Below are 60948 nucleotides of genomic sequence, written 5' to 3'. Positions count from 1 at the left end.
TATCCTTATTTGTGTTTCTAAATCACTGAATATATTAAAAACACTTTACAACACTAAGAACTCGTCATTTATTATTTTTCTTCCACTTGTATTTCTTTCTTTACCCTTTCTTTACCCTACCCACTTTAAGTTTGTAGATAAAAAACTTATCAGAAATTTTTCAAATTTTGTAATTTAATAAAATGGAATCAAAAATTATTGTACACAGCTATGATTTAATTAATAAAAATAAAATAAAATAAAAGTTATTTCAAGTAACTCACAGTAGCATCAGGTGTTTCCAATTACGATGTGGGGAAATACAAAAATTTGAAAATGCTCACAGTAAAAGGAGAAAATGAGACATCAACAGAAAAGGAAAACTAGATCATAGGGTGTGTGTGTATATATATTTATAATAATTTTAATTTTTAAAAACCTGTATCACACATCATTAGAATATGAACTTTGTTATTTTTCTAACCACTTGCATAGCATTCCATATAATGAATCATTCTTAATTTATTTAACCGTTTCTCTACTTAGTTATATATTTTTGCAAATAATGCTGTCATAAAAATCTTTTTTATAGAGACATAATTTTGCATGTGGATATTTCTTTTTTTTCCTTTTTTTTGAGGCAGAGTGTCACTATGTTGTCCTCAGTAGAATGCTGTGGCATCACAGTTCACAGCAACCTCGACCTCCTGGGCTTAAGCCATTCTCTTGCCTCAGCCTCCCAAGTAGCTGGGACTATAGGTGCCCACCACAATGCCCAGCTATTTTGGGTTGCAGTTGTCATTGTTGTTTAGCAGGCCCGGGCGGGGCTCAAACCCACCACCTCTGGTGTATGTGGCTGGCGCCTTACTCACTGAGCTTTGCGCACTGAGCCTGCATGTGGCTATTTTATTAGAATACACGCTTTCATGAGAATTTAATGGATTCAAAAGCTTACACATTTTTAATATCACATGAAATCATTAAATAGGGGGTTTTATACACATTTTTAGTCCCAACAGTGATATAGGAGAAAGGTTGGTTCTTTATACTTCTCAGACTTAATAGACTTTATCATGTACATAAATTATTCTTAGGAGGATAAAAACAATTCTAACTGTATTTGAAAATCATTTTTATCATTATTAAGGAGGTAGTTTTCTTGTGTTTCATGACCGTGCATTTGACATGCCACATATTTAGTGGATTTTCTCTCCTTGTTTTTCTAATTCAACATTTTCTATTGTTATCAATCTATAGATTATTTTCATATATTTATGTAATATATACATAGGTCACAGATCAACTATGTGCTGACCTTTAAAAAAAGATTTAAAAATTAATTTTGACTTGTTTCACTCACTTTACTTCTTCTTATAGATGTTAATTTTTTTAATTTTTTTCCAGTGAAATTACTAAGTGTTCAAATAAATGTCTTCATGATTTTGTTCAAATTTCCTTCCTTAGTGTTTTAAAACTGATCTCTAAAATTATCTTCTTTATGCAAAAATATTTGCATTAGGAAAAGCATATCTTTAATTTAATTTTTGGTGGCCAGTGCTGAATAATTATTTTTAAATAAAAATAAGTTTATTTAAAAATAAGTTTATTGAGAATAAACTTATAAATACTATAAAAGCTATCCTTGGTGTTTCCATTGTGATTGCCTTGAATTATTAAATAATGTGGTGAAATCATAAATTTCTACTAAATTGAATGTTTTATTGACTCAAAGGTGATTTTATACTATAGGTTTCTGTGCACACTTCTTATATTAAGACATTATTTCACACTTTTAATTATATTGGGAATGGGGAAGAGATTGCAAGTATTTAGTGCTATGTTTCCAAAGGGGAGAGTAAGGCAGTACATTTTACCTATACCTGAAAGGTAGAGCTCAAGGTCTGCGTGTAAAATAATCAATAAATGGTGAATAGTAATGCCATCAAATAGTCATTGGGCACATTTTAAATATCAGGTACTTTTCTAACCATTTTGCATATTAATTCATTCAATCCTTATAACACATCCATTAACTAGACACTGTAACTATTTCTCATTATAACTTACAGATGAGAACAAAAAAAATATCATTTTGTTTAAGGTCTTGTTCAAGGTCACAGGGCAAGTTGTGTGTTGTGCCCTGAATTCACACCTGCAGGGCAGCATCTCTGCGCATGTTGTTAACTTCTGTGCTATACTCTTGGGACTAATTTGTTTACTACTGTGAAAGTCCAGGGTGTCACAATTGTTTCTGGTTCACAATGACTTGTTAATATTTACTTTTTTATTCTGTGTTCAATGAAATTTGAAAAGAGATGTAAGACTTTATTTTTTTAGAAAGGTGTTGCATTGTAACTAAAAGTTGTCTACAATGTCATCCAAAATATAAAATAGTTCTTTTTATTATTTTCCAAAGAATATATATGATTCTGAAATATAACAATATATATGATTCTTCTAATAACAGAAGAATGATGTTTATGAGAGAGTTCCCTCACCTCTTCCTCACTACAGGGTACTTCTCACGCAGTCAAAGGACTCAGAGATTTTTGCTGGAAGAAAACCTTTTTATATTTACAAATATATTGTGTTATGAAATAAGCCAGCCCATTATTTGAAATGGTCAAATAAGACAGAGGCATAGTTTCATGGCTTGGTTATTTGAATTTTCATTATGCATAGACTTATCCTTCCTCTTCCCTCATGCACCTGCAAGAAATATGTGCCTATGCTTACTCTCTGACAAGGTGGAAAGACATATAATTGGAATGCAAATTTTTAGAAGCATCACCGTCACATTAATGTCTAGAGAGAGTATGGGTAGTGTTGGCCTATATGTTATAGAAAACTGCAGTATTGGGTAGTTACCAAGGATAAATAATTCAGAAATCAGGGTTGTTATTAATCACTCCAAAATCTAACACTAACTTGGTTAGCTAAGATAAATCATAATACCTAAATAATACAGAAATGTGTAAAGACTTAATGCAGCACATACATTAAATTTTCTAGAAGTGAATTATGACTATTTTGATAAGTTAAAAAAAATGAGTTCAGTTATTAAATGTTTCAGCTATCAAATGCTGTGCTCCTGGGATAAAGCATTGTTCTTAATATGCTTGATGACTATACTGACAACAATTACTCAGAAGACAGAATCAGTTGGATAGCCCTAACCTAGGTAGTTTAAATAAGAATCGAAAATGGGGGTGGCACCTGTGGCTCAGTGGGTAGGGCGCTGGCCTCATATACTGAGGGTGGAGGATTCAAACCCGTCCCTGGCCAAACTGCAACAAAAAAGTAGCCGGGCATTGTGGTGGGCGCCTGTAGTCCCAGCTACTTGGTAGGCTGAGGCAAGAGAATCGCATAAGTCCAAGAGCTGGAGGTTGCTGAGAGCTGTGACACCATGGCACTCTACCGAGGATGACAAAGTGAGATTCTGTCTCTAAAAATAAAAGTAAAAATTGAGAATGATTTAGAAGCACTTACATGGGAGACATGCCCGTGGACGTAGATGGAAAGGTGTGCATGGATCCCGGCACGACGGCATTGTTCTCAAATGGTCTTTTTCTCTTGGAGCTATACAGAATTTTTGCAACTGGGACAAAGTGCCACTGTATTACACAAAAGGCGTGAGAGGCGTGGCTTACGTTTGGAAAGAACATAATCTTTTTCTTCCCCGAATGTAGTATTGAAATGAGTAAAGAAATATAAAGGTAGGTAGAATCAGGTATCAGTTTAATCTCAAAATATTAAAATTATACCACATATTCCTACCCTTCATTTTCCCTACATCAGGCCCTTCCAGGTTGTCTAAGGATTCAATGTATTTTAAGTTAGGAGGCTTTTACCTGTGTTGTTAACGTTGTCTTGAAGTAATTACAACCTTTGCAACTCAAATAGTGATCTTCATTCTACCCTGAGGCTTCTCTGAATCTCCAGACAGAAGCAATTATGCACATCAGGCACTAATAATGTATCACTGGTATATATTTAGGAACTTATTTATTTCCTATATTATACTATGTCTTTCATAGATCTTGTATATAATTTCTTTGAAATAAATGAGAGCATATTCTCTCTCTCTCTGTATATACATGTATCTTGTATATTATCAAGCTGTATACAGATCTTGTTAAATTAAGGGCATACAGTGTTTTTATTTTTCCTGGATTCACAAACGTGTATGTATATGTTCAATGAAACAACCAGACATTACAACCACATTTAATTAAGTAACATTGATGTTGAAAGTTAAGACTGTACTCCGTTTGCTTTGTTGATTCATTTAATTATTGATTTAAAGTAGAAGTAAAAGTAAAAAGTGAAGAATTATTACTGGATATTAGCTGTGCTGGGAAGACAAACATCAGGTGGTTGGAACCATGAGGAAAACAGGTGGGAACTCAACCAGGTACAGCCCTACTTTAGCACAGAATACTGCGGAGGAACCCAGTTAGGTCATGGTTTGAATTATGTCCACCTAAGAACTTAAATCTGAGGCAGATGTTGAAATTGACCTTTTACTGTGGCACTAAGGAAGTTTAAACCTCTGTTATTTTAGAATACATTAGGACAGGAGGTAGGATCTTGAGTTTAATTAAAACCAAATGAAATTCAGCAGAAGATACTGAAGTAAATTGGTAGAAGGTGTGCTCCAGCAGGCATCTCCTGTCTTCACAGTTGCACATTAATAAGGGTTATCTTATCTCAGTATCACATAGACAAGTAGCTTTGCAGAATAATTCACTTGTTTTGTTGTTGCATCCAAAACTTTTGACATGTTGTTCACAGTAGGTGTATTCATCATAGTGGAGACAGGGGTTAGCTGAAAAAAAAAACAAAAACAAAAACAAAACAACAGTGTGGTTATACAATAATATCTTAAAAACTCACATTCTCTGAGGAAAGAGACTGTATTTTTTAAGACATAAAGAAAAGGTGGTTTTGATAAACTTTATATGAAATACCTAAACTGGATTATACCTGGATAGCGAGGTCTTACATTGTTAGCATTGTTTTTGACCAATATATCTCTGTCTTAAGTTTGTGTATGTCTTTCTCTTTCATCTTCTGGTGCATTTCTTGGTAAATAAAGGGCTTATAAAGTACACCTTCTGTGTCACAGATTCGGTCTTTTTGCCTGGTATTTCTCTTTCCTACTTTCCTTTTACTTCTATTACGGTTTTCACACCACTACATCCATTGCTTTTCTAAGATTAAAAACATCTACTTGCTCATCATCCCTCCTCCTCCTATGTCACAGATAATTAGGTGACTTCTTTAAAGAAAGAAAATCGCTAACTACATTCCTTTTCAGAAATAGGTAAAGTTGAGTGAGAGGGAGGAGAGAAGAAAATGAAAATGAAAGAGAGTAAAAGAAGAAACAGAAGAAGACATGAAAGAGGAAAAAGAAGAGGAAAAAAAAGAAGAGGAAAAAGAATCCATTTCTCCTACTTTAAAAGTAAATAGGATGAGCCGGTAAGGGGAAGGAAAATAAACCTTCTGGCCTTCCAAAATGGAGGTAGCAGGATATTTTTCTTGGGTTTGTTTTTTTCTCCACTGACTTATGAAATTTTACTTAATCAATATAATCCTTAGAGTTTAAGAAATTATATTTGCAGAGAGGCTCTGAAAAGGGGAAATGTTACTGTCTAAGGGAATTAACACGTCAATGGCATTCATTTGGTAAATACTACACATGAGGCGAGATTTAGTTAAAATAAGAGGAAGGGATGTAAAGGATAGTGTGAGTATCAGCTAAGTTCTTAGATATTCCAGAAGAAATAGAGACAAATAAGGATCATTCAGTAAAAAACTGCAGGCCAGAATGAGTGGCCCAGGCAGCCAGGGGAGTGCTGGCTGCAGTAAGGGGGCCCAGGAACACTTTAGAGAGCAGAGAAAAGTCTACCCTTATATTATCTTTTTCAGGTTGACCCCAGTTGAGTATTTTAATCTCATGGGTGAGAACTTGCGTTCTTAGACCTAGACATTGTAATTTCCATTGACAGAGGTTAAATCAATGGTCTTTGCTTATTCTGGGATAGGGTTTGGTGTAAACAAAAGTAGTGTTAACGTTTTCTGTGGTAAGATTGAAATGAAAGTTGTAAGAAAGTGCAGCTTGTTTAATGCTTAGTTTAAAGAACATGAGGCCCCCACATCATTGGACTCATTTAATGCAAACTGAATTTGTAAAACTTACTACAAAGTTTATCCTCACAGTCATTTGGGCAGTTTCCACATGGGGTGCCTGTCTCATAAGGTTGTTTCTTTGTGTCATGATTGTTTCCCCTTAAGGAAAAGAAAAAGTGATATAATAAAATGCATCTTTGGCAAATGCATATAAATTTTCACCCACTGTGAACAATTTTAAAAACAAATTATAAAAAAATTCTTATAAAGAACCAATATTGATTTGTAAGATGAGTGTGAGAATTTTAGACTTACAAATAGGATTTCTTTTAATCTATACAGCCAGAAAATATGGGTGTCATAAGAATATGTTTGAGGCAACATGCATGGTTCTTTAGACAATAAAGAGCTAACGGTACCTGGAACCTTTGGATAGTCAAATCTTCACAAGCAAGAGGACTTTAGAGCCAATTATGATAGAATACTACTCCTCATTAATACGCATAGGAATTTGGTAAACCATTATGTAAAAGAGTATGATTTTTATCAATGTTAAGAAAAAAATCTTAAGCAAGGGGCAGCACCTGTGGCTCAAAGGAGTAGGGCGCCAGCCCCATATGCCAGAGGTGGTGGGTTCAAACCCAGCCCCGGCCAAAAACTGCAAAAAAAGAAAAATAATCTTAAGCAAGGGAAATTAGAGACATTCTGATCATTTCGTATCATGTCTGGAGAAACTTGACCATGTTAATGTTTTTTGTCAAAACCCATGGAGCATATTAGAAAGAAAACTCCATGGGCACCCAGAACTAAAGTGTTGATGGTATAAAAGAGACACTGGATGAGAATCTTCAGTTCTGGGCTAAATTAAAATTTTAGAAAAGGAAATTATGACCTTCAGATGTTTAAAAACACGGTATAGATAACATCTGCTTTTTAATTAATGCAATTTTAAAAAGAAAGTAAACGTTCTGGTTAAAAAAAAAACTTTTTATGTGATTTTTTTTCCTTTGATAATTGAACTGTTTTACTTTAGAAAAGAAAGTTATTAATAATTCAGTAAGGGATATAGTCAAAGAGACTTGGACTAATCTTCAACCAAGAAAATTCTCCTCTCATGACAGCTCTTGGAGTGTAATACTTTCCTGTTTTGTATCTTTTGAACTTCACTACAAACCACCAACCCCTTAAGAGGTAATAAAAATGATGTGTATAGATACAAAGAGATCTTATTATCTTTGGCACATATTATATAAAAATACCAACAATTTTTTTTTTAGACAGAGTCTCACTTTGTCACCCTTAGTAGAGTGCTGTGGTGTCACAGCTCACAGCAACCTCCAGCTCTTGGGCTTACGCGATTCTCTTGCCTCAGCCTCCTGAGTAGCGGAGACTATGGGCACCAGCCACAATGCCCTGCTATTTTTTTTATTGCAGTTTGGCTGGGGCTGGATTGGAACCCACCACCCTCGGTATATGGGGCCAGCAACTTACCCACTTAACCACAGGTGCCACCAAAATACCAACAAATTTTAACTATTGAAAGCAAGATGTAGTAAGACCAGATAATATCTCATATACAGTTATATGAATGTATTTTATTCTAGTGAATCTATTGTGATATTTGGAGGCCCCATTTAAAATGTAAGTATAGGAGTTATCAAATAATTCATGTTCATTGATTCATATTAAACATCTTTTATTGTGCTACACTCATGGAAAACAATGGTTAACTACCCTTCTTGGAGCTCATATCTTGGAGGGAAGGCTCGTGTGTTAACCTGGAAAATAACACCTAGCTGACGGAGACATGTAGAGACTGAGCGTCAACTTCCATCAGCACAAGGGTGAGAAACTGGCATTTGTGGTCAAAGACGAGGGTTTATATCCTGCTCCGAAAACAGGCTCCCCTATTCTGATCATCACCACTTAACCACACAAGTGGGCCCTGCAGTTAATCTTGCTCCATAACCACAGCTGATGGGACAAGAGAGTATCCCAGACCCTCACTGAGATAGTCAGATGACCTTCTCTAGGATTCATGACTAGTACCCGTGATAGAATCTATACCATGCAAATTTAATTTCTAAAAAGAGACGCAGCTTAATATTTGAACTAGAAAGCTAAGAATAGAGAAAAACATGTTTTTTTTTTTCTATTTGTTCCTTTAAGATTCCACTGCATTTCTGCCCTTTGTTGTAAAAATACTTGTGTTGAAGTCAATTTCCTTGATTCTTTGATTAAACTAGCTCAAAATATCCTTGTTTCATTTAAGAACTTGTTTCTTTTACGTAACAACTAGGTGAAGAATCAATGATATACGCACATATCAATAATATATATCAGTTACGTACATACATATATACACATCTATATACATATACCTACCTACGTATGTGTGTGTGTGTGTGTGTGTGTGTGTGGGTGTATATACAAACGTTACTGGTAAATCTTCCCGAAAAATATTTGTTTTCTAAAATAATGTTTGAAAGACTACATTAGGGTATTGCATGGGGATATATTTTCAAAAGCTGTGAGAAACTAGTAATACATACTCATGACAGTAATGACAAACATAGAAATATTGAGGCAACCCTCCTTTGCGGCATGTTGTAACTCCACAGCCAATAAGGAAAGAACTGGCCCAAACAACCTGTAAGATAAATGGTTATTTTGTTACCGATTTGATATTCCATCAAATAACTACAATATAAATATTGTTATCCACAACTAAAAGTGAACATGTTTGCTTTTAGATATGTTTTGGGCACGGCTTGGTAAGAAGTCAGAGAAACAGGAAGCGTCACACACGTCTAGATAATACGAATGCAGACGCACGCACACAGGACTGCAAGGAACAGAAGGCAGCTGGAGACAGTCAGGTCAAGGTGACAGATGAGGGTCACGTGATGATTGGCATTTTCTCTATTTACAGTCAGTTTAATTTTCTTTGGAAATGTGTTAGGCTTCCAGATACATGTTTTAGTTTTAAAAATTTCCAATATTTATTTTTTTCTTTTTATATTTCTGTTTTATTTCAACAATTAACCACTATTTCCATTTACAAACATATACATATATATAACTTATTTTAATATGTAAGTTATTTTTAGTAAAGTTATTATAGCAGATAAAGTACATCTAATTCATATATTTTTTGTTCAGTGTTTTGAACTTTGAATGTTACCTCTGTTTTTATTGTTTAATTTCCTAAGCCATTCATCTAATAAATTTACTTATACTGTTAGGTTGTCATAGTCAGTTTATTGCCTTGAGAGCTCTTTACCTAATCTTTTTTTTTTTATTGTTGGGGATTCATTGAGGGTACAATAAGCCAGGTTACACTGATTGCAATTGTTAGGTAAAGTCTCTCTTGCAATCATGTCTTGCCCCCATAAAGTGTGAACACACACCAAGGCCCCACCCCCTCCCTCCATCCCTTTTTCTGCTTTTCCTCCCCCCCCATAACCTTAATTGTCATTAATTGTCCTCATATCAAAATTGAGTACATAGGATTTATGCTTCTCCATTCTTGTGATGCTTTACTAAGAATAATGTCTTCCACTTCCATCCAGGTTAATACGAAGGATATAAAGTCTCCATTATTTTTAATAGCTGAATAGTATTCCATGGTATACATATACCACAGCTTGTCAATCCATTCCTGGGTTGGTGGGCATTTAGGCTGTTTCCACATTTTGGCGATTGTAAATTGAGCTGCAATAAACAATCTAGTACAAGTGTCCTTATGATAAAAGGATTTTTTTCCTTCTGGGTAGATGCCCAGTAATGGGATTGCAGGATCAAATGGGAGGTCTAGCTTGAGTGCTTTGAGGTTTCTCCATACTTCCTTCCAAAAAGATTGTACTAGTTTGCAGTCCCACCAGCAGTGTAAATGTGTTCCCTTCTCTCCACATCCACGCCAGCATCTGCAGTTTTGAGATTTTGTGATGTGGGCCATTCTCACTGGGGTTAGATGAAATCTCAGGGTTGTTTTGATTTACATTTCTCTAATATAGAGAGATGATGAACATTTTTTCATGTGTTTGTTAGCCATTCATCTGTCATCTTTAGAGAAGGTTCTAGTCATGTCTCTTGCCCATTGATATATGGGATTGTTGGCTTTTTTCTTTTCTTTTCTTTTTTTTTTTTTGTGCTTTTTGGCCGGGGCTGGGTTTGAACCTGCCACCTCCGGCATATGGGACCGGTGCCCTACTCCTTGAGCCACAGGCGCCACCCGATTGTTGGCTTTTTTCATGTGGATTAATTTGAGTTCTCTATAGATCCTAGTTATCAAGCTTTTGTCTGATTGAAAATATGCAAATATCCTTTCCCATTGTGTAGGTTGTCTCTTTGCTTTGGTTATTGTCTCCTTAGCAGTACAGAAGCTTTTCAGTTTAATGAAGTCCCATTTGTTTATTTTTGTTGTTGTTGCAATTGCCATGGCAGTCTTCTTCATGAAGTCTTTCCCCAGGCCAATATCTTCCAATGTTTTTCCTATGCTTTCTTTGAGGATTTTTATTGTTTCATGCCTTAAATTTAAGTCCTTTATCCATCTTGAATCAATTTTTGTGAGTGGGGAAATCCAATATTCATTTTCTTTGTAATAAGAAAGGCAGGTAGAGAGAGGGAATAGGTTGACAAAGAGTGCCATTGATTATTTTGCAATGAACAGGCTGATCTTTAAAAGGATGTTTATTGTTATTTTTTTTATTAAATCATAGCTGTGTACATTAATGCAATTATGGGGAACAATGTGCTGGTTTTATATGCAATTTGAAATACTTTAATCAAATTGGTTAACACAGCCAAAAGGACCATCAATGCTGCTGTTCTGCACATGGGCTGTACATGGCTGTTCTTAGGATTCATTTCTCATACCATATTATCATTATATTCATGTATGATAAGAACCCTTTGTCAACTCTCCTTGACTCATTCTTAGTAGAACTAGGAAGTTTATTTATGAGTTCTCCCTAAGAAACATGATTGGCTATCATCGACCCAAGTTGAGTCTCTCCTTTTCCAACCTATATAGAAAATCAGTTGACACGATGAAGGATGCTTGGTGGTTATATAAAAATCAACATATGGAAAGAACTTTTCTTATTGGTCCAAGACAAGTTATAATGTACAGTACTGAGCTGGCTTTTGAGGCAGATGACCCAGCTTTAAATTCCATCTCTATCACTTCTTGGTGGGGTAGTACTTAGCAGTCTGCATTGTGTCTCAGTTGCATTTTCTCTTCTGCATAATGAGATAGAATAATGCTATCTTCTATATCATAAGGGAATGTTGGGAGTTAAAAAAATAAAACATTTCAGTGGTTGGAAGAGAAAGTGTTTTCATTAAGTGTGCTTTCTCCCACTCCATCCCCCTTCCTTTACGTGAGGCTAGAGAGGTTTTTCTCTCAGCTAGTCCTGGAGACTTCATTCCCACTCTTCATTCCTATTCTTTGGAGCAGCTGGCTGTAACTTTTGGTAAAACTTGATGTTTTTCCTCACAGAGAGAGGCCTTCCTGGGTGTCAATCCTTCCCACCCCGTATGTCTTTTAATTATCTGTGACTAATGAGTAGGCCTTCACCAAAACTATTGCTCTACCTGATTGTACAAAAATGTTGTGTAGGTCTGATACTTGCAGGTTTCTCCTCTCATTCTATCTAACAAATGTATATTTACCATGAGAGACCCTGTTGAATGCTAATGAAGCTCATAATTAGAAAACTAATGTTGATGATAAAAATACAATGGAGTATCTACTTTTCTATGATTTCTCTACTATTTCTTTTGGAAATAGGCAATGAGAAGAATAATTTTTATAAAATATGTTCTGTTTTAAAAATGAAGTAGGTTGAGTTTGAAGAAGAAAAATTAAGATTATTTGAAGATGCTAAAATTTTACTAAATCAGAATGAGAAGGCTATTTCTTGAACAGGTGAGCTCAGTCAATTCACCTGCCTCAGCCTCCCAGAGTGCTAGCATTACAGGCATGAGCCACCAAGCCCGGCCATGACAAGGCTATTTCTTTTGTGAGTAAGTGTGTTAGTTGATTTTTATACAAAAGAATTGATGTCAAGGTAGGTCACAGATTTGTCATATTTTTAGCTCCCTGAGCATTCATTTTATTTGTTTTTTTCTTTTAATTATTTGATAAAAAAATTATGTGATTCAATAGTCTGGTGTTAAGACAAACCTGGATTCCTGCTGCATGTTCTTTTTGTCTCAGGGTATTAATCTTAAAAGAATTATATTTCATTTAGGGTTTTTGCATTGATATCAAAAAGCGATTAAGCCTATGATTTTAAAATGTTTTATATTTGTCAGAATTTAACATTAATTTTAAGTAGGTTTTATTTCAAGTCAATTTTTACTCTAGATTTTGTGAAAATTATCAATGGACACACCCAAATCTCTGTTTGGGGGATATAACTATTTTGCAACTTTCTGTATTTCTTTTATGTTTTATCTCTTATGGGATGAGATTTGAGAATTTATATTTTACTAAAAACATTCTATCTAAGTCAAATATTCAAACAAATTAACTCATTCTCTAATTGGCAGTCCAATGACTTTAAAATATGAATCATCCTAAATTACTTCTACCTAAGATCCTACAATGACTTCTCACTGCCTTTAAAATAGTGTAAGCCTTCCAGTAGCTCACGGGCTCAAATGATACGGTCCAACTTCGTTTCTCTTCCAAATCCCTTCCACTTTCCTGTTAATCCAGGTACAGCCTCTCTTCTGACCTCACCTCTGCCTTTCAACACACCTAAGTTTGAGATATTGGTTTTTAAATATTATTTTCCACTGGAAAAAAATCAGTATCCCTTGGATAAATGCATGATTTTTCCATTCTAAATGCAATAGAAAACTACAAGTTGGTGCTAGAAAATGCTACCAGGTTTGAGGCTATGAGATACTGAACACCTAATGAAGTCATGGCCAAAAAGACAGAGCTGATGGACTGAAATGTCTCCATTAGCATATAGAACAATGTGAGAATCTGCATGACACATTGGATTAAAACAACACATGAGCCTGTCATGATTATGCAAGAGAAAGAGAACTAGAGAGAGGAAAAGACTGACAGAGATAGGGAGAGAGGAGACAGAGAGGAAAGTTGAAGAACTATGAGAGAAAGAGATCAATTGCTTACAAACTTGTACAGGAAAGGTAAGTAGAGAATCAAACTAGCATTATACAACTTTCAGTGCAATATGGTAAGACATCCATAGGACACTCCACCCCAAATAATGAAATACCCTAAGTCCACATGAAACATTCTCCAGGGTAGACTATATGTTTGGCTACAAAAGTGGTCTTAATAAACATTAGAAAGTGAAACCTAACAAAAAGTGTTTTCTGGTCACAATGGAATAAAACTAGAAATCAAATAATAAATAAACACTGGAACATTGGCTCGGTGCCCATAGAACACTGGTTACACTTCTGTCCACATGCACCCAGCCTGGCAGATTCTAACCCAACCTGGGCTTGTGAAACAACAATGACAACTGCAACAAAAAAACAGCCGGTATTGTGTTGGGCGCTTGTAGTCCCACCTACTTGGGAAGCTGAGGCAAGAGAATCACTTAAGCCCAAAAGTTTGAGGTTGCTGTGATCTGTGACATCATAGTACTCTACAGAGGGTGACATAGTGAGACTCTGTTTCAATCCCCCCCCCCAAAAAAACTGGAATGTTAATAATCATGCAAATTTTAGACAACAAACTCTTAAATAGGTTATGAGTAGAAGAAATTATAAGTGAAATTAGAAAATATCTTGAGACAAATAAAAATGAAAATACTACATACTAATAAATTATGAGATTCGGTTAAAATAGTGCTAAGAGCAAAGTTTATAGCTGTAAATGGTTAAAATGTAAGATCTCAAATGAATTACCTCTAGTTTTAATTTAAGCAGTGGTTCTCAACCTGTGAGTCGGGACTCACAGGAACTACATTAAAGGGCCGTGGCTTTAGGAAGGTTGAGAACCACTACTCAAAGAAACTAGAACAAGAAGAGTAAACTAAACCCAAAGCTAGTAGACAGAAGGTAATAATATGGGTTACAACATAAATATACAAAATAATGATGGGAATACAATAGAGAAAATAAAAAAAATCACGAGTTGATTCTTTGAAAGGATTAAAGAAATTGGCAAAACTGTAGATATAGTAATTAACAAGAGTAAGAGAATAATTGAAGAACTAAAATAATACAAATGACAGCAGATTAAACAATAAGAATAGAAAAATGAGGAGAATCAGAACTTCAAAAGTTAATTCATCAAAAAGATCAACAGTAACCAAAACATCACGACAAGGAAAAGCCCTGGACATGATAGCGTCAGTGATTAGATACACCAGCTATTTAGAGCAACTTTTTTCCAACTTTTATACAACTTCTAAGACAAGGGAACACTTTCAGATACATTCCTTGGAGCCAATCTTATTCTGAGACTAGAAACAGTGAAAGACACTACCAGAAAACAAAAACAAAAAAACTAAAGATAGTATCCTTATTAACCTCGATGCAAAAATTTTTGTCAAAATACTAACAAACCAAATTCAGCTTAGAAGGATTACACACCATTACATAGTGGGATTTATTCCTGAAATGGAAGAATGATTCAACATATAAAAATTAATCCATCACATTAATATAGTGGAAAAAAACACATGATCATCTCAATCAATGAGGAAAAGTATTCAACACCCTTTTATGATAAAAACACTCAACAAACTAGTAATAGAAGAAAATTATCTCAACGTAATAAAAGCCATACAAGAAAATCCCTCAGCTAATATCATACTCAATGGCAAAAGACTGAAAGATGTCCTTAAAAATCAGGAAAAATCAACCATCTTACGTGTAGAAAACCCTAATATTTCCACACCAAAAAAAAGGAAAAAGAAGACCTATTAGAAAAAATAAACTCAACAAATACTCAAGGTCTAAAACTAGCACACAAATGTCAAATATTTTCTTGTATTAATAAGGAATGATATAAAAATAGAATTAAGACAACTATTCCATTTAAAATAACATCAAAAATAAAATACTTAGAAATGAATTTAACTACAGACCCTAAAGCTAAAAACTAATAAACATTGCTTAAAAAGATTTAAAAAGATCCAAATAATGGGAAACAGATTCCATGTCTATGGGTTAGAGGGCCTATTATTGCTAAAATGTCAATATTATCCAAAGCAATCTGCAGATTGAATACAGTCCTTATGAAGATTCTGATTTTTTTCAGAATCTTTAGAATTTTATCCTAAAATACCTATGGAATCTTAAGAGACACCCCCCCTCCCAAATAGCAAAAAAACTTAAAAAAACCCAAAGTTGGTAAAGTTGCAGGCCTTACACTTCTGTTTTCAAAATTTACTACAAAGTTCCAGCAAATAAAACAGTGTGGTACCGGCATAAAGATAAATGTATCAACCAATGAGGTAGAACAATGAGCCCAGACCTAAACCCTCACATACATAGTCAAACAATTTTCTGCAAGGGTACCAAGGATATCCAATAGGAAAAGGACAATCCTTTCAACAGATTGTGTTGGGAACTGAATATCTACATGCAAAAGAATGAAGTTAGATCCTTACCTTACACATTATAAAAAATTAATTATTAATGGATCAGAGATCTAAGTGTTGGAGCTGAAACAATAAAACTCTTATAATAGAAAGAGGAGAGACTTATGATACTGAGTTTGGTGATGCTTTCTTGAAAATGACACTAAAACCATAAACTAAAATTATATATATACACACACACATAAAAATTAGACTTCATGAAAATGAAAATCTTTTGTGCACCATAAAATGCTGTCATCAGAGTAAAACTGTATCCCATATAAAGGAAGGCAATATTGTCAAATCATACACCCGAAAATCGAAAGAGATAGTAAAGAACTATCACAACTCAACAACAATAAAAAAGTACCTCAATTAAAAATGGGCAAAGAACTTGAATGGATATTTCTTTAAAGAAGACATACGAATGACCAATACACACATGAAAAAGTACTTAACATCATCAATTATTAGGGAAATGCAAATTAAAACTTCGTACCCATTTCAATGGCTATTAAAAAAAAACTTTAAAAAACCTCCAGAAAATAGCAAGTATTTGTGTTACAGACTAACTGTATATATGCACTGAATTCATATTATGAAGCTTTAATCCCTAGTGGTTGTATTTGGAGATAGAGAATTTAAAGCAGTGGTTCTCAACCTTCCTAATGCTGTGACCCTTTAATATAGTTCCTTATGTTGTGGTGATCCCCCAGTCATGAGGAACTGTATTAAAGGGTCACAGCATTAGGAAGGCTGAGAACCACTGATTTAAAGGATTAAAGATAAATGAAGTCATAAATGTGGGGCTCTGATCAAATAGGATTAGTGTCCTTATAAAAAAGACATCAGGCTGGGCACGGTGGTTCACACCTGTAATCCCAGCTCTCTGGGAGGCTGAGGCACAATGATTGCTAGCTCACAAGTTCGAGACCAGCCTGAGCAAAAAGTGAGACCCCCAGCTCTACTAAAAATAGAAAAACTGAGGCAAGAGGATCACTTGATCCCAAGAGTTGGAGGTTGCTGTAAGTTATGACACCACAGCACTCTACCCAGAGTGACAGCTTGAGACTCTGTTTCAAAAAAAGAAAAAAAAACAATAAAAAGAAAGAAAAGAAAAGACACCACATTTTTCCTCCCATAACCGTCTCTTTCTCTCTCTGCCTCTCCATTATGCATCAAAGAAAGGCCTTGTGAGAACATAGAAGCAGTTTACAAGTCAGAAATGGAGCTTTTTAAAACAAGTAATCACCTTGGCACTCTGATCTCTCTGATCTTAAACTTCCAGCCTCCATAAATGTGAGAACATACATTTCCATTGTTTAAACATAAACTGTTTTGTCACAGCTGGCTGAGCACCCTAATGCAGTTGTTGGTAACAAGAACTGGGATGAAAAAATAAATTTCTGTTATTTAAGCATATAGTATTTTGTTATGGTAGGCTGAGCACACTAATACAGAATTTGGGACCAAGAACGGGGAGGCTGCTGTAACAAATACTTTAAAATGTGGCAGTAGCTTTAGAATTGGGAAATGGGTAAAGAGTGGAAGAGATTTTAAGTGCATGTTATAAAAAGAATGGATTATTTTTATGAGACTGTTGATAAAAATATGGACATTAGAAGCAATTCTGGTGAGGTCTCAGAAATAAATGAGGAAGGTATTATTGGAGACTGAAGAAAAGACAATCCTAGTTATAAAGTAACAAAGAACTTTTCTGCATTGTTCTTTACTGTTTAAGGTAGAATTTGTGGATAACGAAATTGGATATTTAGCTGAAAAGATGAAAAGATATCATAGCAAACAGTTGAAGGAGTTGCTTGGTTTTTCCTCAGCACTAACAGTAAAATGCAAGAGGGCAGAGATAAATTGAAGGAATCCTTGAGCAAAACAACAACAAAGAAAAATAAGCAAACAAAACTTAAAGATTTACAGAACCAGACCTTGAAGATTTACAATATTATCAGCCCATTTATATTGTAAAAATGTAAGGAAGTATTTTCTGAAAAGAACACTAAGGGTGTGGCTGAACAATCATTTGATAAAGATATTATGGATGTAATTTATGGATTTAATCATCCATCCCAGAAGAAGCCAGGTGACCATTGAAGATGGTCATGTTAGCAGGGCCTCTACAAAGACTCAGGTGATGAGGTTGCTCGACTGAGGTGAAGGACGGGGTTGGGCCAAAGAGCTATGGGTGATGCTGCCCCCAAGTTAGCCTAGAAGGATGAGCATTTAACCAAAGAGGATTATTCTCAGGCTTTAAGATTTAATGAAATTCTCTTACTAGACTTTGGACTTGCTTGGGACTCATTACTCCTTCCTTCATTCCTATTTCTCTCTTTTGGAATGGAAATGTCTATCCTATGCCTGTTCTACCATTGTGTTTTGGAAGCATATAACAGTCTCGTTTCAAAGTTTCACTGATAGTAATTTCACCTCAGGATGTATCATAGCTTGAATCCATATTTTGATGAAAATTGGGGTTTCAGACTTTATAATTGACATTAGGATGAGTGAAAAATTGGGGGGCCTTTAGGATGGAATGAATGTATTTTTCATGTCAGGAGAACATACATTTGGGGGGTGACAGTAGTTCATTGTTATGAACCGAATGTTTGTTGTACCCTCCAAGTTCATATACTGAAGTTCTAATGCCAAGTTTGAATATATGTAGAGATAGGACCTCTGAGGAAATAATCATAGTTAAATAGAGAGTTGGGACTTGTTCCAATAAAATTAGTCTTTCTCTCTCTTTCTCTCTCCACACACACACATACCCCCTGGGATAGGCCAATGAGGGTGTGAAAAAATGGACATTTTGAGAATTACTGGTGGATAGGTAAAATGGCTTCTGCAGAAAATAGGATGCCAGTTCTAATTAAACATAGATTTAGCACATAATTCACCAATTCCTCTCTTAGTTACATGCCCCAAAATCACTGAAAGCAGGGAATCAAACAGGTATTCGAACACCTATGTTCATAGCAGCATTACACACAATAGCTAAAACGTGGAAAACAACCCAAATGTCCATCTGCAGATGAATGGACAAACAAAAGGTAATATACAGACACAAAAGCACACACAAGGAAATATTGTTTAGCCTTAAGAACACAAAATTCTAACACAAATTAACAAGGCACCATCACAAATTAACATGGATTTAATATGTTAAGTGAAAATAACACCGCCACAGAAGGACAGCAATTTGGTGATGGCTGTACAACAATTTAAATATACCTACTGAACATTAATGCTACGTAAGTTAAAAAATGGTTAAAATGGCAATGTTTTTGTGGTGCATATTTTACCATAATAAAAATAAAGCTGGAAGTAAGGAAGTCCTCTACATTATAGAGTACTATTATTTTCACTCTTTAATTTCCATGAAGTATTTTGAAAATGAAATTGGTGTTTTATGATTTGGTGACTTATTGAAATTCCAATGTGTAAGGAAGAGAACTAAGCGGTTAAGCCTCTTCTCTAAGCTATATTTCAAGGGAATCTCATTTTCTTCTGTTCCAAATTATAAGAATAGCTCACTAGGTTGAGTAAAGATTGTGATAAGTAGATAGAATTGATTTTCAGTTGTTTCTTACTCATCAGCCCCCCTTCCCCCCTACAAGCGTATGGTCTCTTGGTCAATGCGTGCATGTGCCAGCACACAAGTTACCTGAGTGTAATGGTCAGTTGTCATGCCTTCATCCTTTGGTGTGTCTTTCCCATATTTGAAATATTTAGACTCATTGAACCAGGTTTCAATCACATGTGACCATGAAACTGGATGAGATGCCATGTGTGTATTTTCTCCGCAAAAGCTACCTGAAGGAGGAAATAGGGCTGGGTCATACTCTTTACAAACTGGAAACATTATGCAAGGAGACTTTGTTCATCTTTGTTTGCAAATGTTTCACATATTGTCCAGGTAACATCTTACAAGAGCAGGTAAACACAGATGTATCCTTGCTAAGAGTCCTCTTTCTCATTGGTTTGTGAGCATGTGGTGCTCAGGTTTGGTGAGAGAGCTTGACAGTAGGAGATGATAAGTCAACTTTGAAATGAGATCAACCAAGATCCAGTCTCTGCCTCTTCCAATGAAACCAAATCAGATAAGCCTAGGAGTTTTTTTTTTTTTTTTTTGTAGAGACAGAGTTTCACTTTATTGCCCTCGGTAGAGTGCCGTGGTGTCACACAGCTCACAGCAACCTTCAACTCCTGGGCTTAGGCGATTCTCCTGACTCAGCCTCCTGAGTAGCTGGGACTACAGGCGCCCGCCACAACGCCCGGCTATTTTTTTGTTGCAGTTTGGCCAGGGCTGGGTTTGAACCCGCCACCCTCGGTATATGGGGCCAGCACCCTGCTCACTGAGCCACAGGCGCCACCCGCCTAGGAGTTATAACAGGATCCGTGGCTTAAAAACAGCCACACACAGGTATTCACTATGCAAAGACCTTGAAGAAACCTTTGTTTATTTAGTCATTCATTTATAGAGTGTTTCTTGGTCGAACATGACATTCAGGAGTGATCTGCCTTTTTCCCTGTGATAGAGAGGCCTATGCTGCTAATTCACTTTTTAATAGCTTTGGGCTAAGATTCCCAATAATCTGTAGATAGGAAAGTTATATTAGTACTTGTAAATTATTTTTAACAAAAAGCAATTTCATAAATGTTATTAATGTCTATTGTGTAGGAAGTGTTAATGTTTTTATTTCTGAAACTAACAGTAAATTACCTAATTCATATGCCTTAAGAGGGGCTTCCTTTTGAGCATTTCAGATTTTTATGGGCAGCTCAACAGAGTTGCGTATATTCACTTCTCAGCTGTATTAGTGCCTACTATTCCAAAGTTAAAGAAGTTCCCCTGGTGCTGTAGTTGAGGTAACTACATAGAATGGAAACCTTCCAGTTCTCTCGCTGCCCTCAACAGTTCTGCAATACTGAGAGCTTTGAATCTTTTCTCCTGATGGTTAGAATTCTGGATCTGAAAATTTGAATACCCAAATTTTAGAATTTAATAACAATAATGTAGTGCATTAGGCTGCATGTACTGCCATGTATGAGCAAGTGCAAATAAATGCTGGATGACTCAACTTTTTCTCGCCAGATGACTTAACAAACTCTATTTCATTTTACTTATTTTTTCTTAGTTCAAATATGGGTCAGATAGACATACACTTACTTGTAATCCTCCTTTCAAGTGGGCTGCTGCCTGTGTTATCACAATACTTTGAAAAAGTTCTGGCATTTTGTGCAGCCTCTTCACTCCAATTCTACAGTAGAAGGGGGGGAAGCACATTATCTAACATTTTCATGACAGAATTCTATTGTTTCTAAAAATCCAAGACATGTAGTGTCTTCAATTGTATAAACTAAACAATGAGATTTTAACAATATTCTAATAAAAAGAGAAAGACAAAAATTTAACTTCATTGTATTGACACTTGAATTCACAAATTCAAAATTCAATAATAATTTTCAAGGTAGCTTCTATCCTTGATATAGTAAAGAATTGAGATAAATGATACCTACCTAAGGGAAAAGAATGCATTTTTAACAAAAAGACACTCAAATGTTCATCACAGCACACCTCACAATTGCAAAAATGTGGAATCAACTGAAGTTCCTATCAATTCATGAGTGTATAAATAAAGATGGTGTGTATACAACATGGATTTCAGCCATAAAAAATAAATAAAATAATATCACTTGCAGCAACTTGGATGGAACTGGGGACCATTTTCCTAAGTGAAGTATCTCTACTAGAGATACATCTCTCTAGAATGGAAAAACAAACACCCTATGCTCTCATAAGTGAGAGCTAAATGATGGGTACACGCAGACTCAAAATGATGTAAAGGGCATAAGAAACCAAGAAAAAGGGAGGGTAGGAAATAGGTGTGGGATAAAAACATACCTACATACCTCCTGGGTAAATGAACATTATTCTAGTGACCTATACAACAAAAGCCCTGTCCTAAGCATCATACTGGGTATCTACGTAACAAAAACACTTATATCCCCTTAATTAATCTTGAACTGGAACCACAAAAAAAAAAAAAGAAAAAAAATGAAATGAAGGCAGAAAGAAGATATTTTAAATAAATGCTTCCAGTAAAGGCAGACAAGTATTTTTTAGTGGTTTCATTTCAGACATATTATTTAATCTCTTTGATTCTCAGTTTCTGCATCTGTAAAATATAACCTATAATTCATACACAAAGGTTTGTTCAAAAGATTTAATGTGATAATCTATGCAACAGCTGTGATATGCTAAATCTTATGCTATATATTCTCAATAAGTGAATGACAGCTGTGATTAGAAGCAAGTACAAACATTTCCATCTAAAATTATGAATCATAACAATAGCTAACACCACATTCAACATCTGTCACCAATTCTGTGTATATTTTATGTCACTTTAACCTTACAACAATTCTGCAAGGAAGGTGTATTTGCAAATAAGGTGGCTAAGGTACAAAGACGTTAAATAACTTTTAAGGATCACCTTAACAATTAATGAGAATTTGAATCCAGTTAGTCTGGTTCAGAGTGCGTGTTCTCTATTCTCAATATGAGGGAGTTGAAGCATTTTTTCCAGGTAGACTTAGCAACATCTATTTTCTAGATGAAAGGGGAAAATTCTATACCAGCAGGTATGATACAAAAGATCTGCCTGACACTTCATCACCTCAGTGTATACAAGCTTGTGAAAGGCTGTCCTCGTATCACTCATATCACTCATCATCAGCAAAAGCTGTGTACTTTGTTTTCACTGAAAGCTTTTATGTAAATCATCCAGTTACTCTTTAGAATGGTTGGATGACTCTCAGAGATTTTCAACCTTGGCCTGGGTGTAGAAAGTTTAAGGATAGTAAGAATGTTAGGTCATTATACATGTGTATGCTGCCATCTTGTGGTAGTTTTCTAGATCTACCCTTCACGTTGATGAATTTAACTAAACCATGAATTAAATCAGTCAGCCTAGCAATGAAATAATCATGGTTTTTCAGGTTTTGATGGTTTTATGCAAGAAAAGATTAATTTTATTCATGGGTATGTGTAACTGAAGGGGTAGAGGTCAACACGGATTACTCCCTTCACTGAGGCAGCCTGCATTTAAGAGCTTGTATTCATAGATTTAAATTCCAAACCTTCTTTCCCTAGTTCAGGATGACTCAAAAGAGCTTTCCTAGTTTTATATTAATAGCTTCCCCTGGGTGAAGCAGAGGCCACTACTCGGAGTGCATTACAGACCAATTTTCCCCTGTGCTTCATCTTGCTTCTCTGCTTTCCTCCACAGGTAGGTCTAAATTTGGAGCTTGTGCCTCAGTAACTATCCTGCCTGCTAACCTCTACCTTGGAGTCTGCTCATCTTCTGAAGATGAGCTGTAACACATGATATCGCCTGCAGTTTAGACTGCTCTGGTTAATGTTGGTGAAGGAGTCCCTTACTGTGCTAGTCCCCACATTAAAATTGCACATGTGTATGCATGCATGTTGTCCCAAAGCTATGTATCCTAGACGCACCAAGAGGCTCTGCTGAATCAGGTCTAATCTTAGGTACAGAGACGTTTTTTCTTTTCTTTTTACAATATTTCTGTCTTGTAGTTGTGTTTAATGCTCAGTCCTATTGTTGTTACTTAAATTGGCTGTTGCTGATTCGATCAGTTCTAACCTATATATGTCTTATTTTGGAATAACTCAATTCTCCTGTTTAATTTGAAATACTTCTCGGTTTTCCGGGTACACTTAAATTATCATCTTGTTGATATTTCATACTTGGTAGCTTAGCACTTGAATATACATAGTCTTGTGTTATTTCCCAATTATTCCTTTGCATTTGTCCTTCGTTTCTAATGAGGTCTCTGAAATATGGAACTGTATCTTTGATTTTTCGTCAACTTCTTTCATATCTCCTATCCACACTTATTTTCTCATCTGGCAATTAAGGGACTTGGGGCCTGTTTTTCCTAAGGGAGGTAAGTGATTAAGAGTAGGATCCGTGGAGCTGGTCCAGTTGCCCCTGAATTTAGGATCCAGAACTCATGATTTTTTTTTTTTTTTTTTTTTTGACAGAGTCTGGCTTTGTCACCCCCTGGTAGAGTGCTGTGGAGTCATAGCTCATTGCAACCTCAAATTCCCGGGCTTAAGCCATTCTGTTTCCTCAGCCTCCCAAGTAAGTGGGACTACAGGCACCCCACAATGCTCAGCTATTTTTAGAGACGAGGTTTTGCTCTGGCTTAGGCTGGTCTCAAACCTGTGAGCTCAGGCAATCTAACCGCCTCGGCCTCCTGAGTGCTGGGATTACAAGCATGAGCCATTGTACCTGGCCCAAGGACTCATGATTTTGAATAAGGTACTTAATTTCCCTGAGGTTTATTGTCAGAATTTGTAAAATGGATGTGACTGTACTGGGGGAATTAAATGAGTAAATATAACAAGGTCCTGGAAGAATGTTTGCCATTAATAAGCTTTATATGTATGTTAGCAGTAACTCTTCCAAGACAAGAATGCCTAAGACAGCTATTGTTTTTACTGTTTTGTTCAAATAACATTTTGGATTCTACAATGACCGAGATAAACATTTGAAAATCCTTCTTCTATTCACTTGATTCCATGCTGCTGGATATTAAATGTGAGGCTAATCATCTCATAACCTGAGATTTCTCTAAATTTGTTGTGGCTGAACACACCTGGTGTGTAGTGGGAAGGTAATTTCTCTAACCTTTTATAGGATGCAGCAAAATCAGGGAATAGAGTTGCCACTGTTAATTTAGCTGAAAACCTCAACTAGATACATATGTGGACATCTCAGTCCTCAGATGAGTGTCTTGGCTTCTGGGCTACTGGCCAGTGGGGGCAGCTACGAAATGGCTGGGGAACTTGTTAATCAGCATTTGCTATATGATCTAGCAGGATTGGCATCAGCTGGGAGCTTATGAGGTCCCCAGGTCTGACATCCTGTCTTGGGATATCAGAGAATGAGGTACAGGAAACTGTGCTTTACCAGGTTCTTCAGGTGTTTCTTTTTTCTTTTTTTTTTTTTTTATTGTTGGGGATTCATTGAGGGTACAATAAGCCAGGTTACACTGATTGCAATTGTTAGGTAAAGTCCCTCTTGCAATCATGTCTTGCCCCCATAAAGTGTGACACACACCAAGGCCCCACCCCCTTCCCTCCTTCCCTTAAGTACACTGAAGTTTGAGAAGCACCGTCCTAGAGTACGTAAGAATGAAACTCACCTGAGTTAGAATGGTTGCCCTGTCACTGACGAATATATGATTGTGGGTCAGTTACCTACCTCCTCTGGGCCTCTGTTTCTTCTTTTATGTCATAAATTTGTGTGAATATCAAACTTTTAGGAGATCGAAAGGGTATAGAACTTAATCAAAACTCAGTGACCACCATGGTAATTATTACCATCCCTGCTGGAGCTGTCGTTTGGTCTCACCATCTTCAGCATGTTGCTGGCTGGCGGAGCTACTCCTCTCCTGAAGGCGTTGTGTACATTAACAATTTCTTCTTGTACAGACGCCAGTTCAGTGACAAGTTTGTGAAATCGAATTTTAGCTGGATTTTCCTGTTACCAGAAAATTATTAATTAGTGTTCCTTTTTATTTAAGCGTAATTCATCACAAATATATTTGTAGACTTATAGGCAATGAGAAAAAAAAGTTATAGTTCACTTTTTATTTATATACCTTTTTTTGTTTTGTTTTTAAGAAAGAGTCTCACTCTGTCATTGCCCAGCTAGCTTTTTCCTATTCTTAGTAGAGATGGGGTCTCCCTCTTGCTCAGGTTGGTCTAGAATTCATGAGCTCAGATAATCTACCAGCCTTGGCCTCCCAGAGTGCTAGGATGACAGGTATGAGCCACTGCACCAGGCCTGAGAATGTATAGTTTATATTGAATAAACTAATACAGTATTTTTGAATGCACGGCATGTCAATGTATTAGAGTCCATTACTCCAGTTCTAGTTTTGAGGATTTCTGAATGTTAGGTTGACATCATAGTAGTTTTTACAATAGTGAATTGATTATTCTGTGATTATGGTTTTTCAAATTTGTGATTTATTCTTTGGACTATGTTACAGAGCTTTTTATTGGACAATAAGAGCCATAGTGGGAGATGTCTTGAAATCACCTCTTTCAGTTATGGATTTCTCTTCCCCACCGCCCGCCCACATGTTCTCATTGTTTCCCACATCAAGCACTTACTTGAATCCTTGTCTAATGGCCTGGGAGAGCCCAAACACGAAGGTTCATTATGAAGTACAAAGATTCAAGTGTTATTAACTCAGATTTTGTAGCGTTTTCCTGTTCATATATGAAATGTTTACAAAGGATGTGTAAGAAAGCATAAAACAGAACTCAAACTCAGCCTATAATGTAGAATTTGTAACTATTCTTTTCACTTGCTGATATTTTATCCTGCAACTCACAAAGAAGAAAAATTTGTGTTTTAAGTTAGCATTGACTGCTATAAACAGCACCCCTTTGATACATCACATATACCTGGTACCTTTTAAAAAATATAAAACTAATATGCTATAATTTTAGTGGTGTCTCTGTTTCTTCCTCAATTACCTCCTGAGCTATTGGCACAGTTTATGAATGGACAGGATGTAGCACCATATCTTGCTCAAATATAAAGGAGTTGTTGTTTATTTTATATCAAATAATTCTATATTAATAATAATTAATAATAATAAATATAATTCTATATGTTTATTAATTAATAACATTAGAGTGAGACTCTAATAATTAATAATAATAAACATAATTCTATATTATGCCCTATCCTACAACCTAATTTTTGTGATTTATTCTTTGGAAAGAGTTGTTAAAATGAGAGAAATGAGAGAATACCTAATTTTAGGTTGTAGGATAGGGCATAAATATAGAATCCAGAAGACCACTCTCCAGACTGCCCCTGGGGTACCATTTTTTCTTTTCTGACATTGCAGGCAGCTCTGACTTGGACTTGAAGAGAGGCTGAGGACTTACAAGATTCCACTTACTCTTTCCAGGTGATCACTCTCCTCGTTCCTCTAAAAACCTATGCTCCTCATCCCCAAATACTAACATCCTATAATGATTTTTCTTCTCATTTCCTCTCATTCCTGGGAACTGTCTCCAGACATAAACTCATCCTGTCTACTCAGATTTATGCAGTCGACCTGAGGGATTTTTAACATTCACGCGGATGACTCCAACCCCCTGATGTCTTACTGTCTTGATGACGTTCTCCTTTAAATCTCTCTTGCACTTGCCTTATCGCCACACTTCGTGAGTCACTAACTACACATATCTCATGATCATCCCAAAATACCTTACCTTTCACATCGCCTGGTCAAACATTTTCCTGCCTGACCAGAATCTCTTGTTTTTCCGAGTTGCTCAGGACAACCCACTCTGACTGTTCTTCAATCTAATGTTGAAGAATGTTGAGGACTTCTTCCTCAGTCTGCATTTTCTCAACTAGCTTCTCTTACCTTTTCTTTCTCCTCTTTCTGTATTCTCTCATTTTAACAACTCTTTCTAAAATTCTAAAGTTTTATTTGTACATCCTGATCTAGAAATGTCCATTTGGGAATACTTCAACTTGGGATAAGGCTAACAAGGCCCTGCATTGTCAGCTGAGGATTGTCAGAAAAATATCACACAAAATGATGAAGATTAGTGTCACTCCAAGTCTACACGAGTGACCTCACATTGTCCTTTAATTCTGCACATCAATTCCAGTCAGATGTCTTGTTAACTCATTTGGTGTCTCTCCACATTATTGTAGAATTTTTGCATTCTCCCCTGTTCACAACTACGTTCTGTAAAGAGATTGTGACATATCTACTTCCCTGAGTAAAAAGAAACTATCAGAGGTTGTGGAGAGACCTGTAAGACGACAACGGCTGCTGGCCTAAAATGGTGGAGGGATGGGAAAAACCTAACCTGTAGAGATAGCTGCTCCCCAGAAACAGATGACGCGCTAACTGCTTGTACTACATTAGGCAACCTATAACGGAGCCCCTTCCCTAAGCCCGGGAGCCCCCTCCTCAGCCGGTGAGACTCAGTACAGAGGCGTCCCTCCAGGAGGGTTTTAGACTCTGTAGGGAAGATGAGACAATTAAGCTTTCTCACCTGAGGGCCAAGAGGAGCCAGATTATTTTGAGTAAGGATGATTAGTCAGGCAGGTGTCCGTGCTTTCTTAAGTAATGGTCATTAGGCGTGATTCAGAGCCACTGTTGCTCTGGCCACTACTTAAGGCTTTCCACCCGGGGGGATGCTTGGGCGCTTGCTCACCTGTCCTCCGCAAGCTGCCTGCAGGGCGCCCCACGGGTCTGTCCGAATCCCGTGTGAACCTTCCTGCCTCAAACCCTGGCAGTACAGATTCCATTTCAGGAGAAAGAAGAGGAAGGAAGAGGAGAGCTTGCTTTTTTCCGAGCTGTATCATTTCTACAATAAAGTGCCCTTGATCCTTCCGTTGGTGTCCTCGTCCCTGCTGGTCGGCGGCCCTGCGACACTGACAAGAGGTCAGCTGCTTCAGCTCTGTCACTCAGCTCACCAATGTGCAAGTACCTGTCCCCCTTCTTTCCTCCCTTTCTGTAGTACAGAGATGGGCATTTTTTTCTAAAGCTCAACTCTCCACCCGTGTTATTTGCTCCGATTTCTACTACCTTTCTCAGAATCTTCTTTCTTTTTTTTTTTTTTTCCCCTTTTGATTATGTTCAACCGCTCTCTCTTTGGCCCTTCTCAATGGTGTTTATTCATGAGCAGGCTGCTTGTACATTCAAAGAAACAGACACTTCTTCATTTACCTCACTCATCCAACTATTGTTATATCTCTATTCTACTACTTTTTTTTTTATTAAATCATAGCTGTGTACATTGATATGATCATGGGGCATCATTCACTAGCTTCACAGACCGTTTACCAAGTTTCACATATACCCTTGTAAGATGCACCGCTGGTGTAATCCCACCAATCCCCTTCCTTCTACCCACCTCCCCCCTCCCTTCCCTCCATTTCCCCTATTCTTAGGTTGTAACTGGGTTATAGCTTTCATATGAAAACCCTAATTAGTTTCATAGTAGGGCTGAGTACATTGGGTACTTTTTCTTCCATTCTTGAGATACTTTACTAAGAAGAATATGTTCCAGCTCCATCCATGTAAACATGAAAGAGGTAAAGTCTCCATCTTTCAGGCTGCGTAATATTCCATGGTGTACATGTACCACAATTTATTAATCCATTTGTGAATCAATGGGCACTTGGGCTTCTTCCATGACTTAGCAATTATGAATTGAGCTGCAATAAACATTCTGGTACAAATATCTTTGTTATGATGTGCTTTTTGGTCTTCTGGGTATATGCCCAGTATCAAAATTAAGAAACATGCTGCCAATTCTGGCTGTCTACAATTTTCCACCCACTCTCCCTCCATTATTAGACTGAAACAGCAGTCCTGTGTCAGAGGTGCTCCCCCACCCCCGCCAAACCTTAGGCTTTAGGCAATGTCTGGAGAGACTTGTGGTTGTTATGATGAGGTGGGTGGGGAAAGTCTGCTATGCATCTTGTGTGTAGAGGCCAGAATGCTGTTGCTAAATTCTACAAGGTCCAGGACAGCACCCGGTAACAAAAAATTATCCCATACAATATGTTGATAGTGTTAAGGTTGAGAAACTACACATTATAACAACTCTCCTTAAGATCTCCGACAAACTCAGTTTGTATATCCAATACTGTTTTAATGACTTTAACCTACACGGTCCAACGGCACACGATTCCTTTGTCTAGGCTTTCATGATAGCAATTCTCTTGGTGTATGGGACAATGCACTCTCTTCCTCTTACCTCTCAGATTTCTCTTCCTAAACTGGACTGACTATGGCTACTGCCTGGCCGCCTTCTACTGGCTTTCAAGAATGCACTAATGCTTTATGACCTCAAGATTCTCTCCTCCTCCTCACCCATTCATTCTTTTCTTAATCTGTTTTCCAGCCCTCGACCAGAGTAAAATTTCAAAATAACAGACACAGTAAAGCCACTTTCCTGTTGAAAATCTTCTGCAATTTATAATTTGTAGAAAGATGAACTAAATCTTTCACAAGGCCCTTGAAGACCATTATTTCTCAGTCTCTATTTAGGACATGTTCCCCTGGTTTTCTCTGTTATCCTTACACTGATTTTCTTATCATTATCCCACTGTGCCTGTTTCTTTCCTGTTTTAGAGTGTCTGCTCAGTTCTGTACCTTCCATAGTCCACCCTTTCAACATGCATGGCTGACTTATTCTTCAGATCTGAAGTCTCTTAGGACCTCAGACAAGATTGGGCCTGTCTGTTACCTGGTCTTAACTCCCCATACTTTTCCTCCAAAGCTATTTTTGTGTAATGTCTGCCAGATTACTATATATCTCCATAGTAGTAAAGCGAGTTCTGTTTGATGAGATGCCTAGTCTCCCAGCAAATTGACATTGGAGGAAGTTTAAAATAAGATTCAGGCTGGGTCATTATTCTATTTACTTTTCACCTGGAAACTGAAAAAAAGAAAGCATCCAATCATTTTTGTTGGTCGAATTGGAACACATTATTTACTTTCATTGGGACTCATGTTTTAAATTTAAGTAATAAAATTTTTATTTGGGGCTTAATTTGTCTTGTTTTCTTGTTTTAATTAAAAATTCTCAAACCTTTGTTTCAGAGAAAACTATAAAAGATATGTAAATGTTCTGGCAATTCTATTATAGAACACAAATACATTTGCTATTGGATTTGTGGTCAGTAAATGGATCAAGTTTTGATCCCCATGAATGGGAGGAATTCCGCCCATCTACATTTTGCTCTGGGTTTTTAACTTGTTATGCTGATTCCTTCTTTATTTAACATGGCAGCCTGGGTCAAGCTTTCTCTCAGAACTTGGACTAAGAGGCTTAGTCAACCTAGTACTTGGTCTTGAAGGCAAATGTATGTTTCAGACTGTCTGCCTTCCTCTGGAACAGTGGCTATGCTTCTGGTTAGCTTTTCCTATTGTGAAGTATCAGAGTCACCCTTCTATACTGGAGGAGTAAGATGGTCAGAGGATAACACTGAAGGAAGGAAAGGCTGCTTCAAGGTACTAATTCCAGCTTACTACAGGATTATTAGGTATTGGACAAGAGTGCTACCAAGGCTCTCTTTAGTGAAGAGGTGGGAATGATAGGACCCAGACACCAAACCATCACCCTGGCAGCTTAATGCATATGGATTTTCTTTCACCAATAATGTTAGGTGCCTGTCACTTTTGGTTTCTCTTATCTGGTCTATGAAAATATAAAATCACTCATTATCTATACCAAAACTATTGACTTCAACCTGTCATAAAAGTATTTTGGGAAAATTAAAATATAGGGTGGTGCCCGTGGCTTAAGCAGTAGTGCACCAGTCCCATATACATGGGGTGGTGGGTTCAAGCCTGGCCCCAGTCAAAACTTTATATATATAAAATATATATATTATTTTCTTTATATTATTGAGGTTATTTAAAGGTGAATATTATTGGCTGATCAGAAAATCTTAGAGACCTACTCGTTACTGCCCCATTGAGTATTATATTTCTATTTTGTGATTATTGAAGTTTTTGTTTTTAATAAGTAGTGAGATTTAGGCCTCAACTATCAACTCCATTGTAAACAGCCCCTAATGTCCCTCTTTGCTGTTAGGACTTTTCCATTTTATACTTAATTTTGCGTGTTAAATTCTGGTTGTAAAGACAAATTATATTGCTCAATCAGGATATTGATGACATATTTACCTTTCTGGAAGCAAAAACAACTTGTGTTTTTTTTTTTTTTTTTTCCCCAGTTGCTCATGGAAAATGCATGGATAGGTTGTAAACAAGTAGTTTCTGCCCTACATTGTCATCAATTTTTGCATTATCTAGAGAGGATAAGATGAAAGGCACGGACCCATGGAGCTACACTGATTTAGTATAATTTCACACTCTGCCAGTTGTCTGACCTTAGCCATAGGCCTTGACCTTCTTATTCATTGCCTCTCCCTTCTATAATATTGTATGAAGAATAATACTTGCCTAAAAAGGTTATTATGAGAAGTAAATGAATAACAGGTGTAGTGTCCTCACAATACAGCCTGTAACATAGTGACTTCTGTTCAAGGGGTTAGTTTTTATCTAGAAAGTTAATTATGAAACATATAATCCTTACATACACTTTTGGCCAAAACAGGCAGGTAACCAACAGCAGCAACCAAAAGTAAGAGTTTCATTGCCATCGCTGAAAAGAAAAGTAACATAGTTTTAGATTATTCTCAACACATGGGGTAATGTTTTGCAATAAACTTTATCTGAACCACTTTTACATATATTTGCTTTTTTTTTTTTTTTTCCCCAAAAGAGACCTGAAAGATCATGACAAAGTTTAATGCATTAGTCATTGGGATCAAGAGAGGGAAGCAGGACTGTTTTAAGAATGATAATGGACTCGCAAAGATATAAATGTTTTAAGTCCTGGGACCTAATATATTATATTATGTGGCAAAAAAGGTAAGGTAGCAAATGAAATTTAAACTGCTAATATATACCTGCGTTATATACCTGGAATATAGGAGGGGGGCAATGTAATCACTTGGTACTTAAATATAAACGAGGAAGTCAAAAGGGTCATTGTCAGTGGTGTGGCACAGAAAGACTTGGTCAGTCTCTGCTGGCTTTGAAGACAAAGAAAGCTGGAAGAAATATAGGTAGCCTCTGCAAGCCAGAAAAGGTATGGAAATAGACTATCTCTTACAGTTTCCTGTTGAAACCTTGATTTTAGCCCAGTGAGACTTATCTGAATTCCTGACCCTCAGAACTAGAAGATAATAAATTTCTGTTATTTTAAACATTGACTTTATGATTTCCTGTAGTAACAAAAGGAAACTAAGAACACAGCAAGATTAGATTTGAATTCTTCATCACCTGCAGAGAAGAGGAGTGATCTTGACACCAGTAATTTGTGTATATGACTCAGATATTCATTGTAGGATCTGTAATGTCACTCTGCCACGCACTCATTTTCACCGAGTCAGGAAAATTAGAGCTAATGTATCTTCTCCTTCATTTTTAGTTGATATAATTAGCTAACTCTAAGATATTAATAAGTATAGGTTATTTTTCATAATCTGCCAAGTTTATTTCTGAATCCGTCTGAATAGTGGTAATCAGGAAAGCCAACTGTTTGGTTCTCATTTCAATAAATAAAATACTTTTTATTTATTCATTTATTTATTTATTCTTGTTTGGGATTCATTGAGGGTGCAAAGAATTAGGTTACACTGATTGCATTTATTAGATAAAGTCACTCATAATTATGTCCCACCCCCAAGAAGTGTGCCATACACTGTGTCTCCTAATCCGTCTCCCTCCACCCCTCTCCCTGCTTAATCTAATACCCCTCATATTAGAACATCTACTGCCTTCATATTAGAATTGAGTACATTGGATTCTTGCTTCTTCATTCTTGTGATGCTTTACTAAGAAGAATGTGTTCCACTTCCATCCAGGTTAATACAAAAGACGTAAAGTCTCCATCTTTTTTAATGGCTGAATAATATTCCATGGTATACATATACCACAGTTTGTTAATCCATTTCTGGGTTGGTGGGCGTTTAGATTGTTTCCACATTTTGGCAATTATAAATTTAGCTTCAACAAACAGACTAGTACAGATATACTTATGACAAAAGGATTTTTTTTTTCTTCTGGGTAGATGCCTAGTAATGGGATTACAGGACCAAATGGGAGGTATAGTTTGAGTTCTTTGAGGAGTCTCCATACTTCCTTCAAAAAAGGTTGTATTAGTTTATAGACTCACCAGCAGTGCAAAAGTGTTCCCTTCTCTCCACATCCATACCAGCCTCTGCACTTTGAGACTTCGTGACATAGGTTAGGTAGTTTTGATTTGCATTTCTCTGATGATTAGGGACGATGAGCATTTTTTCATATGTTTGTTAGCCAGTCATCTGTCTTATTTAGAGAAGGTTCTACTCATGTCTCTTGCCTAATGATATATGGTATTGTGTCTTCTTTTGTCGATTAATTTGAGTTATATCTATAGATCCTAGTTATCAAGTTATTGTCCAATTCATAATATGCAAATACTTTTTCCCATTCTGAAGGTTATCAGTTTGCTTTGGTTGTTGTTTCCTTAGCTGTACAGAAGCTTTTCAGTTTAGGTCTCATTGGTTTATTTTTGTTGTTGCAATTGCCATGGAAGTCTTTTTCATAAAATCTTTTCCCAGGCCAATTTCTTCAAGTGTTGTCCTTGCACTTTATTAGAGGATTTTTATTGTTTCAGGCCTTAGATTTAAAACTTTTACCCATCTCAAATTAGTTTTTGTAAGTGGTTAGGGGTGTGGGTCCAGTTTAAGTCTTTTATGTGTGGTTATCCAGTTCTCCCAAGACCATTTATCGAATAGGGACTTTTTTCCCCAGTGTATGTTCTTGTTTGGTTTAGCAAATGGCTGTAAGATGTTAATTTCATCTCATGGTTTTCTATTTGGTTCTAAATGTCAATGTCTTTGTTTTTGTGCCAATACCATGCTGTTTTGATCATAATGGCCTTGTAGTATAGCCTAAAGTCTGGGAGGGTGATATCCCTGGCTTTGTTTTTATTACTAAAAATTTCCTTGGATATACAAAGGCTTTTTTTTTTTTTTTAGTTCCATACAAAAAGAAGAATTATTTTTTTCCAAATCTCGAAAGTGTAATGATGGTATTTTAATGGAGATTATGTTCAATCCGTAGATTGCTTTGGGAAGTATAGACGTTTTGACAATGTTGATCCTTCCCATGAGTATGGTATGTTATTCCATTTGTTAATATCTTTTGATATTTCTTTTCTTAGGATTTCATAATTTTCTTTGTAGAGGTCCTTTACCTCTTTTGTTTGGTACATTCTTAGGTATTTTATTTTCTTTGAAGCTACTGTGAAGGGGATTGTGTCCTTGAATAACTTCTCATCTTGGATATTATTGGCATATAAAAAGACTACTGATTTGTGGACAGTGACTTTATATCCTGAGATATTACTGTATTTTTTAATCACTTCCAGGAATCTTGTGGTTGAGTTTTTGAGGTTCTCTAAGTGTGAAACCATATTGTCAGCAAACAGTGAGAGTTTGACCTACTCTGCTCCCATTTGGATGTCCTTTATTTCTTTCTCTTGCCTAATTATTTTGGCTAGCACTTCCAGCACTATATTGAATTGCAGTAGTATAGAGAATGACCTTGTCTGGTTCTAGTTCTAAGTGGAAAAGCTTTCAGTTTTAGTCCATTCAGTACCATATTAGCTGTGGTTTTGTCATAGATGGCTTCAATAATTTTATGAGATGTGCCACTTATGCCTATATATATATATATTTTTTTTTTAAATCATAGCTGTGTACATTAATGCGATCATGGGGCACCGTACACTGGTTTTATATACCATTTGACACATTTTCATCACACTAGTTAACATAGCTTTCCTGGCATTTTCTTAGTTATTATGTTAAGACATTTATATTCTACATTTAGTAAGTTTCGCGTGTACCCTTGTAAGTTAAACCAGCCTTGCATCCCTGGGATGAAACCTACTTGAATCATAATGAATGATTTTTTTAGTATATAGCTGTAATCTATTGGCTAGGATTTTATTGAGAATTTTTGCATTTATATTCATTAGTGAAATTTGTCTGAAGTTAATAGAAAAGATGTAAAATGTCCGTCTTTTTATGGCTGAATAGTATTCCATGGAATACATATACCATAGTTTATTAATTCATTCATGGGTTGATGGGCACTTGGGTTGTTTCCACAATTGCTTGGCGATTGCAAATTGAGCTTCAATAAACAATGTAATGTAAATGTCCTTATGGTAAAAGGATTTTTTTTTCTTCTAGGTAGATGCCTAGGAATGGGATTGCAGGATCAAGTGGAAAGTCTACTTTTAGCTCTTTGAAGATTCTCCAAACATCTTTCCAAAAGGGCTGCAGTAATTTGCTATCCCAACAACAGTTTATAAGTGTTCCCTTCTTTCCACACACATGGCAGCATCTGCAGCTTTGGGAGTTAATAATGTGAGCTATTCTCACTGGGGTGAGGTGATGTCCCAGGTGGTTTTGATTTGAATTTATCAGATGATGACATGAACATTGAAAATCATTCATGCTTTTTCACCCAATAATAAGGTTATCATTGCTCTCAAACATCCCTGCCCACTGCCAGATGTGTTTGATGAGTGGAGCTCTGTATTCAGTTCTTTTGGGGAACATACACATGAAGACAATTTCACATTTATCTATCTTTTTCTTCTACTTCTTTCTTTCTGCTTTCCTTTCTCTCTGTTCAAAGGTTCACGTATTCTCAGACCCAAGATTTGCAATAGTGTGGTGACATAAATGATGAAAGAGGCATTTGGTTCTCTCCTGTAATCCTCAAAAAATCTAGTAAATCCCATTTTAAGTCCAAGTTAGGACAAAAATTATAAAATAAAAAGGAGCTTCTGAGGTGAGGGGCATCCCCAAGACTGACTACAGGCCTCTGTTCTCACATCCTCCACAAAAGAGAATCAAAATGGGAAGTGGGCACTCATCACATTCTGAATAGCTCTGCTGAGAGTAAACACTGGAATTCAACCAGAAAGTGATGAGAAAGCACAGAAGGAGAGGGAAATGAGGTAGCCTACTCAACCAAGATCAGATAGAACCCGAAAGAGACTCCTCAATGCAGGAAAAGGGTAAGAGAACCCAGGTAGTTCACATTCACACTGCAAACCCCTGAATCCTAGTCACAGTCCCCAAGAATAACTTAGAAAAATGCTTGGAAACCACACAAAAGAATTACTCCAAAGAGGCAGCTCATATGGGTTCTCACACATCCCTGAGCCCTATGAAATTATATCAAGGTGGCTTATTGAGAGCCCATCCCACCAGACTGCATCCTGCATAGGTGCCCAACACCTATGCATATCCTTATCTCTGGAGCCTCATTGCCATTCCTGTCCTGTAGCTACAAGCACAAAGGCTGACATGTGAGTCATTGGCAAAATGCCATATCCTCCAAAAGCTGAGTCACCACACATTATCATATACCCAGAGAACAAAATGCTTTGCCTGTAGCAGCCACTGTGGCTAGGGACAAAACATGAGCGAAGTGCACTCTCTCCAACTACCACATATGGCTGCTGTCACCGAAAGCAACCTTGCTCTTCCCAGTATCAGGGCTCTATGCAACAACTGCTACTCCCCACCCAACCATTCTCCTTTAGACATGGGATCACTCTGCTCCTGTAAAACCAGCCAGCCCTTGCATGCACCACCAGGCGTTTGAGGACAGGTCCACTTGGCCCAGCTCTGCTGAAGTGCTCAAGTGTGTCATCTGAGGCTCTGGGGACCACCCAGGCCAGTCTTCTACTATTGGAACATGAGTCCACCTTCTGGGGGCTTCAAATTAGACCCATCCAATCTGACACTACCATCACAGTGGACACCTACTTGCAAGTGCTACCTGTAGGCCTTTGAAAACATAGATCACCTTTATTGTTGGAAATACACATACACACCTGGATACTTTACATACAGATTTCATACTGTCACAAATGGGTGAAAAGTTTATTATTTTATTATGAAAGATGCATAAGGAAATTTGCATAATATTGTGTGTAGATGATTTAAGAGTGATTTGGGGATAATTGTTGTCAACAAGGATTATGGTTGCCTTAGCATGTTTGATTTGGCTAAACAAAGAATTTTGGTTGATCAAAGTTTAGAGCAACTAAGCTGCAAATAAACTATTAAGAAAGAACCCTCGGAATTTTGATGCTGAGTTTTTGCTTGGTGTCTATAAATAGTATAGTAAACTTAAGCTTCTGAGAGAATAGAAGCTACAGAGTGAACAGGAGAATGACTTTTGTTTGCTGAAGGTTCAAATGGTCACTTGGAGAAACTAAGTCAAAACTTAGTTAATAATTAGGCATCAGAAATATCTTCCAGGAAATCACGTAAGTATCTCTGTTGGCCCAGAATGATGAGAAACTTTTGGCTTTGGGACAGTCCTGAAAAGTACAGCTCAAATTAGAAGTCAGAGGGTAGAGCTGAAGGGGTGAAAAACTGTAGGCAACAGCTAGAAGTTCTGGAAAATAGTGAATTCTGTAACAAGGATTCAGATGTAGAGGTTAGAAACAGAAAGCATGACTCAGAGGTTGAATAGAGGTTGTGTGAGGTGGAAATATAAGTGGACTGAGGGTGAGAGACTGTTGATCCAGACTGAGGCTTATTCTGAAGCAGTGGGGCAGGGTAAGCCCCAGGGCCTGGACAAGGGAAAGCCTCCAGGATGGGCTAAATTATTCCCCATTGCCTGGAAGTCTGTAAAAATGGGAACTAAGTAGGTCATTTCAACCAGGAATGTTATAGTTTCTTGAACTCAGGTAGGGGGAGCTTTTGTGAACCAAAGTATTAAAGAAGCAGAATGACCTCATTGGCCTTAGCATTAATTATTTTATGCAGAAAGGCAATTTTAAGCCAATACTCCCAAAATATTTTTAGAAAATAATACCATAAACTGGATACATTGACTACTTACATTTTTTTCTTACCTTTTAGTGCCAGAGTTCTTATTGACATATTAATAGACCATGAACAGTTAAAGGTTAGTGTTTTGTGGGAGGAAAGATCAAAGAAGAAAGAAAAGATTAAGGATAATTCGGTACTGCCCCGTGGCAGACCCTGAGAAAAGCATTCTCATATCCTAAATTGTTCAACCATGATATTCTTGGAAAGCATTTACATGAAGAACAGTGCCTTCTTGGCTTTAACCAAAGAATTGGTAAGGTACCGTTATATCAATCTGAAATTAAAAATAATAAACTCTACAAGGAACATATTTTATGCCTTTTTTATTTTCTTTGCCTCATTGAATCTATGCATTATTTTTTAAAAGAAAAATTACTGAGGAATATCTTACATACAGTAAAACATACAATATTAAGTGCAATGGTAAATTAAGTGTAATTTACCATTACAAATTTGATAAATTTGTAAATGGGTATGCACCTGCGAAACCGCTACCAAAATCAATATATTGAGTATGATTTCTACCACCCAATAAGGTCCCTTGCATCCCCTTGAATATATATATATACCCCGAGAAGTAAAATCTCTACTTAATTTTCATAGCTATAGTTAGCTTTATCAGGTTTTAAAGATTATATAAGTAGAATACATATTTTTATCATCCAATCTCTTTCACTCAATAGCGTATATCATGAGACTCATTCATGTTGCATGTGAAGAAGTTTGTGTTTGCTAATAGCTCTGTAGTCCTCCACTGTATGCATGTAGTATGCTTTATTTACTAACTCTATTATTCATAAGAGAAGTGTTTTGATTGTTTTCAGTTGGTTACTATTATCAATAAAGCTTTTATGATCTTTTTGCCTTTTATCTTTAGTAGACAATATAGCTATCCACTTTTGGGGGGGATATATACCCACTATTGTGCCATACGGTATACCTATGTTTTCCTTTAGGAACTATTGTCAAATATTTTTTCAAAGAAGTTTTATTAATTCATACTTTCACCAGCTTCATGTCCTAAAAAATTACTGGTATTTTCAGCCCTTTCCCCCCAATTTTATCCATTATGTTTCTGTAATACTATTTAATTATAGTTTTTAATTTATATTTGTCTAATGATGAATGATATTGAGCACATTTTGATATGTTGTCAGCCACTTTGATACCATATTTTGTGTAGTCTTTAATTTTTTGCCCTTTGTTGTAATTAGGTTGCCTTTTTGTTTGTATGGATTCTCTACTTGTTCTTGATGCGGCACTTGTCAAATGTAATACAAATATATTAGTTTGTGGCTTAGTTTTTAAATTCTCTTAATTGTATTTTTTGTGAAACAAAAGTTTCCAATTTAAATAAGTCAAATTTATCTTCCTTTCTTTGTAGTTAATTCTTCTGCATGCGTGTGTGTTCTATTTAAGAGATTTTGGTTATCCCAAAATGATAGGTTGTAAAGGTATTTTATTTGACAAGATAGATTCAACATTGAAAAAAAAAGGTAAACAAAGCTGAAGGACTGAACACTACCAAATATTAAGACTTACTATAATGTAGAAGTATTTAAGAAAGAATAGTAGTAACACAGGTATAGATCAATAGACCAATGGAATATTATGGATTACAGAATTATAATCACCTGATTCATGACAAAGGCTCAAATGCAATTGGGTAGGAAAAGGATGATCATTTTTATAAATAGTATGAAGTCAGTAGGATATTTAATAGAGAAAAAAATGGATTTTGATCTCTTCCTCCCACTATAAACAAAAAATAATTTGACAGAAGCCATAGAATGAAACCAAAAATTTTTAAAAAGTGAATATCTTATTTATTATAGATCTAAATGTGAAAACTATCTTACATTTGTAAAATAGAAACTCCAACTTTTTTTTTTGGAGACAGAGTCTCACTTTGTCGGCCTCGGTAGAGTGATGTGATGTCACAGCTCACAGCAACCTCCAGCTCCTGGGCTTAGGCAATTCTCTTGCCTCAGCCTCCCTAGTAGCTGGGACCATAGGTGCCCGCCACAGTGCCCAGCTATTTTTTTGTTGCAATTTGGCCAAGGCGGGCTTGAACCCACCACCCTCAGTACATGGGGCTGGCGCCCTACTCACTGAGCCACAGGTGCTGCCCATAAATTCCAACTATTTGATGATGATCTGTAATGATTTGAAGTATGTGGTCACATTTTTTCACGAAAAAATTCTCTCTTTTTTTCTTCTGATTTTCTTTCATTAGAGTCCATTTGATCCTTTGCATTCTATGTGAAAGGTCCCTGTAAAAATGACAGAAAGGCTGCTGCTGTTGACAGCATTAGTACAGATTACTAGAGGAATGATTTTCCAACAGCAGAACGTAGGAGAATGATTCACAGAATAGGAAGTATTAATGGGATGGATACAGAAAATGGAAAAGGACTGAGGAAGAAGGAAAGTACAAAGGGAAGTTGTTGGGGAGGCCAGGATGAGGTGGGTACAGAGTGTGTGATTTATGGAATCCAACACCCGGCATGAAGACCCTGGAGATCTGAAGTAAATTTGGAGACTGAGAGGTGGAAAGACTGCAGAAAGGAATTTAGATAGCTTAAATGTGTATCCCCACCACGAGTTCTCAATTTCTTCTTCACGCTGCCCTGGTTCTGACAGAGGCTACCTGTAAAGTGAAAACTTGTATCCCTATTATCCATAACATGCCTATCAAGTCCCCCAAATAAAATTTAAAATCATCTGGCTTTCAGTTATAAAAGAGACAGAGGACCACTACCTATTTGAATGGGACCCCCTTGTAGTTAGTTGTTGTGGCAGCATTTTCACATAGTTGATGAAATAAAAGATGGCCACTCTGGAACTTTCACATCTATGTAACTAAGTGGGAATTGGCCCAACATGAAAAATATTTCTTCCAAGCCTTGCCCTCAGAAGTTCATAAGAACTGACTTAACAATTGATATTACTTTGTATTTGTACAATATGTCTTAATTTATAAATGCCTTTATTAAAAGATGTGGAAATAACTAACATTTATTTTTAGATTACGATGGTATCAGAAAGAAACTTTGTATTTAATCTCTTACTTAACATTATAACCATGTTATTTGGTAGTCAATTCTTAAACTAATTTTCAAATAAACAAGTGAATGAAGACATCCTATGACTTACCGAAGTCCACACAGTTGGAGAATTAGTGTCCTAATGAGAACCAGCTCTTTTGCTACATGGTGTACTCTTTCCTTCAGCGATACACTGCAGGCAAGACTTGCTCAATGACGCAGTCAGGACAAGGAAAATGCCTACAATAGATCAAGGGAAGTAAAGCAGATTGAGGGCACGGATACATAATAATGAGAACAAATACAGATTCTCTGAAGATGACACATCATGATAATGGGCAGATTTTCAGTTTATAACACAGATAACATCATCCCTGAATCTCACCAATCTTAAATTTTCACCTTGAGAGCAAGCTGCAAAGATTAGCTGCATGGTTCAGCAGAGAGCTACAATCAGACAGCAAGAACAGTGATGGGGAAAGTCACTTAGTGGTCCAAAAAAGGGAAGGAGCTTCTCAGCTTTCGCACATTCATTCATTCATTCATTCATTTAATGAGGTCTTAATATAAAGCATGCCCATTTTTAGATGCTGAGGGTACATGAATAGCTAAACTCATACACTTCACTGGCTTCATGGAGTTTGCATTCCAGTGCTTCACACGGAGCATGTGCACTAACTATCTCTATGATACGTCAGGCATATTGAGAGCTTCTGGGAATAAAAGACAGGTAGTCCATTTTCTTAAGGAACTTTCTGTTTGACAAGAAAAATATCTGCTATGGAAGTGTTCTAATAGAGATTTGTCCAAAAGTGAGGTGGAAGCAACTAACTACCAGGAGAAGTCTCAAACACTAAACTGTATTATGCTAAATATTAACTCGTAAAACACGAAATATTCCAGATATCATTATAGTTAAGGATAAGAAATAATAGGACTTTAAAAAATAGGGGCATATTACATGGACAGAAATCCTATGAGAGTAGAAAAATCATTGGGAAACTGTATATAATCTGATGTTTCTGATTAATCTTATTCTGAAAACTCGAGAACGTTTATATATGTGAGTGTGCAGTCACTTATATTGAAGTCTCTCTCTGCATGACTTGCTAAGATCTTTTTATTGATGGTGGATTAAGTCTTTTTTCCTTAGAAGAAAGAAGATACTGTTTATGATAAAAATATTTTTCTCACATTTTTCATAGGAAAGGTCAACTGAATTTCTACAAGGAAGGGATAACAGTAAGGTAAGAAGTATGCAGTATGAGTTATTTTGCATTAACGTTGGAATGGGGTTAGGAAATAAAATTGACAGAAAGTTTGAAGGCTCTTAAAACAGAATTTTTTGGCTAAATGTTCTTGCTAAAGTTTATGATGAATGTCTAGAAACAGTGTGCAGGAAAGGAGAATTAAATATAACTCAAACATTGCTTACCTAAACCCAGAATAATTTTTTTGTTGTTGTTGACAGAGATGAGTTAGACTGAAAAAATACCAAAGCTTTTCTGCAATTTTTAAAAATATTTTGCCAAGAGAGAATTTTACATGATCTCTGAAGCGAAACTCACGAATGATTGAACAACTTTTCACCCCACAGTGTAAGAAAACAGGAGAATAATTCTGTTAGTTCACCAAACCAGCATTTTTTTTTTCTTGGAGAGACAGAGTCTCACTTTATGGCCCTCGGTGGAGTGCTATGGAATCACACAGCTCACAGCAACCTCCAACTCCTGGGCTTCAGCGATTCTCTTGCCTCAGCCTCCCGAGTAGCTGGGACTACAGGCGCCCGCCACAACGCCCGGCTATTTTTTCTTTTTGGTTGCAGTTCAGCCGGAGTCGGTTTGAACCCGCCACCCTTGGTATATGGGGCCGGCGCCTTACCGACTGAGCCACAGGTGCCACCCCAAACCAGCGTGTTTTATGTATTGGAAATGTATGGCTGTCATTTACTTCTTGCTGCACTGCTGTTTAGAAAGAAGAGTGTTGATTCAACACCAAGTCAAGTGTTTATGGAAACTTAATTGCTTTGGTTTTATCTGTTGGTCCTGTCAATTCCTGGCGTTGCTCTACCCAACACAATGCTGTCTGTATTTATGCCACTGATGTCTTCATATAGAGTTGCTATTCAGCTTCAAATATGGTTTTAAAAGAATTTTGGAAGTGTTGGAAAGCAAAGAATAACTTGATTTGCATGTGAGCCTCTAGTAAGGGTGCCAGTTGGCTGCTTCTGTTCATTTCTCTTCTATTTTCATAGATTGTTCTCTTCCCGCTGAAGCTTTTTAGCATAGCAGGAAATTATCTGCAGTGAATTTTTTTCTCCCTAAAACAAACAAACAAACAAAAAAATGAAGACACATTGGTCTAATATATAACAGCATGATGGAGTATTTTTAATTGGACATGTCCCAGAAAATCCTTGGAAGATAGATAAAAACTAATGTTTTTATAATCACATAGCATGTGATTTATTAAAATATATGCTTTTTAAAAAACCATTCAAAATCAATCATTTACTCGGAGATTGGCTACTCAAAATTTTAGAAAACACAGATAGTATACATTGAAGCAAGAAAACAACAGCTATAGATTAAATATTTGAAAATTATATTTGTACAAGAATAGTTGCATATATTGTGGCTGTAACATCTAGAGGGAAGATTAAACCTTATTACATCTCATGTAATACACTTACGCATATGTATGTGTGTATATATGTATGTATAGATGTCATATGCATGTATTACATACATATATAATATTCTTTTTTCCCCAATTCAATGGTGGTCCTCCCACTTTCCATTGACTATTTCTTCCCTTCTCTTCCTCCATGGCTGAATTCTTACCTAAGAGGGATTCCTTTAAGGCTGATTACTTCTTTATGCCACTCAGTAAAATTGTTTCCAAGTACTTTTTGTTGCAAGGCCTCAACCAATCTAGACTGTCTCAGAAACCTGGGCACACTCCTGAAATATTCTAGACCCCATCAAACCCAAATATCTGCGAGACCTGGAATAAAGCCAAAGTAGTTTTGTGAATTTTAATTCTAAGAAACCTCTTGTGTATAGCCCTTTGAATTGTTTTTTCCTCTTGACCTATAATTTATAGCGTTTATAAGCACGCATGAAAGTCATTACACATTTATTCCTCTATTCAACTTTGTTTTGCTTACTAGTCCACTTCTTTTAAAACAATAAATGTGATCTCTGAGAATTTCTGAGGATCAGGGGTGCCAGGATGACTTGACAGAGCAGATTTAGCCTATGGTGTCTCATCGATTGCAGGCATTTTTCTCTCTGGTGGTTTAACAGCTTCCAAGTTGACTCAATGACTGCAAGTTGATTCTCTTTGTTGATGGAAGCTGTAGTTGCTTTCCAGATTGGGTTCTCCCACAGTGCTGCTGGATTTTATCCTTGCCATGTGGAAGTTATTCAGTCCTAAGCCAGTGATTGAAGAGCAGAAGGAAAAGTTGCAATGCCTTTTATAACGGAGATAGAGAAGTCACACACTATAGTTTTTCATTCATCACAAAGACTAGCTTTGATTCAAGTAAGAAGACCAAATAGGGTCATAAATACTGAGAGGGAGGATTCCTGCAGGCACCCTGGAAGTTGCTACCATAAACCCCTACCCCCAATCCCTTCTTAGCTTCAAATTTATTTTTTCCCCTATCTCCAACTTAAAGAGTCTTATAATTCCTCTACAATTATCAGGAAGATATCAGTAGGAAGCTGGAAGTATAAAAGACAGTATATCCATTCTTTCTAAGGAGTAAAAGTATTTAAATATCATGCTCAAGACTCAACTGGAAAAGGCAGGTACTATGATCTAAATGTCAGTGTCCCCCAAATATTTATCTTTTGGAGCCTAACACCAAATGTGATAGTACTAAGAGGTAGGAAGTTTTAGGAAGTGACTAAATCAAGAGGGCTCTGCCCTTATAAATAGGATGAGTGTCCTTAGAAAAGAAGTTGAGTACTGTCCTGGTTGTGGGCACAGTAAAAACCCTAACTTCAGCATTATATGCAGCAAAAACTTTTGTACCGCTTTAATATTTTAAAATACAAATTAATTAATTAAAAAATACAAGAAGGTATAGTTTAAAATTATGATCAAATATTGTGAGTCAGTAAGCACAATGTGTATATTCATTGGATAAAAAGTTGCATTCATTTATTCTACGAACATTGATGAAGTGCTCACTGTGTGCTAGATAGTGTATGAGGCAATGAAGACATTGTTTTGAACAAAACAATTTCCATACTGGTGTGAAGCCTACCTTACAGTGGCTGCATGGCTTAAGGAAATAGATATAATAATAAGAAAGATATAGAGGATTCTAAAAAGGTCAGTAGAACAGGGCAATAATCCATGTAGAATGCTGTGAACTGGAATTAGATGACCAGGACTTCCTGCAAATATCAGTGGAATGCAGAAGGCCGAGTGCAGCTTTGGAGGAAATGGGGGAAGCGTTCATAGAAGACAGAAGCTGAACACAAACTCACCAAAGTCAAAGCCAAATTCTTCCAAGCCCTACTCACTGTATGTTTGAAGACTATATAGAAATGTTTTAAAATCTGTAAACATCGACACGTTGAAAGAAAGAGTAAGCTAGGAAATTATGAGTATTTGTCCAAAGATATAACCTTCCATTATTTTTTTTGGAAAATTTTCCTAAAATATATGTCTAGGAGGATTTAGGTAAAGAAGCAGTGCAGATAAAATAGCAGAAGGATCTCAGGAGACATTATTTAATTTTTTAATTTGGCATCATTAATTGAATTGATCCTAACCTCGCATCAACATTTAACTTTGACCCAGAACGACTAACTTTAAACCTTCTTGTATGTCCTGGTGTTAAGCTGTTTTGCCTCCCTAGAGGACACAGCACTTGAAACAGTCCCATATTGTGCACACTCAGACCTTTGGTAGTTAAAGGTGATGTTTATGCTATTCTCTAGCAATATTGGGAAGAAATAAGGAAAATGAACTGAGTTTTTGATAGAATTAATTATATTAAACTTAAAAGGGTGTTCTGAAGTTTGTCTTGCTTATATTGCCAGTGTTTAAAATTCTATATTTAGTGAGGTTTTAGTAATACAAGATGGAAGATTTCATGCTGTTTTTAAAGCTTAGTACATATATTTGATAAAACATACATTTGACAACCCCTTTGATCTCCATATTTCATTTTTGTTGTTTCATTTCAGAGAATCAGAACAATTAAGATGCGTCATGAATGTACGCTAAGGACTGATAGCCACAAGCAGATTCCTATTTATAGTTTAAGATTTTTAATTATCTGATCAGCCTAAATACAATATTTAAACCTCAGAGACTTCCATTTCATTATTTTTAAAATATAGGAATCAGGATATGTGCTCGACAAAAGTTCTTGACTTCACGTGCCGTGTTGTATTTGCAGCATTGCTCTACAGTTCCAAAGCTTTCTCTTACTAGGACAAAATAAATAAATAAATGAGGAGGAAGCATTTTCAGCCCACAGGAAAAGCTCAGCAGAACAGAAAATAAGGCAGATACTTTACCATCGATGCCAAATCATCTTTCAGTTGTTTATAAAACTGCGGCAATTCTGAGTAATGTTGGAACTAAAAAAATTACATGGTTTCTTAAGGGAAGTTCTGATGCACGATGCTATAAAAATTTATATAAAAACTTTTATACAAACATTTATAAAATGGACCCCATTGATTTCAGATAAACAGAAATACTCAGAAAACTTTTTTTATTGTTTTTCACAGTTTAAACAAATTTGAGCCTTTTAAAAACTCACCTATTGCCTTTTTTTCTTTGCAGGTTGATTTCAGGCAAAGTTAGTATAATGCTGCACTCAGCTGGTATTATATCCTGCTACAGGCAATACGTTCAAGGATTTTGGTTCAGGAATTCAAAGGAGGTTAAAAGCAGAGATGGAAAATGAGCAAGAGTGAATCATGATACTGGATTCATAGTAGTCTCACAAATCATTCTCTCCAGAATAGGGTGATTTTCTACAATTCAGATGAAAGGTCAAAACTTTGTATAAATTTGGAAGCCTTTTTTTTTTTTTTTAAGAGACAGAGTCTCACTTTGTCATCCTTGGTAGAATGCTGTGGCATCACAGCTCATAGCAACTTCCAGCTCTTGGGCTTAGGCAATTCTCTTGCGTGAGCCTCTTGAGTAGCTGGGACTACAAGCACATACCACAATGCCTGGCTATTTTTTGTTGTTGTTGCAGTTTGGAATTTTTAATTCAGACCACAAATAGGAAAACAGTATTCCATCTAATATCACTTTAAAATCATCTCCATCAACAAGACCTGAAGAAAAACTTCAATAATCAAAATAAATAATCAAAAATTGCTGGTTCTTTTTTTTTTTTTTTTATTGTTGGGGATTCATTGAGGGTACAATAAGCCAGGTTACACTGATTGCAATTGTTAGGTAAAGTCCCTCTAAATTGCTGGTTCTTAGTAATACGATTACACAAAATTAGGGGAATGATATACAGGTTTGCTAGGGCATGCTACGTGTTATCTAAATATTGTTAAAAAAACAAGAAAAGGCAAGGATGCTAACTTTGCTTCTCACAAAGGAATGAGCTTTATTTTACCTGTTCCAGATTCAGCTTCTTGCCTATCCCCTGTCTGTGAAAGAGACACTTTTCTCTGATAAAATAAGAGGAGGAAGATTTTTTTTTAATCCATTTACATTTTTTTCTTAATTCCTTTAGGAAAATGCCAACATTTCTGGGTAGCAGAATCTCTTACTGTTTCCATTTTACAGATGAATAGAGTGTGGTTTTGAGGAGCAACTTAGATACATTCTTAGGACTAGTAACTGGTAGAGCTGGAATTGATGCCTTTTAGCTTCAGGGGTTAGATTTATAAATACGTCCCTCTACTGCTCTACATGATTTCAAAATAGTTTGAAGTAAAATGAAACACAAATTAAAATGCCATTTCTTTCTTGCATATTTTTAGTGAGGTTAATATTTTCAGCTAATTCATAAATGGGTCACTAAGAGCAACTATGGGCTTAATAACATCTTCAGCAGACTGGGAAGGCTTTTTGCACAGAGGAATATATTTACGATGAAAGACACAATGAAATAAACTGGAGTATTGATAACTCAGTTTAGTGTTGCTCAAGGTGTTAGATGTGGCTACATTAAGGAAACATAGATTGAGTTTTCCTTATCAGAAACTCTTGGAACCAGAAATGTTTAGGATTTAAAATTTGGGGGATTTTGGAATTTTTGCATATATATGATGAGATGTCTTGGGGAGGAGCTCAAGTCTATACATGGAATCTGGTTATGTTCTATATATACTTTATACACATGGCCTAAAGCTAATTTTATACAGTATTTTAAATGATTTTGTGCATGAAACAAAGATTTTGTATATCAACCCTCGGAAAGCGAATCAGTCACTATCTCGCCACCCTCTTAGATAATCTGTCATGGTTTGGCCAGCACCATCATCCCTGACTCTGAATTTTTGTGCTATCAATAAGAAACATTTTCTTACGCTTTTTCACAAATAAGCACTTAATGATAAAAATATGACATATTATTAAAATAGTGAAAAACTGAGTTTAGGGTGACTGAGCAACATAGCATCACGAGCATGGCTGAACCAGCTCTTAGAGCACAGTAAAAATAAACAATGGCAGGATTTTCGTTTCCAACTGCAATGCTGTGTTTTGGTTAAAAGGTTATGATGCGCTCTATTTGTTCTTAAAATTTCAAATTGATATGAGGGTACAAATGTTTAGGTTACATTGTTTACATTTCTGAGGTAGGGTACAAGTTCCAGTCAAGACCTTCACTCAGGCTCATGCAGAGCCCCCTCACATTGTGCACGTTAGGGGAGACCCTGCCAGTTACCCACCTCCTCCCCTCTCCTTTTCTTCCTCATCTCCCCTCCTCCTCTCTGAACTATACTTGTGTTTTTCTTTCAGGAGGGTGTGTAGTGTTTATATATTGGTTTTATATTAGTATTTAGTACATTGGATACTTGTTTTACCATTCTTGGGATACTTTACTAAGAAGAATGTGTTTCACCTCCATCTAGGTAAACACAAAAGATGTGAAGTCTCCATCTTTTCTTATGGCTGAATAGCACTCCATGATATACTCATACCACAGTCTATTAATCCATTCATGGGTTGATGGGAACTTGGGTTGATTATACGTCTGGGCAATTGTAAGTTGAGCAGTAATAAACAATCTAGTGCAAATGTCCTTGTGGTAAAATGATTTTTTTTCTTCTAGGTAAGTACCTAGTAATGGCATTGAAGGATCAAATGGAAGGTTGATTTTTAGTTCTTTGAGAAGTCTCCACACTTCTTTCCATATAGGTTGTAATAGTTTTCAATCCCATCAAGAGTGCAAAAGTGTTCCCTTCTCTCCACATCCATGCCAGCATCTGCATATTCAGGATTTTGTGATATGTACACTCTATTTTATTATTATTTATTTTTTTCGATGAGAAGAAACACCAGAATCAGTTGTAGGATCAGAAAGTGGGTGCATAAGGGATGAGGGGGAATTCTGCAGGATTGCTTTTGAAATGTTTCTCTGGAGTCACCTGACTTATTCATGGATTTTGTCTTAGAAATCTCTTTGAGTTTATCAACTAACGTGGTTTCTTGTTCTGTTCTGAATGCATGCTGCTCAAGTCCTTTAATAATCTCATCACACTTTTTCACTGTGTAGACTATAGACCTTCTCTTTCCTGTAGTGTCAACAATGTGATCTTCATCATCACCCTTATCACAATCACCTCAATTCAGAACCACTTCAGCTATTTCACCATTGGTCAATGAATGAACTTTTGGAGCGTCATTATTGATGCTAAAACTTCTTTGAGGCCAGGCGTCATGACTCATGCCTATAAATCTAGCACCCTGAGAGGCAAAGGCAGGTGGAATCCTTGATCTCAAGAGTTTGAGATCACCTAGAGCAAGATTGAGGCCCTGTCTCTACTTAAAAAAAAAAAAAAAAAAAGCTGGGTGTTACAGAGGGCAGCTGTAGTCCCAGGTGAGTACAGGAGGCTGAGGCAAGGGGATTCCTTGAACCCAAGAGTTTGAGGTTGTTGTGAGCTATGACACCATGGCACTCTACCCAAGCTCTATGTCAACAAAAACTCAAACAAACAAACAAAACACTTCTTGATATCCACTTTTTTCAGCTTGTTGACAATCACAGTATATGTTTCCATATGTAAGGGAATTAGACATAGTTTATTTCTCACTTGAGAAATCCTTAAAAATCACAATTTCGTTCATTATTAACACTGAGGAAAATTTCAAGCCAGAGATTGTATGAGTCATGCACAACCGTGTCCAAGCACTGGCAACAGCACTTACAGCGTCCTTCATGCTAAAGTCCTTTTGAGGTCCTTCTACACTTATGCCTTTGTTCACTGATGCCAGCACACTCTTTAAGAAAGCGCTTTTATATTTACTCTTTATTAAACTAAGTGTACTCTGGTCACATGAATTAGTTAATGAAGTCACATTTAGGGGAAAGTACCTGGTGTCAACATTATTTTAATGAGAATTTCTGCTGGAGGATGAGCAGAACAGTTGTCAAGGAATAATGAAATCTTGCAGCTTTCACTCAGGGCAGCTTCTCTGCAGTAAGCATGAGATGCTGGTGGAAAATGTTTGTAAAACTAATCAGAAAAGATGTCCCTAGTGACCCCATAACTTTTTGTTAGCATAATATTGGGGTGGTAAGATATTCATTTGTTGAAATCAGCAAGGACATAGCTTTTGCCTGTTTCAGCAAGTTTACACTTATGCATGCCTCCTGGATTAGCAAAACCCAGCACAGTAATTCTGCCCCTGGCATCCTTAATTCTTGTATTCTTGTAGAGTCTTTCTCGTCAGCTTCCTCATCAGGCTAGATCTTTGCTTGTTTCATGATTAGCGTACTACTAGGTAGCATGTGTTCATCGAGATGCTACAGAGTCTCTTTCTCCACACGTGATCAGGATCTTCATATTTAGGTTTATGCAGTGTCCTTCTCTTTTTCTTTAACTTGTGAGCATTAATGTCAGCCCAAAACTTTAATGGTTTATCCTTCTGTTTCTTCATGTCATGTATAATGGTCATTCCCACATAATACTCTTCTGTAGGCTGCTTCATACTTACCTATTGTCCACTTTCTCCAGTAGCTTGACTTTCTATGCTAACGATAAACATAAATGCTTCCTTTTATTATCACTGTTCACTACAGGGATGCATTTGACAATTTCAGCAATATTTTATGCCACAGAACAAAGAATAAGCAAAAATGAAAAAATACACAAAAGTGTACATCAGTCTTGGCCTCATGAGGAACCTCCTGGGGAACCTTCCAGTTGACTTGTCCAGCCTGACACGTGCCATTGTATTATCTTTTGTGGGTTTGTTTGCCCAGGGGAAACTGGAGGTACACAGTAAAGATACATCACAGGTGAAGGGTGCTGGGAGGGCCTTGCATCTACCGGAGATGCTGAACAAACTGTGTGCTGTGCACCTGCATTTTGACTGCTGCACTTCACACGAGGTCAGATATAAAATTTTCTACTTCTGGCATTATGTTGATGGTCAAAAATTTTTAGATTTCGGTGCATTTCAGATTTATATTTTCACATTAAGGATGTTCAATACCTATATAACCAAACAAGCCACAGAAGTGTTTGGTACATTTTATGGTCAGAAACACATAACTTACTCTGGTGGCACATCTTGGAATCGGCTAATGGTGAGGGCCTCTGTTTCAAGAAGTGCTTTTGTGTGTCTACTTTTTGACTGGATGTCTTTATTTACTTCCTCATAATTATGTGTATATTTAATCTCATCCAAAGCAGGGAATTTCATTGTAGGTTTTTCAGTGCAGGTGAAGGAGGTTGGTGTATTATTTTGAGCCAAGTATGTTAAAACTTCCTTGTTGAAATGAAAAATAATTTTCAAAAATGTTATGTAGCATTATAATTATTAGGTCCATAACTCTCATTTTGATTTGTATGAAATTTTTTATTTTTGTTGATTTCCACAGTGTTAATTTTTGTGAACCTGTTTTATTTAAATATCTCTATTAAACATAATGTGTATATTATTTTACCTTGTAAATCTGCTTGTGGATTTTCTGTGGATAAGAAATTTTGCTGTCATAAGGAAACCAATATTCTCTCCCCCTTTCGGTATATGCCAAAATAAATAAGATTTGCATAATCAGAAAGCTTATAAAATGTAGAAGCATTAATCCTTTAAAATATTTTTAATAAAGTGGAAATCAGAAAGGGGAAACTATACAGATGACACGGATACAATTTAATGGATATCTACAAAATAAACATGAGTAAGCAAGCATCAGTGTGGCTTTTATTGTGGAGACCAACCTAAGATACTCAGTGGATTTGCCGATGAGAGCCAGGTAAAGAAAATAGCTAATGGGATGCAAAAGCTCCAGGATGTATTTTCTTGGCTCACAAAGTATATACCATGTGTTGACAGAGCCTCAACTTTGCTGACCTTGTTTTATGCTAGTCTTTGGCATCCTCTCCTTTGATTTCATGCTTTTGTTTCTTTTTCTGGTCATCTACAACCACTAAATTATTCTCCATTAGTGGCAGCAAGGAATTTGGTGTTATCAACTGCCCATTTAATGCCCTTGGTTAATAGAGAATAGAAATATGTTACTGGTCTGTTCGTGAATGTAAATAAATGACCAATTTCATGTCGGCTGGGAAGGAATGTGTGAGTTTGTGTTTGTTTACTTTTAATCTGTGGTTGAAGTTGCAAAACTGAAGCTACAGGCTCTCCATAAATCTGTATGCCTATGAACCTGTGTGTCTAGAATCAAGAACAGCTTTGACCTTAGTTGTATGATTATAACATATTTTTCAACCTTTGGGATTTATTAAGGGATGCTCAAGGGTGTAGCAAGTTGTGCTGTGTCAAAGACAAAATACACTGGATAATTTAGGAGATGATCTTATTTTGCTTATTGCAACAGGGAGAATCTTCCTTGATGAAGGACATCTTGAAGTAAAGGAGAATCTTGATGAAAGACACCTCAAAGTAAAACCTGGGGTTTTATAGATGATTAACAAACGGAGTCATCCATAGGTGTATTGGAGTCATGAGGTGAAAGGGAGAGGCATCTTATTTAAAAATATATGCGACCAGAATGGTCCTTTACTTCAGAACACAACCCCCACAAGGGTGAGGATTCCTTGATTGTTGCTGTTTTCTGGCAACACAGAACTCAGCTAAAATTCAACATGGTCAGCTACATGCACTTAGTTAATATTTTAAAAATATTTTCTCACCACAGCCAGTTCTCAAGTATCTACTTGACATGATTTTTTTCTCTGTACAATGTAAGTTAGATTATTTTTATCAAAGAAATACAGGCATGTGTGTCTTTTTTTCAAGAAGAAATAGAATAATTTTCTCTAAAAGTATATGAATGCATATATAGCAATTAGCATGTAGAGAAATAGAAAAATGTTTTATCCTAACTGGGTCTGAAAAGAAGCTATGTAACATATTAACATTTTTACTAAGTTTTCTCAGTGGGGCTGGGCTTGCCTCTTTGTTTTATTGACTAATGTCTTCCTTCACATATGAAAGATTATTCTTTACTTTCTGTGAAATGTGCCTACATAGTAAAGGCTTCCTATATTATTAGAATTTTTAAAAATTATTTCAAAGGAGAGAGTAATCCTATTTCCCAGTTTCTGTGGAAAAGTCACAGCCTAACTCTAGTAGACATCTTGCTCTAAGTAATGAAATTACTTCCTGCCATAAAGATAGAGGAGGCGGACTCTTTGAATAAAGACAATTACTAAACACAGATGCCTTATGACCGCACCCTACCACTTTCTGGTACCTTTCCACTGGCTCACCCAGCTTTTAATAAACCTACAGACCTCTGTTTCAGTATAACTGAGTTCAGACTTGCTTCTAGCTGCTCTTCCCAGTTGAAATAGCCCATTTAGCCCCTTGCAATAGTCCTTTTGAACAAAAGTCTGTATTTATTAAATTTAGATATTTTTATATGACTTGGTTGACACATGTTAGTTATAGCTGTATGAAAGTTACCTTTAAAAAATTCTTGAAACATCTCAAATATTAAAACGTACAGCCCCTCACCATTCCTTCTTGCTGCAGGGAAAAAATCCTCTAATTTGAAAGTTAAGAAAGAGTTAAAAGACCTGGCTGCTGGTATTCTAGGAGCAGAGTGGAAGGTAGGAACTGAGAATTCTGATTTCTTGTGTATATTATCATGGGATCTTTTGTTCTTGGCAATTTTTCATTGCCCTGTGCTTCATTTTTGAGTTCCTGAATTCAATGCTCTTCTTGTTTTATTTCTCCAATGTATAAGCCTCCCATTTTCTTCAGGGGAGGAATCATTTTTTTCTACAGGGCAGGGAGGGCACTGAAAAAGGAGGGGGTTAACTTTTCTGAATAAAGACTTTTAATCAATCATTTTGAGACATATTTCAATCATTCATATACATTTCAATTTACCCAAATAGGTTATAAATTTATGTCTTTCAAACTTTATATTTACCATGATAGTACACAATACTTACCTCATCCTTGCTTTTTGATCAAATACATGGCAAACTTTGTACAACTAACTGCATAAAATCTGAGTTTTTCATCTTTATACACACACACACACACACACACATACTATAGAAGAGGCATTATCTAAGCACCAGATACTATAGTAACATTTATGAAGCTCTGTATTTCTTCTATGGCAATCAACTGAGAATACCTTCCCCCATCAACTCATTTAAAAAAGTTAATAGCAGTGGGAAATTTTTAAATGTGAGAAAAAAGGGATTTTTAAAGTGAGCCCTATAGATGTTTCATAAAGGGTTTCCCAAAATCTAAAAGGAGAAATGACTCAGGAATTCCTCTGTTTAAGAATAGAGGGTGAAATGTGTTGTAATTTTAGCAGTGCCAATGAGTAGTACAGATGGGATGCAGAGATAGCCAGGCAGATGGTGCCAAGGCAAGAATAGCAGCTGTTGGGGAATGAGAGCTGAGCAGATGGTGCGATGCAAAGGCCACAGCAGCCATCAGCAGTGAGAAGTATTATAAGTTCATGTTAGAAGATTCTGGAACAGCTGTCCTGAACCCAGTACAATATGAGGTCATTAGTTTCAATGATCATTTGTTATTATGCACTGGTGGTGAGTGTTGGATAAAGACAACCAATGATTATTGAGCATAATAATCTCTATATATAATATTCTCTATAATAATACAATCATTGATTTCATGTCTTCAATAATCTAATTAAGTAAAGCAAATAGAATTCATTATATGTATAATTGCAAGTATATGAAAAAGACTTAATGTTTGTTTCAGGCATTATAATTGGTATTTTCAGGCATGACGAAAACATATAATCTCTTAATCTTGAAAGCCAGTTTTTATATTGGTATGAAGACCTTTAGAAGCTTAAGAACTTTAGGTATTGGCTAAAACATACAACTTCCTGGGTTCTTTCTCAAAATTGTTGTATCAAAAATTCTAGGAGTAAGGTCATAAAGCCATTGTTAGCAAGCTTCTCCCCAAAAGCTTGTATACACTAAATTTAGAGTTCCCACCTTAAGAATATTTAGGGAAAATTAGAAAAATGTAAAATCTGTGTGAATAAGTATAGCTGCAAATGAGAAGAATTATATTTCTGACTAATGTGTATTGAAAGTCAGATGAGATGAGGTTGACTTCGTATGTGGCTAGATGCAAGTGCTCAAATGCTCTTTCTCCTTATCATTCTTCATTTCTCAGCTCTCCTGTCTCTGCTGAGCCTGTGTTTAAGAAGTACTAAGGTTTGCCTTCCAACCAACCCCTTTACTTGTCCTTGAAAATGACTCTGTTTTTCATGTTCCCAGGTTATATCCTCATCCTGGGAATCGTAATGTTCAGATCTGCAATGGGGAATTCTATTGGAGGGTCAAGAGTGTAAGACTAGGGTGCAAGCGAATATGGATGAACACTGACAAGAGACACAGTGGTCCTGAAATATTAAGAGAGCATATCAAAATAGTCACGTACTAAAGATTCCAGACCATATTCTTGAAAAAAAATCATACTCAGGCAATTGGCAGTTTTAGATAATCATTTTAGAAAGACTATCGTTATCATTTCTAAAATTTGTGGGAACAAATATTGTTCAAAGACTCTGAAATTTAAGGAATCTTAACAAGGGAACTCCTCTCATCTCCCTCTTCCTGCCTCAAAATATGCTCCTTTCACAATTGACACAGGCATAAAAGTCACACAGATTCTAGATAATTTACTAGGGGATTTAGAACTTAGAATTTTGCAATATTTTAATTTTAGGATGAGAATGTTGAAGTACATTGCCTACTGACTGTTTATTGCATCTCTATTTACAATTTCCAAAATGTGGAAACAATCTAAATGCCCTCCAACCTGGGAATGAATTAACAAGCTATGGTATATGTATACCATGGAATACTAGTCAGTCGTTAAAAAAGATGGAGACTTCACATCTTTTGTATTAGCCTGGATGGAGTTGGAATACATTCTTCTTAGTAAAATATCACAAGAATGGAGAATCAAGAATCCAGTGTACTCAATTCTAATATGAAGCCAGTAGATGATCTATTACACATACACATAAGAGAAAAACTCAAATCAATTCAAGGGGGGGCAGGGAACGAGGCAGCAAGGAGAGGGGAGAAGGGGGAAATGGGTGTTCCCATTTAATGGGCACAATGTTAGAGTGTATGGCACACCTCTTGGTGTGGGACACAACTACAAGAGGGAATGTACCTAACAAATACAAACATTGTAATCTAATTCTTTGTACCCTCAATAAAAAAGAATGGCGCCGGTCCCATATACGGGAGGTGGCAGGTTCAAACCCTGCCCCCACCAAAAAAAAACAATGAACCATAGAGAAAATGCTATTCATGCAAGGAAATTATGTTGCTTTGCACCAGGCTGACAATCTTCTTTGCACCTAATCAGAGGATGAAATGATGAGGTAATATGAAAATATCTTACCTTAAAACTTAAATCCCCAAACCAATCATTAAAAAATATAAAAGATTAGGCCAGTATACTGGTTCATACTTGTAATCCCAGCACTTTGGGAGGCCACGGCTGGTGGATTGTCTGAGCTCATGAGTTTAAGAACAGCCTGAGCCAGAGCAAAACCATGTCTCTTTTAATAGCTGGACATTGTGCCAAGCACCTATAGTCGAGCTACTTGGGAGGCTGAGGCAAGGGGTTCAATTGAGTGCAAGAGTTTGAGATTGCTGTGAGCTATGATGCCACAGAACTCTACTGAGGGCAACAAAGTGAGATTCTGTCTCAAAAAAAAAAAATCAAAGATTGAAAAGACATCAAATAGCCTATGGGATTTTGACAATTTAAGAAAAATGGCTCAGAGCTTAACCTGTATTTTGTTACTTACGTCTCACTATAGTTCTACAAAATGGGTCGGTCATCATTCTCATTTTTCAGATGAAGATTCTGAGGCTTATATGAAATTATATAATCAGGACCATAACACAAGAAATAAGTACCCTGTTTCCCCAAAAATAAGACATCCTCCGAAAATAAGGCCTACTCACATGAAAGATAAGACATCCCCTGAAAATAAGACCTAGCACATCTTTGGGAGCACACCTTAATATAAGACACTATCTTATTTTCGGGGAAACAGGGTAGTAGAGATAAATCTTGAAGGATTTTCTGTCTGATCTCAGGATGTATCTCCCTAACCACCACATTCTTCAAGCCAGTGAGTGAACCAACTTTAGTTTTCTTCTTTAAACAATGAATACGAATAACGCAACCCTAAAGGGTACATGAAAGTGTTCAATGAAGCACGTACACACATAAAGGTACTGAAGGAGTAATTTATATTTATCATCTGGAATGTGCGAGTTGAGTCACTGTGGCTGTGGAATAAGTGGTTGTAATATTTTAACTTACCAGATTTTTTAAATTTATAGGCCCAGAAGTAACTCATTTAATGCTTGGAGATGGTCAGTAGCTGCCCTAACTGCAGGGGAGGAGGCTGGGAAGCAGATGGAATATGTGGTAAGCTTCATTATCCCTCACAATACATAGCCACCAGAACTATGTTTCGGTTTCAAGGAAGGGCCTATAAATTCTAATTCCACCTCAGATGTAAGTATAATGATAAAGGTTTTAAGTTGAATGGAAAAATTCAGCCTTACTTTTAAGACACTTTAAACTGTATAATTCAATCCTTCACAGTCTATTTTGACTTTTATAATAATTCTCACATTCGAAATGGTCCTAAGATTATAGACTTTTAAAAAGACTTCTGACATTTATATGTATATCTTTATTTTTATGACTAACTTCAAACTACTCTGATTTTCATATACTGAGGTGAGATTTCAGATTACTAATTTTAAAATTGGAGTAATTGAACTGACCAACTTAAACATTGGAATTTTCTGCCTTCTTTTCTCTTTGAGAACTAGATTTTAGGCACGTCATGACTCATAATTAACTAAATGTTACCAGAATCCTCCTTTTGGTATTAAGTCTAAATGAAGAATAAGATAGCACTTTGTATTTACAATATTAATTTTGAATTTTCTCCATAGTACATTGTCAGATAACACAATTTTTTTCTTTTGCCTCTTATTTAGGTTGTAATTTTTGGAAGCATTTCTTGTCTTGTGATTTCAAGAGTATGTTATTAAGTCATAGTTAACGTTTTACAAATGTTCAATCAGTAAGCACTTACTTTGCCCCAAAATTATCCTGTTCAGGATTTCTGTCAGTACATAATAACCATAAAAAAGGAAATATTAATTTCCATCCTAAGAATTCCTATAGGAACAACTGATATTTTTCTGGCAGTGGCAACGAATACTTGAAGACATGCCAAAAATAAATCATGAGAAAGTGTTATTTGTCAGGATACTTAGCCCCCAAATGGGCTATTGTCAGCGTCTAGCAGATGTGAGGGGATGACACAGTGGCAGGTCATACCCCTCCTCTAGACTTGGCAGTCCTTTGAGTGTTAGAAGCCAAAGCATGTTAACCTTGACTCGGGCTAGAATACCCTCCAAAAATCTTTTTTGCCTTACTAACATGCAAGCAGCCAAGGCCTCCGTTGTCTTCCTGGGCTAATGAGCATATCTGATCCAAAATGTAAATACCCAAAGGAATATGTTATATTTAACACCTGCGTTATGTGTAAACTGACTGTTCAGAGGATTTATAGTCAAAGAGGAGCCATCAGACTTCGTGATGGTGAAGTTTATTCTAGGCAAAAGGATATTAAACTTGTGATTTGTTATAGACCCTATATGCCTGTGGGGACCTTTGACATTATCATAATCATTTAAGCTAGAGCTTATTTCTAATTATTTTCTGCTTATAGATACATAGGTAGGCATGGTTATAGGAAACCCATTTATTTGAGAGGAACTACCAAAATACCTTACCTAAAATATAAGATTTTTTTCATGTATGTAAGATAAATTTAATTCACCATTTAAGACAATTGTTTCTTTGTTCTTAATAGTGTCATCAAAAATTATAAAAGGATTGAAATTCTTCTATTCATACTTAATAAGTAAGCAGTCCCAAAAATGACATTATAGATTTATTTTTAAAGACGAATGAGAAAAAATTACTGGACTTCTAATCTGTTGTTACCAGTCAAGTTTTCTATGTTTGGTCAGAGAAATCCTTCTGGTTACCTACAACTTTCTAACACGCTTTTTACTCTTTATGGTAAGTAATTCAAAAAATACATGTATGGTGTCTGAACTTAGACAGTAAGATGGAGACACTCTATTTTACATTTAGTGTGAAGGTCCTATTTTTATTTACAGGCATCTCTCTTTGATCTTGAATATGTAACAGATTTGCAAAATGTTTTGTAGAAAGTATGTATTTACAATTTTTCAGTGCCTGAGCTTTAAATAAAGAGATAGCATACACTGTTAGAATAATTTTTATGGCGATGATAATGAATATGATATAATCTATCATTGTGTATATTTTTGATTTCAGATACTCAAGTGGTCAAAGAGATTACTTTTAACTCTTAGAAAAGCTGCAATTAGTTTACTCCCCCCGCCCCCAAAAGGAGAGATTAAATAAATTCAATACTTTACCAAAGATTAGGTAGCTATAAAATTCTTGAGGTAAGATTCAAACTCTAAGGGTTTTATTTCTTTCTTAGGCTCTTCCTACTACATAACAGTGGGAAGATCTTATCTTTGGTCTTATCTTATGGACATTTTCCCTTTGATCTTATCTTATGTACATTTTCCCCCAATATTAGACATTGTTCAGTCCAGACACTGATGTTTTGATGGAGTGCAAAGACTCATACTTTAGTTAATAAATAAAAAAATTGACACGTGAAGTGAAAGACATAAATCTGGAGATGCATGTAATTGTGTTTATTGCAAGCATGTTAAATTTCATCCTCTTAAAGAGATTTACCCTTTTCTTAAGTAGAAAATTGTATATAAAGCACTTTAAGACTTAAGTTACGTATTTAAACTCTCTATAGTGATACTATTAAGAGTGCCTTAATTGACAACATGAAGGCCAACA

At 36.2% G+C, this 60948-nt stretch overlaps 1 protein-coding gene across 1 annotated transcript; it reads right to left on the bottom strand.

Annotated features, from left to right (window-relative positions):
- Positions 1-4679: 4679 nt before the first annotated feature.
- CRISP1 (cysteine rich secretory protein 1) lies at positions 4680-31969 on the bottom strand. Its single transcript, XM_053603786.1, has 7 exons — positions 31907-31969; positions 25154-25282; positions 20881-20971; positions 19375-19523; positions 8664-8761; positions 6182-6270; positions 4680-4807 (listed from the first exon to the last, which is right to left on the bottom strand). The coding sequence occupies exons 1-7, from the start codon at positions 31967-31969 to the stop codon at positions 4680-4682; spliced, it is 747 nt and encodes a 248-aa protein (XP_053459761.1).
- Positions 31970-60948: the final 28979 nt, after the last annotated feature.

This window comes from Nycticebus coucang, chromosome 9, assembly GCF_027406575.1.
Source record: "Nycticebus coucang isolate mNycCou1 chromosome 9, mNycCou1.pri, whole genome shotgun sequence".
Taxonomy (NCBI): Eukaryota; Metazoa; Chordata; class Mammalia; order Primates; family Lorisidae; genus Nycticebus; species Nycticebus coucang.
This window is presented reverse-complemented; position numbering and strand designations above follow the sequence as displayed.

What these genes read in the sequence shown, in the direction of transcription:
- CRISP1 (XM_053603786.1), bottom strand. Translation starts at nt 31,969, where the DNA reads ATGGCAATGAAACTCTTACTTTTGGTTGCTGCTGTTGGTTACCTGCCT. An exon ending in ACTTGAAAGGAGGATTACAA is followed by an intron (nt 19,524 to 20,880) that starts GTAAGTGTATGT and finishes TTCCTCCTTCAG; the next exon opens with GTAGCTTTTGCGGAGAAAAT. An exon ending in GTTTGTCATTACTGTCATGA is followed by an intron (nt 6,271 to 8,663) that starts GTATGTATTACT and finishes CTTTTCCTTAAG; the next exon opens with GGGAAACAATCATGACACAA.